This window comes from Pseudocercospora fijiensis (assembly GCF_000340215.1).
Source record: "Pseudocercospora fijiensis CIRAD86 unplaced genomic scaffold MYCFIscaffold_8, whole genome shotgun sequence".
Classification (NCBI taxonomy): domain Eukaryota; kingdom Fungi; phylum Ascomycota; class Dothideomycetes; order Mycosphaerellales; family Mycosphaerellaceae; genus Pseudocercospora; species Pseudocercospora fijiensis.
Window position 1 is genome coordinate 2,621,244 of NW_006921539.1, and position 68,630 is coordinate 2,689,873.

At 46.8% G+C, this 68,630-nt stretch overlaps 15 protein-coding genes across 15 annotated transcripts; 8 read left to right on the plus strand and 7 right to left on the minus strand.

Moving 5' to 3' along the window:
* Positions 1–3,399: 3,399 nt before the first annotated feature.
* Positions 3,400–4,365, minus strand: MYCFIDRAFT_61339 (uncharacterized protein). The gene is made up of 4 exons (XM_007931587.1): positions 4,247–4,365; positions 4,069–4,190; positions 3,663–3,998; positions 3,400–3,610 (listed from the first exon to the last, which is right to left on the minus strand). The coding sequence occupies exons 1-4, from the start codon at positions 4,323–4,325 to the stop codon at positions 3,533–3,535; spliced, it is 615 nt and encodes a 204-aa protein (XP_007929778.1). The 5' UTR covers positions 4,326–4,365; the 3' UTR covers positions 3,400–3,532.
* Positions 4,366–4,747: 382 nt separating this feature from the next.
* MYCFIDRAFT_85533 (uncharacterized protein) lies at positions 4,748–7,273 on the plus strand (the record flags this gene model as incomplete). The annotated part of the gene is made up of 2 exons (XM_007932046.1): positions 4,748–4,993; positions 5,192–7,273. 2 exons carry the CDS (start codon positions 4,748–4,750, stop codon positions 7,271–7,273), a joined length of 2,328 nt encoding a protein of 775 aa, XP_007930237.1.
* A 2,780-nt stretch (positions 7,274–10,053) lies between these two features.
* Positions 10,054–14,743, plus strand: MYCFIDRAFT_216484 (uncharacterized protein; the record flags this gene model as incomplete). Its single annotated transcript, XM_007932047.1, has 4 exons — positions 10,054–10,145; positions 10,426–10,534; positions 11,192–13,359; positions 13,409–14,743. The coding sequence occupies 4 exons, from the start codon at positions 10,054–10,056 to the stop codon at positions 14,613–14,615; spliced, it is 3,576 nt and encodes a 1,191-aa protein (XP_007930238.1). The 3' UTR covers positions 14,616–14,743.
* Positions 14,744–16,191: 1,448 nt separating this feature from the next.
* MYCFIDRAFT_212249 (uncharacterized protein) lies at positions 16,192–17,808 on the minus strand. Its single transcript, XM_007932048.1, has one exon. The coding sequence runs from the start codon at positions 17,732–17,734 to the stop codon at positions 16,595–16,597; it is 1,140 nt and encodes a 379-aa protein (XP_007930239.1). The 5' UTR covers positions 17,735–17,808; the 3' UTR covers positions 16,192–16,594.
* Positions 17,809–18,889: 1,081 nt separating this feature from the next.
* MYCFIDRAFT_61341 (uncharacterized protein) lies at positions 18,890–20,398 on the plus strand. Its single transcript, XM_007931588.1, has 4 exons — positions 18,890–18,966; positions 19,023–19,283; positions 19,335–19,409; positions 19,460–20,398. Exons 1-4 carry the CDS (start codon positions 18,930–18,932, stop codon positions 20,254–20,256), a joined length of 1,170 nt encoding a protein of 389 aa, XP_007929779.1. The 5' UTR covers positions 18,890–18,929; the 3' UTR covers positions 20,257–20,398.
* Positions 20,399–20,698: 300 nt separating this feature from the next.
* MYCFIDRAFT_85538 (uncharacterized protein) lies at positions 20,699–21,763 on the plus strand (the record flags this gene model as incomplete). The annotated part of the gene is made up of 1 exon (XM_007932049.1): positions 20,699–21,763. The coding sequence occupies one exon, from the start codon at positions 20,699–20,701 to the stop codon at positions 21,761–21,763; it is 1,065 nt and encodes a 354-aa protein (XP_007930240.1).
* A 154-nt stretch (positions 21,764–21,917) lies between these two features.
* MYCFIDRAFT_212251 (uncharacterized protein) lies at positions 21,918–22,885 on the minus strand. The gene has a single exon (XM_007932050.1). It carries the CDS (start codon positions 22,852–22,854, stop codon positions 21,928–21,930), a length of 927 nt encoding a protein of 308 aa, XP_007930241.1. The 5' UTR covers positions 22,855–22,885; the 3' UTR covers positions 21,918–21,927.
* Positions 22,886–33,087: 10,202 nt separating this feature from the next.
* MYCFIDRAFT_61344 (uncharacterized protein) lies at positions 33,088–35,702 on the plus strand (the record flags this gene model as incomplete). The annotated part of the gene is made up of 4 exons (XM_007931589.1): positions 33,088–33,332; positions 33,395–33,548; positions 33,611–34,164; positions 34,215–35,702. The coding sequence occupies 4 exons, from the start codon at positions 33,088–33,090 to the stop codon at positions 34,507–34,509; spliced, it is 1,248 nt and encodes a 415-aa protein (XP_007929780.1). The 3' UTR covers positions 34,510–35,702.
* Positions 34,570–35,210, minus strand: MYCFIDRAFT_120763 (uncharacterized protein; the record flags this gene model as incomplete). The annotated part of the gene is made up of 2 exons (XM_007932051.1): positions 34,570–34,924; positions 34,954–35,210. Coding segments are annotated over 2 exons (612 nt in total), but the record flags the coding sequence as incomplete, so codon positions are not given.
* MYCFIDRAFT_61348 (uncharacterized protein) lies at positions 35,683–39,227 on the minus strand (the record flags this gene model as incomplete). Its single annotated transcript, XM_007931590.1, has 9 exons — positions 35,683–37,043; positions 37,105–37,293; positions 37,342–37,770; positions 37,822–37,894; positions 37,952–38,691; positions 38,754–38,872; positions 38,924–38,941; positions 38,995–39,019; positions 39,094–39,227. The coding sequence occupies 9 exons, from the start codon at positions 39,225–39,227 to the stop codon at positions 35,972–35,974; spliced, it is 2,799 nt and encodes a 932-aa protein (XP_007929781.1). The 3' UTR covers positions 35,683–35,971.
* Positions 39,228–41,716: 2,489 nt separating this feature from the next.
* Positions 41,717–42,313, minus strand: MYCFIDRAFT_111183 (uncharacterized protein; the record flags this gene model as incomplete). The annotated part of the gene is made up of 1 exon (XM_007932052.1): positions 41,717–42,313. A coding segment is annotated over one exon (597 nt), but the record flags the coding sequence as incomplete, so codon positions are not given.
* Positions 42,314–42,894: 581 nt separating this feature from the next.
* Positions 42,895–44,324, plus strand: MYCFIDRAFT_47328 (uncharacterized protein; the record flags this gene model as incomplete). The annotated part of the gene is made up of 4 exons (XM_007931519.1): positions 42,895–42,951; positions 43,000–43,157; positions 43,210–43,308; positions 43,406–44,324. The coding sequence occupies 4 exons, from the start codon at positions 42,895–42,897 to the stop codon at positions 44,322–44,324; spliced, it is 1,233 nt and encodes a 410-aa protein (XP_007929710.1).
* Positions 44,325–46,254: 1,930 nt separating this feature from the next.
* MYCFIDRAFT_178146 (uncharacterized protein) lies at positions 46,255–47,556 on the minus strand (the record flags this gene model as incomplete). The annotated part of the gene is made up of 4 exons (XM_007932053.1): positions 46,255–46,535; positions 46,561–47,151; positions 47,180–47,412; positions 47,444–47,556. The coding sequence occupies 4 exons, from the start codon at positions 47,554–47,556 to the stop codon at positions 46,255–46,257; spliced, it is 1,218 nt and encodes a 405-aa protein (XP_007930244.1).
* Positions 47,557–48,426: 870 nt separating this feature from the next.
* On the plus strand, positions 48,427–49,899 carry MYCFIDRAFT_71172 (uncharacterized protein). Its single transcript, XM_007931611.1, has 2 exons — positions 48,427–48,723; positions 48,779–49,899. Exons 1-2 carry the CDS (start codon positions 48,578–48,580, stop codon positions 49,581–49,583), a joined length of 951 nt encoding a protein of 316 aa, XP_007929802.1. The 5' UTR covers positions 48,427–48,577; the 3' UTR covers positions 49,584–49,899.
* A 405-nt stretch (positions 49,900–50,304) lies between these two features.
* Positions 50,305–51,210, plus strand: MYCFIDRAFT_199286 (uncharacterized protein; the record flags this gene model as incomplete). The annotated part of the gene is made up of 1 exon (XM_007932054.1): positions 50,305–51,210. One exon carries the CDS (start codon positions 50,305–50,307, stop codon positions 51,208–51,210), a length of 906 nt encoding a protein of 301 aa, XP_007930245.1.
* Between the last annotated feature and the right edge of the window lie 17,420 nt (positions 51,211–68,630).

Below are 68,630 nucleotides of genomic sequence, written 5' to 3' on the forward strand. Positions count from 1 at the left end.
ATAAGAAGGGTTATATTAGCAGGTAGATAGGGTAGTAGTAGATATAGGTAGTATTCGATAGAGATCTAGGAGGAGAAGGAGGAAGGCAGGCTAGTTAGCCTAACGCTAAGCGCTAAGCCCTACCTAAGGCACTAAGACCCTAGCTTTACTTAGTCTAGTTATATGCTAATTACGTATAGCCCCTTTAGCCCTAATACTATATTCCTTTTCCGCCCTATATACTATATATATAGATTACTAGTAAAACTATACAGCTGATATATGTAGTATTAATTAAGGACTAAAAGAATAAAAAGAGACTTTAATAGAGCAAGACTATAGATAGGTAATATCCGGGATTACTCTTATAGATACGGTATAGACCTCGAGCTTATAATCCTTTAAAATACGTTATAAATCGACTAAGTAAATATAACTACTAGATTTCGACCTTATACGCTACGAAGGCACTATAATAGAAAATTAGCTATACTAATTTTAGTAGCAATTAATAGCTGCCTAACTAGGACCTAGGCGGTCGCTACTACTATATTATTAGGCTTAGCAACCTAGGAAAAGAGTCGAAGCCCGAGTACTTATATATACGGTTGCGTCCTAAGCTAATTATAGGAAGCTAAAGTAGGCTATACGTAATAGAAACAGTTCTTATTACTAAATAAATAGCATAAGACCCCTAGAGACTAATAACTAAGCGTAAAGGGATTACTAAAACTCTCTATACCTAGTTATAGCTAGGTATACGCGTCGTTATTAGTTAAGGCTACTACGTTATAATAGTACTAATATACTAATACTACGGGGTTTATAGTAATAGCTTAGTTAGAAGAGCAGTTATATAGTAGATATTAGGGTAAGGTTTAATAATAAGACTAGTAGTAACGTAATTAATTAGTTAAGCGTTCGACTTAGTATATAAGAAGCGCGGCCTATTATAGTTAATAACTTAGCGAGGGGAGTAATAAGAAATAGCTACGAGGGCGTAGCCTTTAGAAGGGAAGCCTATATTAGAGGGTATATAAAAGGTATATAACCGGCTAAGTAAAGCTAGACTCTTAGTGCTTTAGGTAGGGCTTAGCGCTTAGCGTTAGCCTAACTTTCTAACCTCCCTCTCTCTCCTTTATACACCTTATCGAATACTATACGCTTTTAACTATACTATCTACCTACGTACCTAACGTATTAAAGGACGTAAACTAATACTACTACTACTACTACTACTACTACTACTACTACTACTACTACTACTACTACTACTACTACTACTACTACTACTACTACTACTACTACTACTACTACTACTACTACTACTACTACTACTACTACTACTACTACTACTACTACTACTACTACTACTACTACTACTACTGCTACTACTACTACTACTACTGCTACTACTACTACTACTACTACTACTACTACTACTACTACTACTACTACTACTACTACTACTACTACTACTACTACTACTACTACTACTACTACTACTACTACTACTACTACTACTACTACTAGTAGTAACAGCATAAGCCTCTAAAGGTAGTATAACCTATAGCAATATAGGTAGCTATACTTAGTAAGAATATAAGATAGGATAGTAAACTTATTGTTTAGGCTATAGTAACTAGAGCCCTATAATATAGGCACTATTAGAGTATAACGGAAATAGTATACTATACGAGGTTAATAATCTATCTATACTACAGAAGGAGGCCTCTTTTATAGGCTTAAGGCTTAGTTCCTACCTTATAGGTATAGGGCCGGTTACTAGCTAATACTATATTATACCTATTAAAGAGACAAATAGTAAGGGAATCGACTAGTAGATAAAGGAAGCCTAGGACAAGATAGATAAGACTAATAGTAAGTCTATAGGAAAGCGCCTAGTATTATTAAACGACGATACGACTACCTAGCTAACTAAGAAGCCTAAGAAGACAATGCCTAGTACTCTAGATACTATACCGGTAGTAGCTAAAGCGACGTCGTTAAACTAGAAAAGAGCCTAGGCTAGAGCCTAGACTACTAGGCCTAGACCCCGTAGTAGTTTAAGTTAGTTTAGTTTAGTTTACTAAGCCGAGATGCTAGTTTAGTTTAGTTTAGTTTACTAAGAAACCGGTATACGGACTAGTTTGCCGGCTACGTACCGGCTACGGATAAAAACCTAACCTAAAATACGTTTAAATAGCCTAAAACATAGATATAATCGTATAGCGTATATAATATAGGGCCCCTATTACGTTCCGGACTCAATCTAAGGTCGTCGTACGTCGTCGTATATCGTCGTAGTTTAGTTAGATTTTCTCGGAAACTAGCTTAGACTAGCGGGATAAAAAACCAAACTAGAACTAAACCGGCTACCTACCGCTAAGAAACTAAACTATATACGTTTTATAGTTTAGAAACCGAACTACTATAGGGTCTAACTAGGCCTATTAAGGATCGAACCCTAATAGCGGAATTAGCTAAGTTAACGTCTAAGTAGAAGGACGCGCGTAATAGAATACTTAGAGAGCGACGAAACCTTATATAAGACCTCGAAATTAATATACTCTATCTAGCACTTAGCGAACTACTTAATATAGTAACGTAGATCCAATTACTATAAGGAATATAGACGACGATAATATTACGTAAAATTGTAAAAGACTTAAAAGTTCTAAGAAGAAGCTATAATATAAGGGAAACTAGGCCTTATAGGAAATTATCTAACGCTAGTATCCTACGCGTTACAACCTAGAAGCCGACTAACCCGCCTTCGCTAAGTAGTAGTACTAGGTAATATAGGTCGCTAACAACTAGGGCCCTTCGGATTATTTAGTAGACTTCGATAGCCTAGCGACGATTACTAGCTAGCCTACTAGCTATACTAGTCCTACTAACTAGATAGTGAAGGAGTCCTACTTATTAGTAGTAATAGTAAAAGCGACTTAAATAATAAACGAACTAGGCGCTAAATTCGAAATCCTAGAGAGCTAGGTATCTAAGTAACTAAAGGTCGCTATACTTAACTAAGATACGGTAGTCTAACTAAACTTAACCGATCCGCTTATTTAAATAGTTACTTACCGGTAGATAGCTACCGAGAAGTAGAAGAAACAAGCGGAGATTTAGGTAGAATTAGACCTCGAGCTAGTAGTAATATAAAATAAAGAAAAGGAGAAGTAGGTAGACTTCGTAGAGAAACGAGCTAAGGCTATAGTAGCTCTTAACTAATAGAGATAATAGAACGAATATCTACGTAGTAGACGGCCTACGAATAGTAAATATCTAGATAGATAAATTATAATATAATAAGGCAATATTATATCTACGTAGTAGATAGCCTACCGATAGAAACTTTTACATAATATAATAGTACGAGGGCGTACCTATTTCTTTTGTTTAGGGCAGACTATTACGCAATAGGAAGGAACGGCATAGGATAAGCTAACTAATCGAGGGCACGGCTGCCTCCTATAGTTAGCCTTCCCTTCTATATAATCGTCTACAATGACAACCTTCGTAACATCTTCGGACGCATTGGCGGAGATGCTCACACAATATTCTTCTCGAGCCACTTCTCCCAATCACCCTTGCTGAAGCTACTGGAGATAGCACCATCGGGATAACCCTGATGATGGTCAGTAAGCAGCGAGCTGGAGAAGTCAAAGATGGCAACGTACATTGAAGAAGACTGTTGGGGTGACGTGGTTGCCTTGAAGCCGATTGTGCTTGATCAAGAGCTTCAGATCGTTGGTCACGCCGTTGCCAGTATTCTTTCCAGGACCGGCAGTGATCTCTAAACGCCCGTAGATGTCTTGCTCGTCGAGGCCGACGCTGCCGGCGAGTTGGGCAAGTCTTTTGTACGTGTCGTTTCTGGCCTCGTTGACCAGGCTTTCGTCGAAGTACTCGGTCTGCTTTCCGAAGAGTGCCTTGCTGAAGTCCCAGAACTTGTCGGCATTCTGCTGGAGAACAGCTACGCCAGCCTCGTGGACCAGAGTGGAAGCCGGGTGCCATGGCTGCGCTGTCATCAACGCGCATTCCCTCGTACTGCCTGATTCAATCCGGGAAATCTCTCCTGAAACTTACCTGGATCTGCTGGCGGAACACAACTTCGACCTTCCCTGCATACTTCTGCTGGATCACGGGAACGACATCATTGTAGAATGTGTCAAACTGCTTCTTCGAGAAGGGGCAGACGTAATCGAGGACTGGCTGGCCGTCAGCTCGGCGCCATCCGCCAATAATTGCACTTGGCAAAATATACAGAATTCTATGGTATGCAGCGCTTGTGCTTTGGAGCCAGCGACGAGCTTGGCGCCTGCAAATCTTGGAGCCAACGCCATCTTGATGATGAGACTGTGCTTTGTGAGAAGAGAGGCTTGTTGAGGTGAGGTGGAGTAGTTACTGGCGTGATTGCCTTCCTGCCATTGTCATGATGCCATGCTCCTGCCTCCCCGGCACTAGGCGAGAACTCTGTTTGTCGACGCGTCACTTGCCTTCCAATCTCACATCAACATCGACCCTCACTTCATCAACATATCACCATTGACAGCAGCACCTTCTCACCACCTGCAGCTTCTACCCTCACATCAACATCGCTCCGCTATAGCAGCAACTCTCTGCCACCAGCCTCCAACCCGGCGACACGTCTGTCGCTCGCGGCATTGGAAGCGATTCTACACAAAGGTTGGTATTTGCGCACGTTTTATTTGGCTTGGCGGTTTCCTTCTTGATACGTCTTTGACTTGGGGCTTTGAGATTGAACATGGCGAAAACGCCAGTGTCCGATCTATATGAGAGGTACAAAATCGGCACCAATCGCATCGTCGAATGGTTGGCCGAGACTGGAGGCTTGCGTAAGACGAACGCAGCTGGATTGGAGGGTGAGGGTGAGTTCATCACGGTCACCACGAATGATATCACTGCTCTTGCTCAGCAGATACTCGCCGATTCGAGCTCCGCGAAAGCAGCACCGGACGGCTTGCAGAACACGATATGCGTGCTTGAGAGTGTAAGTACATTGCAGAGAGCAAGGCATGACTCCGCCGAGCGACAGCAGCTTTGGTCGTCGTCTCAGACACGGCAAGCTGGAGTCGCCCTTTGCTTTTGGAGCCGAAGAGCCCCTCCCTCTCAGACACACGCTGACCCTCGTGCCCTTCGCATTTAGGTGATTGCGAACAGGGCTGAGTGTGCTATTTGGTATTCGAAGCAAGCGCAAAATGCCGATAACAAGCAAGACAAGAAACAGAACCGTCCCAAGGCCGGACACCAGCATTTCATCGACGTTCTGCGCGGCGCTCTGACATGTCTGAAAGAAGTTCTTGCGAAATTTGCTGTCCCTGAGAGCGGTCATCGTAGACGCCGGGGAGCCAAGAATACTGCCAGGGCACGAGGAAATCCACCGAACAACGATGTCTTTCGCAACATCTATCAAGGTCTCCAACTCGATGAAAGCAGTGACATCGACGGCATCCAGGTGACTTTGGCGACGACCAATCTTCAATCCGACGGCAGAGCGTTCAAGCCAACTTTCAAGCTTGAGTCGCTCGAAGAAGACAAAGAATTTGCCATGTGGTGCTTGCTACGGGACTGCCACGAAATTCGGGACTTCATTCGATCGCTTTGGGAGTCATACGCGAATGGTCAGGTCACCATCATGACTGCAGCGGATGTTACAGAGAAAGCTTTCGTCCTCATTGGCCGTGCAGCGGAAATTTTCGCAGCTGATTTTCCATCGCTTGCGACGTTCGACCAAATAGCAGATCATATCGGATGGAAATCTGTTGTCGAGGATCCGAGAGACGAAGAATCGGTACACCAGAACCCCCTCCTTTGTATTCCCGCGTACATCGAAATGAGCCGTTCGCGAGAGCTCCACGGTCTCTCGGAGAAAGAAGTAGGCTCGAAGCAACACTTGGATCTCTTGGAGGAAGTGAGGAGCAGCCAACTAGGAGCCCGCCTTGTCGACATGGTGATTGAGAGGGAGAATCGTGGCAACGACTGGGTCCAGCTACTCGCGGTGTTCTGCGACACATTCATTGGGCAGCAATTCGAGGCACATTGTGATGGCATCCCCCTCAAGATCGCTACGGTCATCAATTACCAGATCTACATGGACATCATCGCCATCACCGCCAGGAACAAATACTCGGTTCCATGCGCATTAATCGATGCTCATGGACTTATCAATCGCCGTCTCAATGACTTTGGATCCAAAGCAGAGGACGCAATCAAGGACCATATATTCAGAAAGAAGTTTTTGACATGCGCCAAGCGTCAACAGATTTTACAGAATCTCACCAATGTTCCCAGATCTTTGATACTGGAAGCAGGTGTTGGATACGCACGCTTTTCAGAATCTACGATTACCAACTTCCCGGTATTCGCAGGACGCATCTCGGTCCACAACTTCGTGGCGAGCTCAATCGATGGCCTAGAAGCTTGCGACGAGGAAGGGATCTCGACATGTGTCGCTACCCTGTACAGAGCATGCCGCACCTCCGGTCTTCTTCGCAAGAGCTGGAAAGACATGGAACAGCTGATCGGCCGAGCCGACCCCAAATCTATTGGATTCCGCGATCTAAACAGCAGCGAGAAGCCTTTGAGACAAATCGCGAAGAATTTCGGCCTTGCCATGGGGGTCTCTGCCAGAGAATATAGCAAAGAGAGCATAGCACGCAGAGGAGGCGCCGACGCACGAGTCCCACTCCCCACTCCCAAACAGGTCGAAGGCCGTCGACAGCACCTCCAAGCCCTTTCACCGCAGCTTGCCCACCGACTCGACTTCGAACAGGCTCTGAAAGTCGTCGGTCTACCAATGGGTCAAGCAGCCCTGACGACTCTCCATAGCACAGTTTCTTCGATCCTCGATGATGATGAAAACCCCATCGACGCCGATATCAAAGTCCGTTGGCAATTTACCCGAAAATTGAGTCACGTCGATCTCCTCTCCGTCTGGACCTCTGTCCTCGATGTCCCAGGAACTCGAGCGGGTTTCGATTTCCATGGTTTGTTCCTCAAATTCTGCTGGTATATGGATCAAATCAGGCAGAATCGCGCGGATTTCCCGAAGGATTGGACGTTGATACAGGTTGTGGATGAGGTTCTTTGGGAGGCTGCGGCTGTGGAGAGCAATGGTGGTGGTTTGCGTGCGTTGGGTGCGACGGCGCTGGGGTTTGTTGCGAGGTTGTTTGCGCAGGAAGAGAAGCCTTCGGAGTTTTACGATGGGGCTGAGCTGGCGCATGCAGGACAGCTGTGTCAAAAGTATAAGATGAAGGAGAGAGCTACATAGGTTGACTGCATGGATACTCACCTCAATTAATGGAATGGCTCTCAGCTCTGCAGTTTGATGCCTTCTATGCCCGCCGCGGAAGTTTGAGTTGTCTGAGAACGTCTGGGTCGCTCTGAGCCAATCACAAAAGCACACGACGAAGGAGAGGGATCAGTTGCATTCACGATACTCACCCGGACTAATAAAATGGCTCTCAGCTCTGCATTTTCATGTTTTCTATGCCCGCCGCGGAAGTTTGAGTAGTGTGAGCACGTCTGTCTTGCGTTGAGCTGAATGATGGTCGACTGCATAACACTGATGGCATGGCTCTCGTCTCTGCGACTCTCTGGTCTCTGTGCCCGTCGCAGAAGTTCTCGTGCTTCGAGCGCCGTAAGTCTTGTCTGAGCGGGGCGATGATGATTGCATGGTATTGAGTGCTCAGCTCTACAATTCTGCAGGGAATCGATAGCTCAGCTCGGCGGATCTATGGCTTTCGTGCTCGTCCCTGGTAGGGTTGAGTGGTTTGTGCAGGCCCGCATTGCTTCGAGTGTTGCTTAACTTTTAAGCTGGATGGATCTCATCTGCATTGATCGATGGCTCCTATAATTTCCATGCCAGTGAGGGACGTTTGAATGCTTCGAGCACGTCCGTGCCAACTTGAGTGTGAGCAGGACCTTTGCCATGCAGCAGCAGTAGCAGGATTGGAAACCTGTAATCAACTCTATTACTCGATGTCTGCTGTGCTGGCGACGGAGATCCCAGTGTCTGTAGCACGTCCGTGTTACCTTGGGCGTTGACAGCATGCTTGCCAGAGAGGAGTATTACAAGGGACGTTCGGCCTGCTCAACTCCTCTGCTGTATCGCCGACAGGAGTCTTCATGACTCGAGCATGTCCGCGTTACCTTGAGGGTGGACAGCATGTAACTCCTCAGGCGGCCACTGTCATCGTATTCAGTACCGAGCAACCATGCGCTTCTCGAACAAGAAGCATACTCATAGCCTTGTCATCCCACACAATGGCAGAATAGCGGCTCACGACTATCGAAGTTTATTTATAGATACCTTGTTTGAGGCTAGTGGATGCCTGCCGACCCTGCCACGCGGATTTTTTTGGAAGTAAGACTTCTGCTGTTGTTATGCAGGAGGTAAATCGAATATAACCGGCTGTGTATTTTTGGTACAAATCGAAGCTCGGCTATATGTCTTGTTGCGCGACCAAGTGTTGTTTGAAGGTGATGCGGTCGAGCGAGGCGATGATGCTGGTAAAAAGACGTGATCGTGAATCGTGATCGTGATTCATAGATGATGTGCAAGAATCCAGAAGAAAGTAAGGTCTGACGCTCGTATCTAGTGTCTCGTGAGTAGGAATTCGGAAAAGCTTGGAGAAGACGGATCTGCTTTGAGGTCTTGCGTTAGCACTTGTCAAAAGCTGCGAACTGTCAACCGTCGTAAGGTGGATAGATGGGTTGGCACTCGACTTTTCGCTAGTCTTGCAGATGGTGTGTTGCACTTGACAGAATAGGCGAATATGCATCGTCGTAGTGAACGGCGTAGAGGTTCGAAGACTCACGAGCGAGCGCGAGACTACGATGGTGCAGGCCAAACACCTGCCGCATCGTAGCGTGACATTTGGCAGTTGAATCTGTGGCATCATCGTTTCATCGACTTACATCGATGTTGCCTTCGTGGGCTGTGGTCGCTCGTCCGTCGCAGATATTCTTATGATCATGCATAGCCGTTGGATTCGTCTTGTGTCGTACATATGGAGTGTTTGATCGTCCTGTTCAACCTAAAACCCGCATCTGCGGCACGTCTCGACAATGAGGAGGGCCAGACTGCAATGGTTTGCGAAGTATTCAAGTTGTTTCGAGAATAATAAAATGATGGCGCCTTATCAGAGGTACGGCTTGTGGCCAGGAGTCCAGGACTCAATTATTCCGACAGGATTTCTGCGAGCGATAGTTTGAGATCCAAGGCGTATGAAGCTTCGGCAATTCTTCGAGTCATGACTGTTAGCGTATCGATTTGCTTTGTGCATTGCGGTGTCATGTTTTCGCATGCTCAAAGTGTCTGGCTTTGGCGCACAGGTCCGATTCCGCTGCTTGCTGCGAAGACGTCATGCGATTGAGCTGGCCGGCACTCTTGCTTTAGCCAGACGTTGGCGTACGGGAAGGCAAGCGCGACCGTAGTCGCCGTGTGGCACAATTGTTGGTCCAAGCCTGCTACGCCATGGCTCTTTCGGTTCAGTTCAGCATCCCAGATGCTCATGGCTTGGGAAGTTGCGCAAGTGTATTCTACAGGATTGCGGCGCGCGGTACCAGGCTCTATTGACACAGAATTGCATGATACTCGATAGAACTAGCGGACGTTGCGTTGTGGTCAGTGGCTGTCAAGGGACCTGCATTTGGAAGTCGAATGCCGTTCTAGACTGCCCAGTGATATTCTACATTGGGGCATGGCCTGGCCTGTCCGTTCACTGCTCAAGCCTCAAGGATAGGCTCTGTCTCCTCATTCTCGAAGGAGCATGAATTGGACGTTATAACGAGGTGGCAGACTCAGCTTGTGAGACCACAGATGCCAGCAAGGAACATTGAACTCTGCACTCAGTAATAATAAGCAAGTCACCGAGCGTTTTTGCTCCAAGATCGTGGGCCACACAGTCAAGTTCGAGGAGAGAGTCACGCACGATAGAAGTACTGGAGGAGATGATGCAGATGTGCAAGACAGGGCCAGCCAGCCCCTTCACGTCCATTTCCTGATTCGGGACTTCGTAGAAAGACAGCGCCAGGCCAAGACATCCAATGGTCAGCCTGCCACAGTCCATGCAGTTTTGCGTTCGGTGGCATGGCATGGCATGGCATGGCATGGCATGGGCGGAGGGAGGGCCGGCGTGGTGTGATTGCTGGCCGGATAGAATACTACCGCTTTGCTTTGCGGCCTTGATGCGACTCTTCAGCTGCGTACAAACGTCCGGCTTGGGGTTTGCGGTGCAGTAGTACTTGAGCTAGCATACGCCACGAGTCTAATTGCACGCCTCTTCCGTGTGCTCTCACAAGGTTTGTCGTCCACGTTGTGAGAGGACGGATCGGGCAGGCGGCGAGAGATCGGCAATCTCGAAGCATCAGCATCTCCGCGCGTGGCATCCTTGCAGTCACGGCGAACCTTCGAAACAGGTCGACGACTCGCCTCGTGCTCACAGCACATCACAACATCGCCGTACCGTCCGAGCCGCTGCCAGCCCGACCGAGCCTCACCGGGCTCGCAGCCGCCAGCCAAGCGCTGGTACGGTACAGCTGCTGCCCACGATGCTGGATGCATGTGGAGGGCGTCAATGGGAGCAGCCGATCGATAATACAATATTCGCTGAATGCAGGTGTCTGCGCGCACGACTTCCCCCGTGAACTCAATCTGACGCTGCCGGACTCCACTGACTTTGTCCCGCTGTGCTTGTGCCCTTGCCCTTGCCCTTGATCATAGCATTCCATATTGTTCATTCATGCTCGCCTCGCCCACGAGCCCATGCACGGCCATACTGCGCGCTCAGCTATTCTTAACACCACCACGTTATCGCGCCGCTGAGCACAGGCCCCGCCCCGCCCCGCCCCGCCCCGTCCTGCCCTGCCCTGCCCTTCTGCCCTCTGCATGCCACACGCCAAGCCCAACCGCCAACCAGAGACCGAGAGGGGGTCGCAAAGAAACTCCACTGGCTCCTACGCTACGTCGCTATCGATACAGCATTTCATTAACACCGCCAGCCTCGTCGCCGCCTCTGTCTTCGCCCACCTCCCTCCCAGGAAACGCTCGGCCCTCTGGACCTTCTGATTTGCCAGTACATGGCGATCCTGTCTGCAAACACGCCCTTTCCCTCAACGTTTTCGTTTCGCCTTCATCAGAGGTCTTGCGACAGCGCCACCGGGAGAGCTACGACCACGGCGACAGAGGCGATGTGCATGTGCGGAGAACATCGACCTGGGCATCGATATTGAACACCTCGCATTACGCATGGCCTCCAGCATCAAGACCGAAGATGCATTCCATCACGCATCCATGCCAGACACGTCCGCTGCTGAAGCCGCCCTCAAGGCAAAGTTGTCGAGAAAGCGTACCAAGACCGGATGCCTAACTTGTCGAAAGCGACGCATCAAATGCGGTGAGGAGCGACCCGTGTGCAAGAATTGCATCAAGAGCAAACGGCACTGCGAAGGCTACAACCAACGCGTTGTCTTCAAACCTCCACACTTCGAGTATCAACCCATCGCTAATGGCGCAGCTCACATCACCTTTCCTGCCGGTCCCTTCATGGAGACACAGCAGACGGAGGCACCGCCCGCGCCCGCGCCGCCTCTTGATCCGGCCATGTATGGTCAATTGCGACCTCGGCCTACCGAGCAACAGTTCATGACTGTGTTCGATCAACATACACAGCAAATTGTTCGCATTCCAGTCCCTCCACAACAACCCCATCATCCTTCCCAGCTGCCACCGAATGACCACTGCCAACCATTTGCTGCACCACCCGTCATTAGTCCAGGACATATGATCCAAGATCCATTTCGATCGCACCAGTATGCTCAACAGGTTGCAACCCAAGTATATCAGCAGCAAGACTCCCAGCTTGGACCTGCATCAATGCACACCGTTCCCGGAAGCAATGGTGTAGCTCCTCCACCTGCTGATAACCACACGGCGACGCCAGCGACTGTGCCAGGCGATTATCTTGGGCAGGCCTACGGACAGCCGGTTCAGCCTATGACCCATGCACAGCACGATGCGTTGCATTTGCCTCCAGCGCATCAACCACGCGTGGGAAGCCAAAAGACCGCAGATCAGGAGCAGTTCGTATCTGCGCCAACGCCTGCGTCTTCACGAACAATGTCAATGTTACAGACTCCTCTGGTGGAATCTCAGCAGTGGACTCCAAATGCTTACATTCCCAGGCCGGAGTTGTCTAGACCAATAGACTACCAGCTGGAGTTTCAGCATGCTCAATACGGGATCAAGCAGAGTGCTCATGTCAAAGGAGAATCCGAGGACCAGACAACCCCGGAGCTTTATGAGCATGAATATCACGCGCCGCAGAATGCGACGCCAACTTATCTCTTGAATGCTGCTGCTGTAGAATACCAGGATGATGATTACTACGACATTCATTCGGATGAAGAGCAGGACGTGGATGCAGCGATGATCCAAGGTCGAGATCATCAGCGACAACGAACACTCAACAGGATATTGGCAAGAAATCAGATCGGTGGACGCGATCTGCAGATTCGCAGGTACGATACCTTCCTCTATGCGGGCATTCTCGACACATACAAGGTCGAGAACGTTGCCAATCCTTTGAAGAACCCTGCCACTGCACGCGTCTTTGCACACTTCATCTCAGCCACCGGACCAAGTCTTTCCATCTTTGAGCGCCATCCCAGGAACACCTCGGTCCTCTTTCACGAAGGTTCTATTCCCCTTTCCCAGCAAGGCTTGTGGACATACACCCTTCCCATGGCCGCCTTGCATCACCAAGGCCTCCTGCATGCAATGTTAGCCCTCGGAAGTCTCCACATAGCCCGATTGCAAGATGCATCAGTTACACCTTCTATCCAGCACTATGCTTGGGCGCTCAAACGTGTTCATGCGTCCGTAAGCAATCCGCAAAGCCGCCTGAAGCTTACGACTATTGCCGCATCGATGCTTCTTGGCTTTTACGAAGTCATGACAGCAGATCATATGAAGTGGAATACGCACTTGGCGGGTGCGAAGCAATTATTCGTTGAGACTGACTTTGTAAAGATGACACAGGAATTCCGTCAACTGAAGTTACAACGAGCGGCAACACATCAAGCCAGAATGGAGCGCTCGTACAGCTCGCCAGCGTCGCCCGAAGCATTCTCGCAAGAGGACCTTCTCGATCAGATACCCGACATTGACGAACGTCTGGTCAGCGAGATGATTGGACGTGAGGTGCGCTATGGAGGATATGGTCGGGTAGAGGGACCGCCAAGCGCCATTCCACCAGAGCTGGACCTAAGCAAATTCGAAATCCTGAAAGATCTGTACTGGTGGTACTGCAAGCAGGATGTCTACCAAAGCATTGTCAGCGGCAATGCCCTGCTGTAAGACGGATGTTCTCCAGTGCAAGATTTATGCTGACGGGCCTAACAGTATGGACTTCAACCGATGGGCTAATTGTCCACCTCGAGCCCCAATGGGCAAAGTTGATGCAGTGCATGGCTCATTTGATCACCTCGTCCTTCTTCTTGGCAGAATCGCAGACTTCTCCTCCAAGGACCGAGAACGAAAGCTGAAGCAAATCCAGGCCAATGGTGGTCGGTGGAAACCATTGCCAGGCACGCCGGGTATGAACATTCGGCAAGCACCTCCACAGGCCAGTCAGCCGCCAACCCCCGTGTCTGCCAGCTTTCCGCCTCCAGGAAATCCCTTTGCCGCTCCAGGTCCGCCGATGGGTGAGCCGCCTCCGATGCCCGCATTTTACGGCATGGCACCGCCGCCACGCGCAAATGTGCAAATGCCGGCGTCCTACACGCCATCTGGAGACCACGCGGTACGAACGCCGCAAAGTGCCCGACCACCCGACCTTCTGGACACTGACCTCGCTGCTGCGACGCAAGCAGCACTCGCCGAATATGGTCGCATTCGGTCAGCTCTGCACACATTCGCGAACAGTCTCGGTCCTGGCTTCCAACCTCTTTCGTCTGCAGAACAGATACCAATGACGACTGCTTTTGGTGATGCGAAGTCTTATCGCTCTTATGACATCGGCTGCTTATGGGCAATCTATAATATGGCCATCATTATCACAATCCGGTCGCATCCACACATGCCTCCCGCAATGCACATGGCAGCGGGCATTGCAGCTCCCGAGACGGCGCCATACGCAAGGGAGATAGGGCGCATTGTCGCTGGCATCGTGCCTGGTCCGTCAGATGCTGGGCTTAACCCAAGCCTCGGCGCTGCACTGTGCGAGAGCTGCATGCCCTCGTTCTTCGCTGCAGTGCAATATCAGGAGCCAGCACAGCGCTGGGAGACGGTCACGCGTATTTTCGATATAGCCAAAAGAACTGGCTGGGGCAGCGCAGAATTGATCGCAAATGGCTGTGAGACTGCATGGGTCAAGGCCGCTGCCATAGGCAGAGGGCCGCCGTATACAAGAATTGTGAGATCCGAGACTAGCGAGGATCCTAGACTCAATGGTAGCTGGGAGAGACTTGATCCGAATGCTCAGCCCAACGAGAACGATGAGTCCGATAGACGACTGGTGAAGACAAAAGCGAATGCGAGGCTCAACTGGGCCGTAGGGGTAATTGGTGTGGAAGAGGACATCAATAGGATACGAATCTCGGATCAGTAGTGGACGACAGACACTAATGTTGATGCAGTGCAACGACGCATTGCGCCTTCACAACTTGGGTGAAGGTCACTGTAAAGATCCGACTGATTGAGCTGTCCACGATTCTCTGAACAAAGAAATTCTGTTCCATTAGCGTTCTTCAGCGAGCACAGCGGCTATGGCAAGAAAAGGTTTGGGCAAAGGAACAAGGATTGAAGGTAAGCTTGTCGTATTTCCTCATCTTCTGATACAAGAGGAAAATCTCGCCTGGCTGTAGCAGCAGTCATTCATAACTCAGACGGAAAATCAATGGCGCGCACGAGGTCAGGCTCCAATGCAGGCTTCCAAGCGACAAGTCGAGGCCGAAGCAAGTCAGCAACACTCGTGCCGGCTTTTTTTGGTGCTGCGGAGAATCGCGGCACTGGAAATCGACGTAGCAAAAGACTTGCGGCAGTTGGGAAGGGTCACGACGGGGGCGACTCCCGCGATGATGAAAGAAGGCCTCCGTCAAGAAACCTGTGGATAAGCATGGTATCAATTCGAAGAGGGGGAGGAAAGTCAAGAAGGGAAAGAATGAAGAGGAGGAGGAGCGAGAAGCGGCTGTTAATGGATTGAGTGTTATTAAGAAGCGAGATAAGGGGGTTGAGGCAGGTGAGGCAAAGAATTACGAAGAGGAGGACCAAGAAGCGGCAGTCAATGGACTGAGCGTCATGAAGGGGGGAGATGAGGAAGATGAGACCGCGCTGGGCCCAGACGCAGGACAGCTCCCAAAAGTCTTATTGACCATCAGGCACCAGTTCATTCTTCCACGCAGAATGCCGTTCGAGACGAGGACGGTGCGGAACCTCACTCAACCAACCTATAAAATTCCCGAATCCCAGTCCAATCAACCTCCTCTGCTCCGTCTTCCGAAGAAGCCCTCATTTCCGTAATCTATCTCATGAAACCCCCTTCCATTCCCTCCACCCAACCTGGCAAACAAGACATCAAACCCCCGAACATCTTTCCTCTCGGAACCTTCGAACTCCAATCCCCAAAAACATTCCCGTATGGCCTGCAAAAAAAAAAAAATCCCCGTCCCGAAAATCAGGGATAGGATGTTTCAGTCGATCAGAATTATCGGTTTGGTTGAAAGCGAATCCTATCGGTACAGTAGGATACATTAGTAGCACCCCGAACGACTCACTACCACCACCACCACCACTTCTCCTCCTCCTCCAGATCCTTCGAAAATTGATGTTTAGGGTAGTGCGCGTGTTATATTGGTTTTGATGAATTTGGATCGGGAGAATTCATAACAAAAAAGTGATTCATGATGAGGGGGAGAAGGGTGGAGATATTTTTGGATTCCAAGAAGGGAGTTCGAGAGTATTATTTTGGGGAATTTTCGAGGCTTGTGGAGGTGTGTTTGAGTGCGGAGGCCGAGAGGAGGCCGAGGGTTGAGGATTTGTGGCAGGAGGTTCGGAATGAGGTGGCGAGGTATCGGGATTTGGATATGGAGGTGTTGCCGCGAAAGCAGATGGGTATTGGGGTTGATGAGCCTTTGGTTGGGTATAAGGTGGAGATGTATCCGGTGTGGTCGCGATGATACTATGTTGAAGTGTGGTAAAGGGTTTGTTTACTAGATAGTGCCTGATCAACGCTACAGCAAGTGCTCGGAAAACATCAAGCGGGTATAGAACGAATATATGGCCGCTTCAGAAGCATAGAAAGCGCAACGCAATGAAGAATCTGGCCGCCAAGCCATGTGTAGGCCTTCTGTCTAGGTAGAGACTGTCGTCAATTCATGATAAAGTCGTCGAATTCGTCGCGTGAAGATACGTGAGTCGCATCTTAGCGTGTCATCCGCGAGACCGTTGTGCCCCCAAAAAACTCCAGGAAAAGTCGCAAACCAAGTCGCTTGAGATACTGAGACATTGTCACGTTCGGGTGGACCGGTGACACCAGATAATATATGTGAGATTAGGGACATCCGAGGCTGTCCCTTCATTGTAGTTGCTCTATGGCTTTACGAACAACTTCAGTGAGCCTTCGGCATCGGCATACTGCGTGATGAATGCAAGCAGATTTTCCCCAGTGAGGAGGTCACCAACTGAGCGTCGAGTGTATTTGTGAACCGAGATCTCCTGGACGCGCTGTTTATCGAAGGCCAAAGTGGAGGCTATACGACCAAGCAGAGCCTCTGTGGTGTGCAGGCCACTGACATCGACTTCAGTGAACTTCTGCTTGTCGGTCGTAACCATAATGAATTTGTCTCTCCTGGACTTCAAAGACAGTCTTCGCAACTTCGTGATTGCGCTCGTCAATGTCCAGAGAATGTTCGGACTTGTGGGAGAGCTTGGCGTAGATTCTGTGACAGGCGACTGAACGGTCTGAATGTGCAAGGGTTGTTGATTCAAGTCGTTGTGCTTCGCAAGCCAGTCAGAAGCCGATTGCGAACAGCAAGGACATCCAAGCTGCTGGCGCAAGGATTTGGGCACTTTTGGAGGTACCACCATAGCATGCGTCTGCTCGAGATGTCGCCATACGTCCTTGGGGTATTGCGATTTCTTGGGGCAGTGAGTGCATTCATGTGGCCAGTGAGATTCTGGGAGGTGGCGGCGCTCGTGGTGTTTCCGCTCGTCGCATTCGCGATTGAAGCATTGTCCACAGTTCTCGCGGCATGGAAAGCCGCCCTCGATCTTCTTCTGTCGAGAACTCTTTTTCCTCGCTGGCATCAAGGCTGACAGGCCGGTCTGTGTACGGCTGGGTCGTTTCTTCGAGGTTGTGCGCCCCAGTGCTTCGTCTGCAGTTGCCGCCGAAGGGAAATAGTCGCCATGTTGGGTGTTCGTTGCGACATCTGGTGTCGGGCCTGCGAATGGTGTGGGTGTGGGTGTGGGCACGAAGTCCCATGAGTCGGTTGGCGACGGACCTGGACTGGGATCCGATGCTGGGGCGAGATCTGGTGTAGACGGATCGCTATCCTCAGATGCTTCAGGCACAGGTGTTGGCTCGTATGCGTTTCTGTTCACCCATTCATCAAGGTCGAAGGACAGCTCGGTCGCGGTCCTGACAGGCTTTCCTGGCGCTGGGAAGTGAGGGGCGGCGTCGGCGGTCGTCCAGTCCACCTCCCGAAAGCCATCCATTTGCGTCGCATGCATCGTCGTGGCAGCGGGGCTCAGCGTTCAAGACATTTGAAGGATGTCCTGATGCCTATGCGATCAGCAGAAGAGGAGGAAACGAATGATGAGTCTTCAGGCAAGGCTGGCGATGGAGATGGGCGCCCTCTCTTGACCGGAATATGCAAGCGCTCAATCAGAACGACGCGGCGCACTGCAGCGTGCGGCTGAAGCCCGAGAATCCTACCAACAAGGACAAGATATATTTATGGAACCGCGCCGTGACAAGCATGATGAGGACTGCTATCAACATACTGTGATCGATTTGTGCAACGCAACACTACGTCCTGATTTCGAAGCATCCCAGAAACTGAGACAATTGTTGATCTCGACTCGAGTACCTGAGTACCTGCCCAATGTGGATTCACACGTGATACGTGGGACCGCCAGGTAGGGTAGCTCAAGTTGGCGGCCCACATCAAGAGCTGGCGGAACACAGGCCGAGGACTGCAGACAGTAAGAATGACAGCCGTCGTCAAGCGTTGGGTGCCATGGATGCGATTGCTGTATGTTGAGCTGTCACGATGCCTTTCAAGGTCAAGATCTGAATGAGAAGAAGTGTGGGAAGTGGGAAGCTAGGTCGCATGTTCATTATTCATCAAGTGAGTCTGGGCTGGGGAGATGTGCCAATGTGGTGGCCACCATGGGGCAGCACAAGTTGTATGAGCCACCGTCTGCCATCTTGAGACAAGCATGTCGACAAGGCCCTGTCAGGATTAGAATACTTGGCGATGGATTTGACATCGCCGACGTGCAGACGGAAATCCTCACTGAGCATATTCCGCATCAAGACGAGCGCTTCTAACATCGGTAGAACCGTAGAAGCAGGTTGGCAGGTCTGAGCGACGATCATTCACTCGCCTCGCGATAAATCTCCGCTGCTCCCGCTTTGCTCCAGTAAATCCGCCCAAGCTCTGTTCATGGTGCGTTCATGGTGAGCCCCTCGTCGCGTGTGGCATCCGGTATGCCATGTCAGCGGTGACAATGCATCGCAGCTCGTCGCTGCTACCGGCTTCGATGTCACACTCATCGATGAACACCGCAAGGTCAACAGCATTGCGTCAGACGCGGGGTCTGTGGAAAGCAGGAAGAGCTACTCGATCTGTGGCAAGAAGCAGCCCAATACAACCCGTTGTACATCGATTGGAGCAGAAAAGCAGTACGCTAACACAGCACAATGTCGAACGTCTTCGCTTCGCAGACGGGTTCCGTAGGTCAGTACTCCAGCCACGATCTGGCAGCCAGAAACGATACAAATCAACGCGTGTAGAGTCGAGCTCGAACCCACTGAGTGGCCTTTGGAAACCAACCCATCTTCAGCGTCTTCATTATGGCCCAGATAGTGTGAAGAAGCACTTGCTGGAGTGCCTGCCGAACGAAAGCTCGAAAGCATTCGTGCTGACTGGAAGCTCTCTCGCGAACAAGACGCCATTGATCCAGCAAGTGGAGCAGCAGTTGGGATCGAGGCATGCGCAGACCTTTAGCAAGATTGGCCAGCATGCGCCAGTGAAAGAGCTTGATGAGGCGACAGGTATGGATATCGACGAAAGCGATAAGAGGAAGCTAGCTGCTGACCAAGCAGAACTTGTTATGAAGGACGAAGCTATTGATACCATCATCAGCGTGGGTGGAGGCAGTCCCATTGACTCTGCGAAAGGTATATGTTATGCTGCGGACTCATTTTCGTCCTGGCTGACAGAACACCAGCAATCAGCTACCGCCTCAACGAGAAGAAGCCCGGAAAGTTCTTGTACCACATCACCATACCCACAACCTTGAGCGCAGCCGAATGTACGCTTGGTGCAGGATACACAAACGAGGATGGCATGAAGACTGGTGTCGCACACCCTGAGCTTGCTCCGCATGTGATCATCTATGACAGCAAGTTCGCTCTCGAAACTCCACCTTGGCTGTGGATGAGCACGGGTCTGCGTGCTATGGACCACGCCATGGAGCTGATGTATCATTCGACAGCGACTGAGATCCCGTGTCGACAGATGGCACTTGCTGCGGCGGGAGAGCTGTTCATCAATTTGCCCGCATATCACAAGTATCCCAAAGATGAGCAGGTCATCACCAAACTCCAGCTTGCTGCATTCGCTTCCCTTGGCTTCCTGGCACTGAACGTCAAAGGTGCTCTCGGTCTCTCGCATACACTTGGCTATGCACTTGGCTCGCCATTCGGTATTCCACACGGGGTCACATCCTGCTTGACTCTTGGCCATGTCGTCAAGCTGAAGGCAGAAAGCTCGGAAGAAGACGCGGCGCAGCTTGCAAGAATGGCGCCATTTATCGGCATTGCCAAGTCTGGCGATAATAAGAAAGATGGAATTGCTGTCGGTGATGCCATCCTGAAGCTCGTGCAGGACATCGGGTTGAAAACGACACTCACCGAGAAGGGTGTCGGCAAGGACAAGGTTGATTGGATTGTCAAGACTGCCACGGGTCTGGAAAGCGGACCTGTATACGACAAGGTAAAGCAACTTGTGGAAAACTTGTATTAGCAGGTTTGCATCAAACCACATCGTCTACACATTAATAAGATGGAGGCATGGCTGGAGTTGTATGTCATAGGGTGCTACAAGACCTAGCACGACGAGATGGCAAGCGCCGCGCTCTTGCCTTGACTTGCCGTTGCCATCTCTCATGCATCGGGAAACCGTTGCCAAGCCGCCCCGCCTGTTCTGAGTCGAAGCTCCCTCGCTCACTTCGATTGAGTCTCTCGCTGTCTCCTTTAAACGATGACACACTCAGCTATGCAGCGCACTTTGGAAGCATTGCTGCGCTCGCGTGCTCGGAGCGCATCTACACGATGATTCAGAGACCTTCACAGAGGTGGGAAGTTTCGTAAATCACTTCGAGCCTCTCAGCTGACACCGCCAGACTGCCAAGGGCGATGCAACCGGCGGTGAGACCGAGGAATGGGCGACATGGCCTATCGCAGAAATGACACTACGCTATACATCGCAAGCAGGCACTGTCATACTTCCGCGTCCAATGAGCCAAGAAGAAGCATTTGCACGATATGTTGAACTTGAGTTCATGTACAACAGCAAGAAGGTGCCGCGGAATTGCCAGTTTCGCGAGGGCAATTACGACGAACTGCTTGCCGCTATAAAGCGAGTCTTGGAACCACTCGGTCTGTGGACTAGAGCGAAACGCCCGCTCATCTTCATCGGCGACGTGCCAGAGCTCGTGCGGTGGAAGGCCGACGAAGAGCAATACCGCGCGCTCTTTCTCGTATTGCCATTTATCTCCAAGAACCTGAAGAAGCGCCGGGGTATCGTCCGCGGCCAGACTACATACAGCAGCGATGCCATACTCAAGCTTCTCGAAGGAACCTGCAAGCTCTTCCGCTTGATGGACCTGCCAAAGGGACCAAGGGCTCGAGTGTATGATTTTATGTGTGCTTCTTTTGCGGAGTCGAAGGAATTGAGGTTCTGCGACAAGTACATCGATCCGGATGAGTCTGACGGTTCTGTTCCGGACGGACTATTCAAAGGGCTATCACTCGTCTCAAACGAGTTTCGTTCGGCTGCGATTGAGAGATTTGTCGCATTTCAGCTTTTGCACATTCAATTCTTCTGCAACACCCTCGATAGGGAGCTGGAGGAGCTTGAAAAGCCCCTAAAGAATTGGCCTCTTAAGTACTTGCGAAAATTGCACCTCGAGTGTGGTTTTCACAAAGGTCACTGGGACGAGTTTCTGGTGACGTGCAAGCCGGGACAAGGCATTAAGGCCGTGCACAGGCAGATCGATGACTTCGACGTTCCTGACTTCGTGCAGCGTGATGGTCTAAATGAGTATGCCGCCATCATCGAGCAGCGGAAGAAGGATGAGCAGTGGGAGAGTACTGGCGTAATTGAATTTCTCACGCTGGATCGAAATGCTCTCAAGGTCGCGGTCTGGCCCGAAGTGGCGATTGAAGATGGGTGGGAGGGGACAAATGAGCGCCATGCCTATGAAGAGGCATATGGACGGCCGGTCATTCGACATGATTGTCCTTGGTAGGGCTCTATGCGGATGTACAGTCTAGCGAGCGCTTTCTGGATGCTGGCGTCTCAGTGTTCGAACGACTCCAATGTCTAGCGAGCAGCACTGGTGCCACTTTCGCAAACGACACTTGGAATGCAGCATGATGTGTCGGAGTCAATGATAGCACCTGCAAATGGTGTCTATTTGCATGCTAGAAGCTTCTCAGCGTTTCCCTGATACAAGTCTTTGATCTGCTCCTCGCTGAACATCTTCTTCACGCCCTCGTCCATTTGCCCAATCAAGATCTCAACGAGCTTTATGCGTGTGAAGGGGTAATCAGACCCATACATTAGTCTTGTATGCGAAACACCAACCCCCTCTACCAGACCTTTCAGCTGGCTCGGAAATGGAAAGCCAGCCATATCAAACCATATCTGCTTCTTGAACGCCTCCTTGACTACCTCCTCAGACACACTCTGCCACGTCGGCCCCGGCAGCATTTCACTATACCCTGTCCATCGCGAAAGCAAAGGCGTAAAAGCTCCTCCCAAATGTGATAGAACAATCCTAAGATTCGGACACCTTTGCACAGTCCCACTCAGAAACAAATTCGTCACAACCCTCGCCGTATCAAACGTAAACTCCAACCAAGGATTCGGTAACTTCCCTTGAAACGGCGTAGCTTTCATCGGCTGCTGTCCAGCAGCAATCTCTTCAGACGAACAGGGACAGTGAGGCGTGGTAGGATGTATGAAAACCAAAGCCTTCCTCCTATTCAACTCATCAAACACAGCATCAAATTCCTTATCGCCAAGATAATGTCCGTGATGATTCGTGAACATCACAAACCCATCACAACCTTCTTCAACACTCTTTTCAATCTCCTCTAAACATCCTTGCACATCGGGTAATGGTAATGCAGCGAAATATCCGAAACGATCGGGTCTGCGTTTCTTTAAATCGCTGGCGAAAGAATTCACTTCTCGAGCTAGATTTCTGGCGAGGGAGTCGTTTCCCGGCACGAGATGACAGCCTGGACTTGAGATTGAGAGGATGGATTTTGAAATTTTGTTGTTTTTCATCATGGTGAGGTGTTCTTCTTCGTCCCAGTCTGGGAGATAGGGCATTCCGTCCGGGAATTCGTGGCCGTTTTTTCGGCAGGCTTCTTGGTAGAATTTTGGGACGTAGTGGACGTGGATGTCGATTCTGGGGGGCATTGTGGGGTCCATGGTGTTGTGTTTTGCTGGGAAGAAGATGGCGAAAGGTACGAGGATGGGGGACATGCTCCCCCTTTCTGGTTTAGCATTTTCGTACCCTGTATGGGCGTGACTATTCATAGACCTGCCCTAGTTGTTCGTGGACCGCGGACCGAGAGCCGGCTCCGGCCTCGGTAAGCCTGCATTACTAGCAATCTATACTATAGAATATTGTAACAGAGACCTCTAGCGCTCTCGTTAGCTACTAAGTAGAATTAATAAGAAAAAGAAACAAAGTAAATAATAGATATAGAACTAGATAATATAGCTAATCCTAACTATTCTAGGTATACTAGCTATCTAGTAAACAAGGTTCTACGACCCTTATATTAACGTAGAGCTCCTACTATACGATCTTAGTATATTCTAGTATTACTACTAGCGCTATAGATACTAGTAAAGCCTTATAAGTAGGTAGAGGTCCTTCCTAAGTAGGTAAATAAGTTATTAGAGGGTATATAAAAAGGCATATAACCGGCTAAGTAAAGCTAGGGTCTTAGTGCCTTAGGTAGGGCTTAGCGCTTAGCGTTAGCCTAACTCCCTAATCTTCCTCTTTTTTCTTCTAAAGTCGTCGATTTGCCGCTTTTAGAACGAGGCTCTTATACTAGCGAGTTTATTACTTAGCTATTAATCTCGTGCTTTAAGACCTTCTTAATTATATATAAAGTTAGCTAGATAACTACTAACAAGTTACAACGCCTCTAATAATAATACTCTCTACGATACGATTAAGCGCTATATATACTAGAAGGGCTTAATATACTAGACAAAACAGAGCCGCCGTCTACGCTGTTTTAGCTATATTATTAACCCCATCATACAAGCCTTTATATTTGCTATATCTACGGAAGCCGTAGAGTTAGCGGATTAAAGGGCTCTTTAAGCGCGGCAAGTGCTATTTAATAAGCAACTAGAGAGCGATAGTAATAGGGTCTCTATATCTAGGTAGTTAGATCTCGATATAGAGTGCTTTACTAGGCAAACTTTACTATAACGTCTCTACCGACTAACTAAGGTCCTATAGCGAGAGAACGACTTCTATAACGCCTTTATTAGCTAAGGTATAGCCGAAGCTTCCTTCTACCTATCTAAAACTACTAGGTAGGACCCGGTAGAATAGCTAGTTACTAATAATTAAGGAGGCTATCTAGATAAGGCCTATTTGTTAGGACTAAAGAGGTTATACGTGATTAGTATATAACTAGGCTCGAGTAAAGCTAGGGTCTTAATACCTTAGGTAGGGCTTAGCGCTTAGCAATAGGCTAACTCTCCTACCTTCCTCCCTCTCCTCCTAGATCCTTATCGAATACTACTCGTACCTACTACTACCCTATCCACCTGCTAACATAACCCTTCTTATATAGTATTCGATCTACCCTTTAAGGGTAGCAGCTAGATAGTCCTTATTTCAAGCTTTTAGCGGTATAGCTACGAAAACTATCGATTTAACTATATTGCGCCTAAAGAACGGGACCTATACGTACTATTCTGTTAAAACAGCCGCACTAATTATTAAGCAAGGCCTTCTATACGGCCTATTATACCAAGTTAATCGCACTAAGCTAATACCTACTAATTCCGCTATATCCGTATCTTAGGGGCCTATAATATATTATTAGTGTTACCCCTTATAATAGCCGGCTTGTTACGAAGCAACAACAACCGTAGCGCCGCTAGCAGCGCTAGCAATAACAACTCTAGTAGCATAGTGCCTACTAAAGAGCCTACCGGAGGGCCTGCTAAAGAAGAACCTATAATTCCTAGTAATAACCTAGAATTGCCTATTAACGACATTCTTAATAACATTGTTAATCGACGATATAGCTAACTAGCCTTTAGGCCCTAGCCGATAGCGAGACTTTAAGAAGCTACCTAAAACAGGCTTACTGCCTTACGTTAAGAACAATAGCTAAAGGATAACCTCCTCGAGCTCCGTCGCCTTTAGGAAGCCCTAACAATCCCTACTAAACTAATAGCAGGACCTTCTTTACTACCTGTCTAAAAGAAGGATGCTAAACTTAAGGACTATACTGTATTTAACGGCTCTAGTCGCAAGCAATACAATAATTATATACGTAATTGCGAGCTTAACTAGCGAAATATACCGAGGGCTCTTCTAGACGACTATTTACTAGTTGTCTACGCTATATAGTATATTAATAGCGACCTAAAGCGCATATAGGATAACTATTTCGACTGCCTTAATAACTAGACTGCTGTTTAGTAGCAAACCTACAAAACTATTATACTAGACACCCTTAGAAACCCTATACTAAGGCAATAACATGCCTAGGACTAGTACCTTCGAGCTAAACAAAAGACTAACTAGTCGGCTCACTTATTTGAGGCCTATTTAAAGACCCTCGAGGATAACCTTCCGGCTAAGACTAATTCTATATAGATTTCCGAGATATGCCTAAAACTTAGATAGGAGCTTATTCTCGAATTAGACCGCCGTCGTATGTTCGAACAAGCTAACCTAATACGTATTTAATTTATAGTCGAAGTAGAAACAGCTAAACGAGCTGTCTAGCTCTAATAGCGACTAGAATCGAGGATCCGACTAACTAGTACTAACTATAGCAACTATAGTAGCCGCGGAGGAAACTAAGGTTCCTACTAAGACAATAATACTAATAATAGGAACAGTAACAACGACCGTAGAAGGGGCCGTAGCCGACGGCTATATAGAGGAGGCCGCGATAGGGGCCGTAGAAGGGGCTCGTATCCCTATAGTACTAATCGCTTAACTAACAATAGCAGCAATAGCGGCTATAGCAATCCCCTAACTAGATTGAAGTGCTTTAACTACGATAGTACTAGCTATCTACTAGGCTAATACGACAAACCTAGGGACTAGACCCGAATTGACCGTGCTACCGCTAAGTACCGGAAAACCCTTTTAGCCGCTAATACTACCCCTATAGGCTAACCTTCGAAAAAAGAATAAGCGCCGCACTAACTATTAGCCTTGTACGGCGTAAGACTATCGATATTGTACTAGCTATTATACGTACCTGTCTCGTATCGGATACGTATAGAACTAACTATAAGACTAAGGTTATACTAGATCTAGGAAATTTAGTTAGTGCCCTTATTAGCTATCGCCTAGCTAAGCAATTAGACCTTCGACAATTGCCTAGGACTAACCTACTAACTCTTGCTTAGTTTAATAACGCTCGGTACTTAACCTATAGAGCTTACTATATTCCTATAGTTCTAAGGGACGACCTCGGTAACGAACGCTTACTAGATTTCACTACCTACGTAGTAGATATAGACAACCTTCTATCCGATATTATTATTAGCAACCCTGTCCTTAAGTACTACGCTATCACTATAGATTTAGGCCTCTAAAAGTAGCGATTTAGAATCGCTAGGAAGGAGGATATTAAGTATATCGATATTAGCGAGTACCCTAACGATATTAGGGTCCTATTTATTAGCAACCTAACCCTAGCTAATCCGACTACCGACCTACTCGGTAGTAATAACAAAGAACCTATGCCCCCTAATAGTATAGACCCTAATTAGCTTGCTCGTATACCGGAGCCTATTCGAGAGACCTATATTAATGTATTTAAACACTACCTAGCATCGATATTGCCTATATTTAAGGAGACGGATTATAAGATTAACATTATAGAGGGCAAGGAGGTCCCTTTTAGTCCCCTCTATAACCTTAGTAAACGGGAGCTCGCTATATTACGTAAGTACCTAGAGGAAAACCTAGCTAATAGCTATATTCGGTATAGTAACAGCCCTACTAGTGCACTAATCCTATTTGTTCTAAAGAAGGATAGTAGCCTACGCCTATATATCGATTACTATAGGCTTAATGCTGTTACTATTAAAGACCGTTGTCTACTTCCGCTTATTAATAAGACCCTTGATCGCCTTTCTAGTACCTACTACTATACTATATTAGACATTAAGGACGCCTATTACCGCATCTGTATTCGCAAGGGCGATAAATAGAAGATAGCCTTTCGCACTCGTTATAGCTATTTCGAATACTTAGTTATACTATTTAGGCTAGCAAACGCCCCTATAATATTCTAGGCCTATATTAATCGGGCCCTTTCGGGCCTATTAGACTATCTCTATATAGTTTACCTAGATAACATCCTAGTTTATACCTATTTACCTAATATTGCGGAGCACTAGGCTATAGTCCGTAAGGTACTCGATCGCTTATAGGCCTATAGCTTATATTACAAGCCTTCTAAATACACCTTTGCTACTAAAGAGATAGCCTTCCTTAGCTTCCTCGTATAAACCGAGGGTGTTAAGGCTAATCCCGATCGGATTAAAACAATTACTAAATAGCCTATTCCTACGTTAATTAAGGAGCTATAGTCGTTCCTCGGCTTCGCTAATTTCTATCGTCGCTTTATTAAGAGCTATTTACGGTATATAATACCCCTAACTAAGCTTACTAAAACTAAGGCCAATCTATCTAGAGAGTTTAAATAGACTAATAGAGTACAAGCCGCTTTTAACGGTTTAAAGCAACGCTTTACTAAAGTCCCCTTATTATACTATTTCGTACTAAGCAAGCAGATCCGAATTGAGACTAACGCTTTATAGTTTGCTATATTAGCTATTATGTTACAATAGGCTAATAATACCTACTAGCACCTAATTGCCTTCTTCTTACGGAAGATAATCGATATAGAACGTCGATACGAGACCTACGAGTAAGAGCTCTTAGCAATCGTAGAAGCCTTTAAGTACTAGCGCTACTATCTCGACGGTGCTTAGTATACAATTCAGGTCTATACGGACTATAACAACCTACGTAGTATTACTAAGGTTATAAGGGTTATAGGTCGATAGGCTAGATAGGCCGTCTACCTCGCCGGGTTCGATTTTAATATATTATACCGGCTAGGCGTAAGTAACCCTACCGATAGCCTATCGAGACGACCTAATTACGATAGCGAGACCTAACACATTAATTCTTTGTTTCTAACCCTATAGCATAAGATTGCTATAGCCCGTATTATTAATAAGTAAGCGTAGGATAAGCGGACTTCCGGACCCCGCGGCGGCAATAAATACTATAGCGGAGTTGTCGTTCTTCTAGTATACGTTAGAAAGGACGTAGATCGCTCGAGCTATAATAACTCGGTTAAAGATATTGCTATCTATAGTAATAGCCTATATAGCGATAGCACTATAGAAGAGGTTATAGTAGTTCCGGCTACTAGTGCTATTAGATGTATATAATACGTACCTCGTTCGATAGTACGGGTGCTATTAAATAACCTTACGAATAGGGATAGTTAATCGTTTATAGATAAGCTATTACGTGCTTAGCAGAGGGACGCCTTTGCTATCGAGCGTATTAATAGGCTTATAGGAGGACGGGCGACTCGATCTAGTAAGAGTAACAATAATTAGTCGATCGACGATAAAGGTTACTTAAAGTTTAAGGGCAGATACTATATCCCCGCTAAACAATCGATTAGATAAGAGCTTTTAAAGAGGCACTATAATAGTAAGCTTGCTAGTTACTATAGTATAGAGAGGTCGTACGAGTTACTATCGCGTATATACTACTAGCTAAATAGTAAGCGGTATATAAAGGAGTATATATAGACCTATATAGTATACTAGCGAGTTAAAGCACCGAAGCACTTGCTATTCGGCGAGCTGTCTTCGCTTCCTATCCTAAAGAAGCCGTTTATAGAGCTTATAATAGACTTTATTATAGGCCTTCCGCCCGCTAAGCGTAGGGGCAGTAAGGATATATATAATGCTATCCTTGTTATAGTAGATCGATTTACTAAAGGCGCTCGATACATCCCGGCGCGGAAAGATTAGACTACTATTAATATAGTAGAAGCGCTATAGACTAATATCTTCTATACCTATTAGGGAACCCCTAAGGGGATAGTATCTAATCGTAGATCGATACTAATATCGTACTATTAGAGCGAAATATGCCTATAGCTAAGACTAAAGCATCGGCTATTAACAGCCTTCTATCTATAGACTAACGGTTAAACAGAGAGGCAGAATGCTACCCTATAGCAGTACCTACGTAGCTATATTAATAAGAACCCCGAGGATTAGGTCTATCTCCTATAGCCTATAGAATTCGTATACAATAATAGCGTATACTCGTTAACTAAGGTTTTACTATACATAGCTATAATAGGCTAAAACGCTACCTTACTATAGGATCTATTTACCTCGCTCGAGGCCGAGCGTAAGGAAAGGGAAGCGCGTTAAGTACTAGAGACACTAGCGGCAATAGAACGTGTCTAGAAGATGCGAGAAATCTATACTAAGACAGCTAAGAAACTAACAAAGGCTTAAGAGTACTAAAAGACCTACTACGATAAGCACTATACACTAATAACCTTTAAACAAGGCGATATAGTTATACTTAGTACAAAGAACCTCCGCATCCGTAAGCACCTATTACCTAATAGCAAAACAAGGCCTAAGCTCGCACCGAGATATATTAGCCTATTCTGTATTCGAGAAGTTAAGGGCTCCTCCGTATAGGCCTATTAGTTATAGCTTCTACCCTATTATACTATCTATAATACATTCTACGTATCCCTTCTTAAACTATATTACTAGCGCGAAGGCGATAAAGCGCCTACTAAGTTAGAAGAAGTCTTAGCTAATAGTAAAGAGCTATAGTCTATAGAACATATTCTAAAGCACCGGACTAGGTAAGGCAAGAAGGAATACCTATTAAGATAGCAAGGCTATTCGCCTAAATAGGACTCGTAGGAAGCTAAAGGTTCCTTTGAGGACATAACTAAGTTATTAGATAAGTATTAGACTAGTATAAAGAACAAGAAGAAGGCTAAGGGCCTATAATGTCGCCTAGGATTAATGCTACCCCCGGGGTGCTATTAGCTAACTAATTAGAGGTAAGCAATTGTTAGCAATAAAGGATAATAAGACTACATTACTACAGTAAACGCGCACCGAGTGTTAACTAGTGCGCTATAGCGCGTTAACTAATCGTATACTCTTTTATAGAATCTACCTCTTTACTAGCGTACTCTATAAGACTCTTCTCTTAGCGCCCCCTCTTATTCCTTTATCCTATCGAAGATAATAGTGTCGCGCTACGAGCTAGCAGTATACCGGCGGCCGGCGCGGCTATATTAGTAACGGTGTTGCGGAGTGTATTACTACTTAAAGAAGGAAAGATACGGCTATATTAGTAACAGTGTTGCTAAGTTGTTATTAGTTAAAGAAGGAAATTAGAAGCAAGGTAAAGTCGGCGCTAGGACGACTAGCGCCGCTATTATTAACATTACTTGCTATTGTTACTATACCTACGAAGACAACCTTACTTATACTACGAGCCTAAGGTACTAAGGGGTTAATTAAAACTTTGAGGCTAAATTAGAATATTAAGGCTTAAAAGATTAAGTAGCTTAATAGACTAACTAACTAAGGGCAAAAACTATAGAGCTAAGCTAGCTAGGGTCGATCTTGCGGACAATAGGTTACTCCTCGATCTTTCCGACCCTTTAAGCAAGGCGAACCTTAACTATTACACTTATAATAGCCTTTACTTATAGAAACTAGACGAACTGTGTTTTTTAAAAAGATAAGATAAGATTAACAATTAAAGGCTGCTAAACCTAACTAATTAGAGCTAGCGAAACTACGAACAATAATAGTCCTCGTAATAATAAGAACAAACCCTCGGAAGCGGACAACCCTCGGAAGCGGATATAGCTAGGTCTTTTAAGAGTAGACGCAAAGAACTCGATACGACATTACTTAGAACGGAGGCAGTGCTACAATACCTCGTACGTCTACCTATTATAGTAGGGAAGACGCGCTCGTATTATAATTAGTCGATAGTCCTTAATTCTCGTAGTTATATATTACTTTATTATATATAAGGATAGCGTAGTTAGAGTTAGATATTATATTAGAAGGTAAGGTTTGATATAGTTACATAATTAGGTAGTTGCGTGTTTAATTTAGCGCGGGCTAAGTAGCTTATTAGACCTACTAAGTTAGTAGCAATAGAGGATAAGATTAGAATATAGACCGGCTACGAGGGCGCGGCCTTTAGAAGGGAAGCGTATATTAGGACTAAAGAGGTTATACGTAATTAGTATATAACTAGGCTCGAGTAAAGCTAGGGTCTTAATACCTTAGGCAGGGCTTAGCGCTTAGTAATAGGCTAACTCTCCTACCTTCCTCCCTCTCCTCCTAGATCCTTATTAAATACTACTCGTACCTACTACTACCCTATCTACCTACTAATATAACCCTTCTTATACTATTCCTAATACTTTAACTGTTAGTATACTATAACTAAGTAAAGACTAGCTTACCGAGAGCGACTAGATTATCCTCGAAGAGATACAGTTATTCCTTATACTATTTAAGGAAGCGACTTAGCGGCTATAAGGCTACGACGTTACCTTCGACCGCTTCTAAGAGACTATAGAATAGCTACTTACTTGCTTCGAGCGTACTAGGAAGCGGTATACTAAACGAGAGTCTATAGCAAAGGCTATCTATGTCTCTTAGTACCTGTTTAATAAATGCTATCGTCCGGTTAGCGAGAGTAGTATCTGCGTTGCTATAGTACTACTGTATCTAACTTGCCGTAAGGTGTAGCTTCGGAAGCGGTAGTCTAGTAGTAGGAAGAAGGATCGATAGCTTATTAATAGCCTAGTAAGAGCGAGAGCGTTATAGACTAAGTACGAGGCGCGTTATAGACTAGCTTCTTATTATATAGAGGCTACTTCTACTACTGCTATAGAGGCTATAAACTTAATAGATATAATAGCGTAGTAATAATAGCTTAAGAACGACGTCCTTACGACTAATATTAAACCCTTCGAGCCCTTTATTACCGCTACGCCTATTAAGCTGCTATAGATTAGTACCGATAAGCGGAAGTAGCTAATCTATATAAGTCTACTTAGATAGTAGTACCTTCCTATATAGCGAACCGCCTATCTAACGCTCTTATAACTAGCTATCGACTTATTAACCGCCTTCGCTATATCCGCGGAGTCCGAGCGTACCTTTAGTAGTAGTAGACGTATAGTTTTATAGGACTGTACCTTACTTACTAGTAATAATATCCGTATAAGCGAGTATAGCAAGCAATAGTTACGGTTTAGTATAGCAGATTTGCTATTAGATATACTATAATTAGGTATAGAAGGTAAAGACAACGACGATTATATAATTAGCTAGTATTCTATAAGACTATACTACGAAGAATACCCTCCTTCTTAACCCTAAGCGTTACTACTGCCCTTACTATCGCTAAGAGTGTATTTAAATATAAATTGAATATGAATATTTACTAACATTCAATAGTGAATCTGAATACGAGCGGTGAATCTTGAATATTTAGTATTTAATATCTATAGCTTTATAGCCGCTTTCTAGTAATAATACAAAAGAGAATGCCGGGTCTTGTGCCTGATATGCCTTCAAACAAATCACCCCTTCATTGTGACGCCAGTGGCATGCATGTATCTTGCTGTGAGTGTTGTTGGAAGCAAATGCACAATTTCCAAAATGCATCGAGTCGTGACAGATCTCTTGGCAACATTCAAGGTCAAGGGTGCGAGGCACTCTCCGAGCCGTGCCTTCCCGAGACGTAGACCGAAGACGACAACGACAACATCATCCTTCTCTTATCCTGCGAGAAATCAGCTCTCGAACCGTCTTACCTTCGAACGTTCAAGCTGCTGACAAACTCGGCTTTTAGTCAATGTCCGGATGGCTTACAGTACTGCACGCGTACAGCGCAACCAAAGGATGCCGCATGAGCCGCTGCAGAACCGGCAATAGCAGAGCCGATGGACTCAAGTTTTACTCGGCTGTCTTTGTTCGCCATAGTCTGGCGGGGTGTTCATGACAGATGCTCGGGGTACCAGATGATTCGCTCGCAAAATGCAGTTCCGGGGCTGTTCTGACAGAGGGACAATTGCTCCTCACCATGTAGATCAAGTCAGGTAGTACGATTAGCTCATCGTACATCCTTACGGCGAGCGCGGCGACGGTGAGGTATACTGAAATGTAAGCGACTGTTCGCATGCTCAAGCAGTATTCAAGTCACGCTCAGCACTTCCTCCCTACGAAATGGCTTCTTTTCTCATATCAGACGTCCGAATTTTCGACGGCGAGCAGAGCATCGAGAACGGATCTGTGCTTGTCGAGAATGGCAAGATCTCCAAGGTCTCTTCGGGTGCGATCCAGTTCGAAGGGACGAAATATTCGAAGCCAGGACATACGGTTTTGCCAGGATTCATAGACACTCATATACATGCCAATGGTGGCACTGAGAAAGCGCTTCCGCAGTCTCTTCGTTTCGGTTGTACTACTGTGTATGTAACGTCAAAGTGCTGATTATCGGCGAATGGGCTGTGCTGACTCGTCGCCATGTTAGCTGCGATATGCACAATGAATGGCCGAACATACTCAAGCTCAAGAAGCAGCAAGCAGCTGGGGATTGCGCTGATCTGAAGACGACCAGCTTTGCTGCAACGATAGACAATGGATGGCCGATGCCGATTTTGCTCACGCATGCTGACAGTCCACAAGTGGGTGAAACTGATTTGCAATGCGTGAGCAACCTTGGGAGAAGTACTAATGTCTGAGATAGACGAGGGCAGAGCTTGCGACCTGGCCAAAGCTGGAGACCGCAGATGATGCAGTCTCTTATGTAAACGACCGAGTTAAGGAAGGCGTGGACTATATCAAGCTTATGCACGAGTCGGGCACCGTGATGAACCAGACCTTCCGAAAGCCGAGCATCGAACTCCAGAAGGCTGTGATTCATGAGGCTCATAAACATGGCCTGACTGTGGTCGCACATGCCTTGTCTCTGGACGATGCTATCGAAATTCTTGAGGCTGGTGTTGATGGCACGACTCATACAATCGTGGACCAAGCGCCGAACCAACGTCTGATTGACGCGTATAAGAAGAGCAATGCACATTGCAATCCAACGCTGGCCACGCTTGGCTCTGCCACCAGCGAAGGCAAGAGCCAGCAAGAGAAATATGCGCATGATCCACGCATCGAAGGTCTACTCGGCAAGGAGGAGCGCGATCGAATGTGTCAATGCTCGGCGTTCGCGCAAGGCAACGGTCAAGCGTGTGAACATGCATACGAGAGCGTGAGGCAGATGAAAGCTGCTGGAATTCCAGTCCTGCTGTAAGTCTGCTCGGACATTCAATGTGGAGTATATGCTGATTCTCGTTCAGCGGCACGGATACGGCTGGCCCTGCTGTTGGGACTGCCTGGGGTCTGACAGCACACCAAGAACTCGTCATCTTGGTGGAAAAATGCGGATTCACGCCAGAAGAAGCTCTGGTAGCAGCGACATCGCTTCCAGCTAAGCGCTTTCAATTCTCGGATCGTGGAAATATCAAACATGGTCTGCGTGCTGATCTGTTGCTGGTCCAAGGTAATCCGCTTGAGAATATTGACGACACCCTCAACATCAGAGGCGTGTGGACGCAGGGTCAGCTCTGCAGTTCTTACCAAGACAACCTTTAGGAGTGTGAAACGAGCGCCGCTAATCATTCTCATCCACCTCGATCACTCCGCACCCTCATCAACATCAGGCCAAAACTCCTTCTCAACCCAGATGACCTGCCTCCACGCCGCCTCACACTCTTTCCACACCCAACCTCGCTCCTCAACTCCACACTTAGTAGCCATCTCATTCACCAACCCTCCAAGCTTCCTCACAAAAGTTTCAAACTCACGCGAACTCCAATTCGGAATAAACACCCTCTGCATCACATCAGCCTCCTTACCCACCTTCACCTTTCCTAACGCAAATCTCCAAGCCCGTAAATAGCACTCTTCAGGAGCCCATAGAATCGTCAAACCCACTAATATCGCTCCTGCGAAAAGGTCTTGATAATTCCTCGTCTGCGGTGAGCTCCAGCAAGCAGCCACCTCCCAACTTCCCTTTCCTAATCAATAATTACTCACCTCCCTCTCAACCCCACACCCCTCACAAACCTCCTCTCCTCCAACCACCCCTCCTCCCGAGCAGAACTTTCAAACAACGCAATCTCTCCCCGAATATTTCCCAAACCCTCGATCAAAATATCCACAACTCTCCATTCGATTGAAGTCTCACGATTCGAGCCATGAGGAATAGAAATTTGGCTGAGAAGGGAGCCGATGAAAGTCGTGTAGGAAAGTGCATAGATTCTGTCTTGAGCGAGCCAGCGTTTGAGTTTTGGAAGGGGGAGGGAGGAGATTCGCGAGAGATTTTGGATAGGTGAGGGACTTGCGTGGCTGCGGCTTTGAGGAATGGATGTGTTGTTGCTTTCTCTAGACCGACTGAGTCGAGATTTATGAGATGGGATGTCAAGGATGGCATGCTTAGCTGCCCAAAAGGGTCTCGAGAAAAGTAGGGTCGTGGTTGTGATGCCGGACGTTGCCACGGGATGTTTTCGATGAGTAGGTACCAAGAGCGGTCTGTCACAAAACTTTGCTCATCGGCAGTGCGAAATATGTTCCAATTGAATGGAAGAATGAATGGAGGTGATGTTGTTCGCGTGCTGCTCGTCTCTCTCACTGTCCTCGTATATCAGCTGTGAAGCAGACAGTATATGACGTCTCGCTTCGCTCCTGGAAAAGTCAAATCCTCGGCTGAAATCGGACATGTCCTTCCCAGTGGAGGTCCGGAGGACGTAAAAAATCGTGGTCATTAGCAAGGAGGTTGATTTGAATGCCTGTTGTGCTCTGCAGCGGTACCGCTATAGCTATGGCATGCACTCCGTCTCGCCGCCGAATCTGCGCTACTTCATCACCCTCTGGCAGCCTGAGTGCACCGTGCATCCTGGAGCGTGGTGTCTCATATGTATGTCCTGATGCATCGCAAGCTGGCCGTTAAACTGCTGCGCAATTTGACATGATTTCAAAACGCTTCAACGCCCAAAAGTCTGGCTTTTTCCCGCTCACTGTATCGTATCACATCCAATCTGGAAGAAGACCTGGTTCATCCATATCCCGCGGCTCCATTGAGGCCATTTATGTCGCTCCCATTGGGTATACCGAAGAACTCAAACCAGTCCCCGACATTGAGTGTCGTTGGAACAATTGGGCCTCCGGCACTGCTCGAACTGCTCCATGTATCATCCTGTCTTGGCTGGTCGTGAACGGGGTTGAGTTGCGTCCACGAATTTGGATCTTGATGATATGCTGGCATGTTCTGTGGCATTCCCTGTTGACCTTCAGGCATCTGCATTCCTTGTTGCCCTTGTTGCATTTGCGGAGGACTCTGCATGGGTGGAGGGCCATGCGCAAATTGCTGAGGTTGTTGCGGGGTTGAATGCTGCTGTTGTCGCAGCACAGGATCCACCATCGCCTGAGTCGGGCTGTTCGTCATGACCGGGAAAAGCTCATTCGTCTCTGGAGGGAAGAGCTGGTGTGGGTCGTAATTCTGCCACATGTCTTCCGAGATCTTTGGCGAGCCTCTAGTATGCAAGAATAGGTTCGGTGGGGTGCCTGGGTATGAGAAGTTGTTGAAAGGTGTCGTGGGTCGTGTATTAGCACGTGAGTTGCCCATGAAAGCGTCAGTACCAGGACGCATTGTTGGGCTGCTTGCGGTGATCGTGGGCATCTGCTGTGGTTGTGGATGAGATTGACTGTTTGGCGGCATATCTTGGACAGGGGACTGAGGCCGCGATCGTTCGTAAGACATCTGCGGTGCCGGTGGGCCGTTGGTGTAGCCGAACTCCATGTCATCGAACTTCCGCTTCGGCGGCGCTTCGGCAGACTGGTCCGGGGCGGGTTGCAAGGGTGCTTCTTTACTCGCCCTGCTGCCCGCATGCTTCGATTTGTTATGCTTCCGGCCTGCAGCCTTCTGCAATCGCTCTTCAAGGACTTTGTTGCCTAGGATGGACTCAAAAAGAGTGTGTACCATCTTAGCAACCAACCAGACCCTGGAAACATCCTTGAGCGCCTGCATGCAGGCGTTCAGCCGCGTTTGTGTCGCGGAAACGATGGTATGACTGGTTGAGCGCATTTGATAGACGTGCATGATGAGTGCGGAGAAGAGGCTGTAGACACTGCATCCGCTGTCAGTACCGCCACGCGTTCCAATGTTGCATCTCAATTTCGTTTACTTACATGAAGGCAGGGGTGTAGCGTAGCTCATCGTGGGTTTGAAGGGCTTCGATGATGGATGTGATCATGGCCGCGGCTTGATACGCGATCGAACGCGAAGGATAAGCGGTTTCCTCTGCCCAGCCGTTGACGTGCCGCGATTCAGAGCCAGCTGGCGGCATGTGGGCTCGGTGCAGGAGGCACAGTGTGGTGCTACAGACTGTCAACTCGCGTGCAAATCGGAGGGTTGATGGTACGTACTAGTAATTTGCATGGAGCAACGCTGACCAGAAGTGATGCCGTTGCGGCTCCCATCGCACTTCCATTGGACAGTTTTGTAGCCAGTCCGCAAGCGCCATGTCGCTGTGGGTCAGATCCAGTGCATTGTTACGCCGTAGCTTCGATGCCACAGAGTACTGCTGAGACAGCACCAGACCCATAATCTCGCAAAGCTTCACATAATTGAGGAAGAAGTGCACATGGATTGGGTCAGGTGGATACTCGGCTGGGCGGTCTGGTTCGTCATCGATGAAATCGTCTTCGGTGACCATTTCAACGTCGGAGTCTTCGATATTAATGCCAACAGGTCGTCCAAGAGCTACGGCAACGGATCGATCGCGGGTGAACAGTGTCCACCATATTCGTTTCCACAGGCGCTTGTCCGCTTTACAGAGCTGCGAGCCTTCGACACTGCGGCAATCGATTAGTGTTGGGTGCAGAATGTCGATAGCACTTCCTTACCTTCGATGCATGCCGGAGCCTTGGGCAACGATGACGGCTACTCTGCTCCAGTAAAAGACGTTTTTGGTTACGTCTGCAGCAAGGTCAGACCGAGCGTGCGTGACGATGTCTCCTCTTTCTCGATTCTTACCCTCTGGACCTTCCCAGTACCATCCCATCAGGATGAGTGCCTGAACAATCGTCACTCTGTCGTCCTCATAGTTCGCATCGTACAGAGCCTTGGCGCGCTTGTAGAATGTCATGGCAGCAGGTGTTGTTGAGCCATTCGCATCCATGAGTTGCGGGTTATTGCACACTCGGGATCCTGCAAGTAGTATAGCTTGTAAAAGTAGGAGTGAAGGTGGATTCTTGGCGTCCCTGTATCGCCTCATGAACTTGCTCCGGTTGATGACAGGTACGACGGGTGCAATCCAGGTGAAGTAGGCATCGACCAATTCGTCGCAAAGCTGTCGAGGCGGTAATAAGAAAGCGCCACGTTGGTGCAGGATGTCGATCTCCACGTTGTCCAGCTCGTTGATCCTCGCACGAGCTCCCCGCACATTTTCGGGCAACGGGTAGTGAACGACATCCGTTGTGCCATGGCGGTCCTGGACAAGCAAAGAAAGATTAGAGGACTCTCCCAGGTATGCGACACGACCGGCTTCCTTGATCGGAGCTCTGGCGAATTTCGGTTTCATGTATTGCGCGTAGGTGCCGTTGGTGACGCTTTGGCTCGCATAGTAGGAATGAGTGCCTTCGGACTTTGGCATTCCCGCAGGAGTGTTCATGCCTATGTTGTTGGCTTCCATGACCATGTCGCCGCGCTTGAGCAGAGGCTCGGTGGTGGCATTGGCAGGGGATGGGCCATCCGTCTGCGAGTCTGCGGTTTGGCTGTACGTGCGCAGTCAGCATGCGCGCCAAGCATGTTATGATGCACTGCCTCCATTGCGCACCTGTCGCAGTCCTTCTTTCCTGCCGTCTTCTTGCGCTTGGGTGTGGGGATCTTGCATTCGATAGAGAAGGCCACGCAGTTGGTGCATGGCACACCTAAGCTGGCGGCGTCGCATCGTACCTAGGGCGGTGAGTGAGTGGTGATTGAGGCGACGCAGCATGTGCCATATACCTTGCGAGCGTGACATGTCTGCAGACTGTTAGTGCGTGCTATGTGCATGTTGCGACTCGACATCAACTCACTTCACATGCTCGAGATGCGCGTTGCCTGCGAATCGGCGTGGGCGTGTCAGCAGAAGGCCCGGGGAGGGCAGCATTGCGCGCCATGTCAGGTCTGCCTACCGTCTGAAGCTCGGATGGCCTGGTATCTGGTCCTTGGGCGCAGAGTTGCTGCCGGGCGCGGTGGTGATCGGGTTCGCGCTTGCCTGCGGCTTGCTCGGAGGTGTCTGTTTCGGGTCGACGCTGCTCGCGGCCATGAGCGGCCGCGGTTCCATCGTGAGGGAGCGCTGCTTTCGCGCGTGCCTTCGTGTTAGACGCGCGAGCTGCTCATCGCTCGGGGGACATTCGACCAGCGCCAGCGGAGAGACGGAGAGGTGTGCGAGAGCGTGCGTGCCGTGCGAAGCAACAAGCTGGATGATGCATCGATCAGAGGCTCGCAGTGCAGCGCAGGGGTGGTCCAGACTCAGACTCTGGTGCAGCGCAGGCAGGGCAGGCCAGCAACTCCAAGCTTCGCGTCGCTTCACAGCACCGATGCGGAGAGGTCCCACACTATTCTACTACTTGCAGGCTAGAAGGCTAGAAGCGGTGGTCATGCGTGCCATTATCCTTACCTGCTCACGCCGACTCACCCTCCTACTCACTCCAACAATGCCAAACGACAACGCTGTTGGTACATCATTGCTACATCCTTCACGTCTGCCCGCTGTTGCTCCCGACTTATTTTCTTGCCATGCCGTCTATAAAACACACCGAGGCTGTCCCTGAACCCTTTGCCGCATCGTGCTGATCCTCACTGCTCGACGAGCCGTCGACTGCAACTCCCGGAACATCGTACATCTTCTCATCACTCACAAACACCATCCCATCCCATCCCATCCCGCATGCTCATCGTTCCTGCACTCGTCGTCGCAACCCCCCTCCCTTTCGACTTGACCTTCTCCATCCAGTGACCCGACTGACGCTCTGCATCTGCACTGAACGGGACGCCTCTAGCATTCGTGCCACGCGCGCCGAACCTGATGAAGCATATTCAGTATTACAACTTTTCAAGCAACTGCCGCCAGCCCACCAGGGCATTTCCGCTTGATCCAAGAACGGCGTCCCGAGTACCGGTACTGTACCGCCAATGGTCAAATCCGGCAGCAGGCACACCAGCATCTCCGCCCGAGACTACTGATGGCAGTCCGATTAAATAATAACCTTGAAGCCTCCTGCACTCCACGTTCCACCCTTTCCACTTGCGGCTCATCTAAGTTAGCCCGCGCGCCATCCGTCTTTGAAGACTTCCATCTTGTGCACACACAAACGCCGGCCACCACCTGCCATGTGAAAAGAACATCCACGAATTATTGGCATTGGCACACCTTCTGACTTTGGCTATGCGCTACTTTAGCGGCCGCCTCCGAGCACACCAATGAGCAGAACTTCAGTCAGCACCCAGCCACCAGCAAAATCAGCTACTGTATTCTTTGCAAATGCACGTGAGCACTCCGCCTTTTTGCATGTGAAAATTGCTAGGCCCTTGCATTGATGCTCAGGGCTCTGTATCATCTGCTGATTAGCAATTTATGACGCGAGGTGGGCTTGCACTTTCCCACCGTGCCTTACCCGCGCACGCGACAAGTGATCTGTTCATGAAAACCTCCCGTCCCGTCCTCTCCACTTCTCCAGGTTTCGTGCAAGAGTTACGGCTTGTGGCTGCAGTCGCCTTGAAGCTTACATCGCGCCACATGTAGCCTAGATTTCAAATTTGGATTTGCGATAGGCTTTCGCCAAATGGGTCTGCTTATTACATTCTGCAGCGACCATCAACTTTTTAGTATTTACCAGCCTGCTCGTAAATCACAAGTTGCCTGCTACCTTTGACGAGAATGAATTCCTTCCAATGCTGCGCATGTCATTCAGTACATGACGGGCCGATGCCTGGTCGGCGTGCAATGTGTACTTTCTGTTCCCATTGCAAACGCTGCGAGAGCGCAGCACTTCGGTGCCAGACTTGTGACGGCTCACAAGTACGCAGTGACAATGTTCGCCTGGACGCAATCAACATGAAACGTTCAGTCAAGCTTTGTAGACATTCATCGTGCGGCATGAGCGGTCGTCAGTAGTTATCTAAGTATCACTTCCTAAGGCTCAATGTGGCTGAGGTGCGTGAAGCGTAGGAGGGAGATGCACCGGACTGTCGTAACGCACTGAGATAGAGCTGTCACAGAGTGAATAGGTATCCATTGATAGTCTCGACTCACGCGGGAACTTCAGCTCAACTTGATCGCGGTGCTGAGTCCGAGATTACCGGTGGTACGGAAGACTTGCCAGGATCTCTTGCTCTGATGTGAAAATTTTAACATGCCCGCTAGGGCCCAATTCTCGGCAGAAAGCCTCGTGCATCAATGTCGTCGACCATTTTGCATATGTTTGCAAATTCCTGCTCTTTTGAGACACCAGAATCGATGTCTTCGCCAGTAGTCAACCTCTTAGCCTGTCGAGCTTTGCGAGCCCAGATACGTAAATAATCCTCCATTTGCACACTTAGCCTCTTCACTTTGTTGTCAATGCACCAACCGAGAACAATCGCGATGAGATCGACGTAGTTGTAGCGGAAAGATACGCCGGATATGATGCCTTCAGCTTCAGCAAGGTGCGCGAACAGAAGCATTGGCCAGAATATGCATTTGTCGGTCATGGTCTTCCAAGGTATGCACTTGGTATGGAAGTCGCGAGAAACAATTGCTCGAAGCTCGTCAGGTAGTTCGTGGCCCTTCGAAATGAATAGCAGGTAGCGCATCAGCCGCCGCCTGAGGTCGCTGGCCTCGCGTTGCGGAGCTGGAGTGATACACAAGGTGCATAGACAAGGACCGCCTAGGCAGTCACGAAGGTGTTCATATCTTTCGTGAGTAGTCATGTACAGCAGCGAATCAGTGTAGGCAAAGTTCAGCTCTTGACCAGCACGGACGTCCTTGAAGACATAGCAGTGTTTCTGGCCCTTGTCGTTTGATGCCATTGCGCAGTTTGGCGAACAACTGTTGTTGAAGCGACTCGCGTGGATGAAGCAGCCATGCGCCGATCCACCTCTGATGGTGTGATTGTGGAGGTGGAAGATCGCAAGTCGTCGATGTTCGTCAGAATGTCCTTGGGCATAGTCAGGAACTGGTAAAGCATGGAATTTTTCCTGGTTGGCGTTGCTCAGCCCTCTTAAAGCCTGTTGGACGTCGTGTATCCCAATATGGTTCAAGTTTTTATCGATGATGAACAGAGCATTGTCAACTAGAATTCTGGTCCCGGGTGAAATGTCTTTGAGGGCAAAAGCACCATTGCCTTTGCCATCCGTCTTTCTGAGCTCGTAGTAGCCGTCGTTTCCCTGTGCTTGAAGGCTGTCAGTCTTCATCCAAGTTTAATTGTCATTAGTCTTACCTTCTCCTGGTTGCCCCATTTTCAAACTCAAGATGCAGCCTGACGTCCAGAAAATCCGCTAGGGGACAGATGTGCCATGTTATAGCAAAGGCTTGCGACTTGAAGCAGGCTCCAGCGCACATTAGCAAACACGTATTGAAAACATTATGCAGACTACGAGTTTCCAGTCAACTCAAGATGAGTCCGACATGAGGCAGATTCACTTGTGCAGACTCTTCTGTGCTGCAGGCCACTTTTTTGTTTGTTCTCAAATGCACGAAACCGTTCGTCTTTCATCGCTCGTGCTGACACGGCACCTTCACGGAGATTCATAGCCCATTCAGAGATACTGATAGCCATAGGAGAAGCAATGAGTCTGCGCTTGCAAGAAGAGAAAGTGAAGTGTACCTTGAGGAAAGCGAAGTCAACTGGAAAATTCTCGGACCTGACTCCGGCTCGAATCAATGCCCGTTCATCAAATTAGCGCCAAGACCATTTCAATCTCATCTCTCTGCCATGTCGGAGGAAGATGCAATGCCCGCAAGGCCCATACCGTCGGCCTTGACGTTTGACCTAATCTCAAGATGCTCAGTAAGCGTCCTGGTGTCTCTAGCCAGCTCAAGATGCTGACTCTTCTAGACAACGAAAGCCAGAGCCGCGACTCTGCATCTTCCTCATGGCCCAGTCCAGCTGCCCTTGTTCATGCCTGTAGCGACGCAAGCCTCACTGAAAGGCCTCACGCCGAAGCAACTTGAAGATACATCGTGCAGACTCTGCTTGAACAATACATATCATCTGTAGGGATGACTGGGAGAAAGTACAGCGAGCATGAAGCTGAGGTGGAAATAGTGGTTTGAAGCCTGGCCAGAAGACGCTTGACGCCATCGGTGGAGCACACAAGCTGCAATCATGGCCTCACAACATCTTGACAGGTATGGTCGAAGACACGTAAGACGCGTAGAGAAACACTGACATTCCGCAGATAGCGGCGGGTACGTGGCCTGGAGATGTTGGATAGTTGCTCCGCAATGCTCACGTTCTACAGCTTCCAAATGGTCTCGCTGCTGAAGCTTGCACAAGTAACTGAAGAAGGCGTGCGCTTTCTCAGCCCACACGATGGAAGTCCTATGCTACTCACGCCCGAGCATTCCATCTCCCTGCAGAATTCGATCGGCTCAGATATCATCATGCAACTGGACGATGTGATTGCAACAACCTCTCCTGATCATGCTCGCATCAAGGAGGCAATGTATCGATCCGTACGCTGGCTAGATCGCTGCATTGCCGCCCACAGGAAGCCGGAAAGCCAGAACCTGTTCTGCATCATTCAAGGCGGCCTGGACCTGGATCTACGCCGCGAATGTTGCAAAGAGATGCTCGCTCGAGATACGCCTGGCATTGCCATCGGAGGTCTCAGTGGAGGCGAAGCCAAGGCTGAGTTCTGCAAGGTCGTCGATGCATGCACCGGCATGTTTCCCACCCACAAGCCACGATATGTTATGGGTGTTGGCTATCCGGAGGATATCCTTGTCTCAGTCGCTCTTGGCGCAGACATGTTCGATTGTGTCTGGCCTTCACGAACGGCACGTTTTGGTAATGCCATCACGAATGCTGGTGTGCTCAATCTCAGACATGCCTCCTATGCCGAGGACTTCGGCCCCATTGCGCCTGGCTGCAAGTGCATCTGCTGTCGAGACGAAGACGAAGGTGGTCTCGGAATTAGTCGTTCCTACATCTACCACACCGCCGCGAAGGAGACGGTTGGTGCGCATCTCATGACTATGCATAATACCCATTACATGCTTGACTTGATGCGACGAGCTCGAGAGGCCATCATCGAAGACAGATATCCAGGGTTCTTGAAGAATTACTTCAGCACACTCTATGCTGGAAACAAGAAGAAGTACCCCGACTGGGCTGTGCAGGCGTTGAAAGGAGTCGGCGTGGATTTACTCGAGGATTGACAGCCTTTGCACCATCCCGACCTGTACGCTTGTCAAGACTGATCGCTACTTTCAAGATACACATTCTATCGATACAGTCTACGCTGCAGCTCCTTGATCGCAGTAAAGCCACGACTCAGTGGCAACATATGCAATGGGCCAGGAAATTGGGCAAGGACCTTGCAGAAACTCGCAATCACTTCGCAAATGGCAGCGAAAAACTCATGCCAAGTCTTGCGGGCGCGAAAGTCCATTACGCGCCTGATCAAATCCGTGTCCGCCCGCTAAACAACACGACATCATGGCCTGCCGACATTGCTGATTCACACTTTCTTGACTTTGTGGCGAGCGAACTGTGTCTCGTACCAAATTATGACGGGAGAAATAGACACAAGACGACTCAGCATGGCTTTCCGCTCCTTTATGACAATCTGAAGCAACAAATGCGGTAGTCACACCCCTATTGAAAGACTCGAAGTGAGCGATTGGAATTTCGAATATTTCCAACCCCCTTTATCACATGTCGACGACTGGTCACAGCTTGTGCGACAAGGCAATTTCAGTGACATCGGCTTGGAAGACCTAAGCAGCGCCAGTCATTATGAAGAACAAGAGTTGTAAGCAATGTTCCTACTCAACAAGTAAGTCAACGGCTGATGCAGACCGCAGGCAGCAGGACGATCGATATTGTCTCATCTGTGACAAGGACTTCAAGTATCCAATGGACTTTCGACGCCACGTCCGCAGCGTTCATAACGACGAAAGGCCATTCAAATGTCCTGTCGAGCGATGCAAGTACAATTGCAAAGGCTTCGCAAGAGAGGATAACAGAAAGCGGCATATGAGCAAAATGCGCCCCGACGTTGCCTACACCACGAATGTAACCTTTCAACCCATGGTTGTAAAGGAATTCCGGATACCACGGTCGGGTTCTGGTACGAAGGTAACGTAATAAAATAATTTGGGTAAATAAAAAATCTCTAACAACGGGGCAGACAACAACAATTGTATGTGGGGCGCCATATATCTTGAACACCCATATACTCTGGGCACCGGTTTACACCCTGTAACGTATCGAAGTGAGTGTTTCACAACACGTGCTTGAATCAAGCACCATCGCTAAACTTCTTGTTAAGGCATTTGCTGTGTCTGGGACCATTCAGTGGGCGAGTGCTTCTACAACACAAGATTGAACACAGAAATTCACGCGAAGGGGGATTGCGCGCAGGATGTTACCTCTTGCGCAGTAATCACTCGAGTCCATGTTTCCAGAAACGAATTGAGTAGCAACGGCCACCAGAGCACAGGTGCATGTTAGAGCTTCGTAGATCTAACGTAAAGTATCTTACTTCATGGGGTAGGAGAACTGATAGGGAAGTGGAACAAGAAAGATTTCAAGAGTCCAGACATTTCGAATCCATGGGAGTCCGCATGAAATTCTTCTCTATGCTACGTTGTGTGTAGCCACCCTCAGCACGGTCTACTGCCTTCCCACTCCGCATGGCAAACATATCAGAGGTAATTCTGTCCTTGACATCGGTCATGAATAAAGTCCTGAGTGACCTACCTTTAGAGCAAAGAGAAGTGGACTGTGACTTTTGGTTCACGATCGTAAATATATTATCGAGCTTGGGCATGTTTGAGGATATGAAATGGGAATGTAAAGATTGATGTAGGACCTCACGGAGGATCAAGGTCAGAGAGGGAAAATACGTGAGAGAAATGGAGCATTTGAAGATTACGGAATCTCGCTTCAGGGTCGTGCTGGTTTGGTATGGATCGTTCCATTCGATTTACGGGTACGAAGGCCGCGGAAGCTATGGGACAAGACAATACGTATTGACTCCCGTGCTCATCCTTCATGCGTATCGTACATTGTTGCCGACCGATATTTTGAGGTGGTCGAGGTAGACATCGTTAGGAGTCTCCATCTAGCTGTATCCTTGCAAGCTCAGATCAACCACGGCATGAATGCAACACGCTCACCACACCATACCGTCTTACCCATAATGTCTTGTGAGTGGTAGTTGCAATCACCCTCTGCGCAAGACCAGAAGCTCTGACCACGCTTGCCTTCGTCCTTGCCGATGCGATCCTGGCGGCTTGGAGAACCGCAGAAGCAGAGAGGATTGGTTTCGTGGACGCCCTTATTGTCGCGCCAGGCGACCCAACCTTGCTCGTACTTCGTGCGATATCTTGGACAGGCCTGAGGAGAATACATTGGTAAGTGACCTGTGCTTGATGAGTGTTGTGAAACGTACCTTGTTATCGCAGGCGTAGTAAGGGCGGCCCACGTTGTCATTCTCGTTCTCTGGACCAACGATCTTGGGCGTTGCAGGTCTATCACAGCTGCGGCACAGCTTGCTTGGCTTGTCTGCAACGTCTGGAAAAGCTGGTGGTGAGGGTAGAGGGCTTGGAGCGAACTCCAGCTTGGTGGTCTTGTTCTTGACAGTCTTGCTTGGCTTGTGTGCGGCATCTGGAAGAGCCGGCGGCGGAGAGTCCGGAGCGAACTCTAGCTTAATGGTATTCTTCTTGACAGTGGTCGCGGTGCTTGGAGATGCCATGCCTGAAGCGGCGGATGGGACAACAGCAGCATCTTCGCTGCTGAAGGGGGTGTCTCGACCATCAACAGGATTGACGATGGCATCACCACTAACGTCTTTGTTGAGGATGATGTCGTTGTCGTCGACAGAACCAGGAGCTGGAAGGTCGCCGGTGTTCTCCTGACTCCGGGATAAGGGCTGATCAGCCGCAGTGGCAGCGGTCTTCTCGGTCGCTGGCCTGATGTTGTCATCGATAGCAAGAGTGTACAGGGCTTCGACGAGCTGCCAAGTATCCGGAGGAGAAGCTATAAGGCCTCATCAGACGATATTCACGTAGCTCCTTTCCGCGATGCTCACCAGATGTGGAAACTCTGTTCACGTCAATCATCTTCTTTGAAACCATCTTGCTGATACCGAATGTGGTGATTGCTGTAGATACAGGTTGACAGAAGGCTGGAGAGGAAGGGATACTCAAGCAAAACATGAGGCGCAGGAAAGGACTTTTTTCGGTTTTAAGAAGCGTGACCCTTGACCACTTCACCGCAGCCTGAATGGCGGTCAGAATGCTTCAGCTCTCGAAACACCATAAGAACCAACGGACCACGGATAGCTGCAGTCTTCCGCTCCGGATCATATCCTTCGTTTGCAAGGTCTCTCCGCCTGACGTGTTTCAGGCTCAGAAGGCAGTGTTTGAATGCAAGTGTGGCCATCCAGGGCCGCTACCTCGCTGGCTTTGCGTGACGCTAGCACGTAGATGTATCAGAAGCCCTGCTCAGCTTTTAAGCTTGGCGACACAAACAAGCTGCGTCGAAGCTGCTCTCCGACCTAGCAAGCTCCCGATGCTGCCTATAACCCATGGTTGATGCGCTTGGGTGCTTATCCGATATGACCTAGACGATAGTGCTGAGCCTCTGAACCAACGTCGATGCTTTTGCAGATTTAGCAGCCAGGGAATGAACCTCTCCACAACCACGCCCGGGCAGCCATATCTGTTCTCGGAATAGTATCTGCAGTGTTCATAGCATGTGTCCAGAAACCGTTGAGATGATAACATGGAAGTTTGAGATAACACTCTGGACACATCCTCCAGTCGTTGACATCTTGCCGACTAGGCTGTTTACAATAGCATGGGAGATTGCTATCAGCTACTCCGTATGCCTCATCGTGATCGTGTTCCCCCTGAAAGATCGATATCGAGTAAATATCTTAATGTTCTTCGGGCCAAGGCAGTTCTAGTTCCTACAACGAAAGTATGGCCCCTTAGAAGCTCCATTAGCTCTTTCGGTGAACTTGTTGCAGTGTTTGCATGTACGTGGGCTCTCCCTATTAATCCGAGAGGAGTTGATGGTAGGAAGGAAGTTACGAAGCGCCTGAGAAGGAGGTAGGGTGAACTCACTCACTGAGCCGCGCCAAGTCTCGGCAAAAACCGCCGAAGTCCAATCCGACAACAAGAGGTTCATGAAGCATCAACAATGTTTGAACAAATGCTCATCAATGACACAATCGACGCACGAAAATATGGCAAAGCAGGTCAAGTATACAAATTCACCACTTTCACCCCTGCCAACTGCCTCACATTGTCAGGCTGTAGCAAACATTGAGCCGAGCGCCGAGCCTTGGATCTCGCCTCGAATCTTCTTCGCCGCTGAGCTGAGCAATAGGCAGCGCAACGACACGCATATCTTTCTCACCAAGACTTTGGTATAAGTATAGGACCACGCACAACTCAAGATGTCGAGAACACCAGATCCCGGCAAACAGGCCGAATCATACAGCAGCATGTCTGTAGGCGACGTAGAAGCAATTGGAGCGCATTGCCAGATGCCATTTTGTCGGCAACTGGACTTCCTACCATTTCGATGCGAGAGCTGTAAAGGGTAAGGGATGACCTTGATGGACCGGATCGGGAATATTGTACTGACCATAATGAAGCAAGTTCTGCGGCGATCACCGAACGGAAACTGCACATTCATGTCCGAAGGCTGGCGAATGGGCCCGAAAACGAGCAGAGGCGAATCGTGGACCGACGACGAATACACCCTTTGCCTCGAAACCGAATATCCTCACACACGAGCAGCAGTGCTCCGAACCAAGTTGCAAAACACTCATCAACACACCTTTGGTCACCGGCGTTCATTGCGACAAATGCCGGAGGTCATATTGTCTCAAGCACCGGTTCACATACGATCATAACTGCTCGAACCTCACACCACTTGGCACAGGCAAGAATACAGCAGCAACACAGAAGGAGAAAGGCCTTGCTGCGTTGGAGAAGCTGCGAGCATGGGGTGCGTCGAAGAAGGCTGCTATGCCCAAAGTACCGAGCATGCCACAGAGTAAAGCGAAGCAGAGTGCTGCAGCGTCGCTAGCCGCGACTGCTACCCTGAAGAAGACGGCCAAGGGTGATGACAAGATACCGCAAGACAAGCGCGTGTATGTGTACGTGGAGGCGAGCTCCGACACCGTTACCGCGAAGATACCCAAAGGCAACTTCTTCTACAGCTCCGAGTACACTGTCGGCAGAGTTCTAGATCTGGCAGCGAAGAGTCTGCAAGTGCAAAATGTCAACAATAGGTCCGAGAGCGAGGAGGATAAGTTGCGGATATTTCATGTGGAGGGCGGTAGATTGCTGGAGTTCGGAGAAAAGCTTGGAAAGAGCGTGGCTACAGGCAATACGATAGTCCTGCTGCGAGGTGTGGGAGCAGGTATGGCGAAGACGCCGGATCAGACGACATGATGGGAGTTCGTGGAGGCGACGCTCTCTGTTGACTCGTCACTCAGACGATGCGCTATGAGTTATGAAGAAACGAGTTACGAGAAGCGCTCGTGGGGTTCAGATCCGACGATCCAGACCAGCTGAGAAGATGTCACAGCCTTGTAAAATCAGGGCCTGTACTCTGGGCGGCGAGGTGTGCGATTGTTGCTATGTTGTTCTAGCAGAAGAGCACTGGAAGGCAACGAAAGGTAACCTGGTTCTATGGACAAGCAAGACTACTATGATACTGCTACGAAGGGATTCAGCAGCTTGCAAGCGTACCCGCATTTTGAACGAGTTGCTGCTCATGTCCACTTCCTTCTCGCACATGATCAGTGCCAAGACCGGGGCTCAGCCGGCCCGCCTCGAATCCCAAGTTGTAACCTTCCGATCAACAAACGCGGCAGTCTCGTGCTTTCCGGGTTCTTGACAGCAGGACCCGATCTTGGGAGTGAACAAGGCCGACTATCACAAGCTGGATCGCACAGGACGCTTCGCTTCACTCAATTGGTGCATGCTCGCTTGCTCCCGCCCCGACACTGTTCCGCCCACAGAAAAAGGCTTCCTCTGCATCGTCCGAACTTCATTCCGTTTCCCGACTCCGCACAGTATACGCAAAACATCGAAGCCCCTTCGAGCAATCCAGCGATAACCGCAATAAGGTTCCATTGCAACATTTCGTTCAGCGTCGCCTCGCACCAACATGGCGGCACCGGCACACCAGCAGATGCTCTGTCAGGGCAATTTCGAGCTCTGGAAAGACATCATCAACCAGCGTCTCGAATCATATGGTCTCGGGGTGTGGGACTTTTATCACGCTAAAGAATATGCCTTCGCAGCTGTCATCTCGAATGACCTCTCTGGTGTTGATTCTGCTGTGAGAATCATGCTGTTCAACATTGCTCCGTCTATACACTGCACCGTTCCCGAACGTCTCAAATCCCACCCATACGCCCTCTGGAAGCACCTCCAGCAGTACTCTAAGCCTTTCCGCTTTCTAGATCTACCCGCGGAACTTCGAGAGAACATAATCCTCCAGTCTTTTCCCCAAGGTGTCGTTACTCCGGGTGACACACTTCCACCGATCCTTAGAGCATCGCGACAGCTACGAGCAGAGTCTCGTCAAATTTATTACCAAAACCACCATTTCTACCTTGATTTTGAGGCCGAAGCTGAGACCTGCAGCAGAGTCAACGAGAACTGCGATACTCGAGTGCAGTTTCTGAAGTACTGGGCGAAAAAGTGGATCACGAACGAAGTTGGAATTGCTGCCCAACATCTGAGACACGTCACGCTATACATCGAAGAAAGTGGCTTTGAGGTTTCGCTCCACTTTTCGCCGAAGGAAGATAGGCTGTGTGTGGAGCTGGAGCAGGTGAAGGAGACGGTGCTGTACGAGGCTGATGAGGAGGCACTGGCAGGGCTGGGAGAGTACGTGGATATGATTGAGCAGCGGAGGAAGGAAGGACTCTCCACAAAAGGAGAGTCGATTGTCGACGCACTTTTCCACACACCACAGACATGGGGCTATGGTGTTATCAAAATGGAGGAAGTGGATGAAGAGGAGAGTGAGGAGGAGGAGGAGGAGGAGGAGGATGATAATGACTAATGAAGAGTATGAATAGAGCGGCGGAGGAGTACGGGGGTTAAAGAGGTATCTCTACCTCTAATAACAACTAGCCTTAGTAGAGTTAAATGCAATAGTATCGGTTTAGTAGCTATACTACTATCGCTTCCGCAATAGCTTAAGAAAGCTAATAAGCTTACTACAGATATAGAGCGACTATATAGTAGCCGCTTAATAGCTAACTAGACTATAGGTAATAGACTTCCGACTGGGTCCTATAGTAGTAGTAATAATAAAGGTATATCTATATAAAGAGGTAGACCCTAAAGAGCTACTCGAATAGGTATAGGTAGTACTTATAGTAGTAGTAGATAGATTAATGTAGCAAATGCTAGATTTAAAGAGCTAGAGCCTAGATCGATAACTCGAGAGAGATAAGAGGGGGTATTAAAGGCAGCTATTATTAAGGAAATAGTCTATTTAGCTAATAATCTACGACCTCTACTACCTCCGAAGGCATCTCTTATCCTAGGACCTATACTATTACTATAGTTACTATAATTAAACCGCCCCTCTAAGCCTAGTAAAGGACGGAAACTAATACTACTACTACTACCGGCAGTAATAGTACAGGCAACCGAGGGTGATACAACCTATAACTATATAGGCAGCTATGTTTAGTATAATAGGATAACAAGACCGTTGCTTAGGCTAATAACTAGAGCCCTATAATATAGGCATTATAGAAGTGTAATATAAACAATATGCTATACGAGGTTAGTACTCTATCTACAGTACTAAAGGAGGCCTCTTATATAGGCTTAAAACTTAGCCTATATGTATAGGGCTAGTTAATAGCTAATATCCCTCCCTTTCTTTGTATCTAACTAGATACGCTTTATATTGCTAGCTAAAAACAAACAAACAGTTATATAGTTACCTCTAGTATCTTAGCTAAGGCTATTTTTTAGAAACTCTATAATAATACCCCCGGGGTAGCATTATTCCTAGACTCTATTAATATATAGAAACAACCCTAAGCAACTAATCTACTACGCCTTACTGCTACTTTAATACTCCGTAATCCTTACTAGTAATAACCTTATTAGCCGGACGGTTCTCCTAAACTCCTCCGTAGGTATTAAAGCTACTAGTACCGAAGTACTCGGCCTTATAGTAAGCTTAATTAACGAGGAGGTTAGTAGCCTTATCCTATATAGCCTTCTCCTACTCGCGTAGTAGATATTCCTTAAGCTCTTCCTTATTAAACTAGAGGATTTGTTTAACTTCGTTCTAAATAACGTAACTTAACTAAGGAATTCTACCGACTAGGGTATCGGAAATGCAACTAAGGCCTTCGACTAAGATAGCCGTAGAGAAGGCGAATAGTACGAAGGTATTCGAACCTAGAAGGGCGGTTAGATTGTAGTACGCCTTAGTAACCTTAGAGACGGTTAAGTTATCGTAGCCCCTAATCTTAGTGCTGTTAATAACGTAAGAGTAGCCTAGATCGATTAATATACGGTCGCTCTCGGGCTTTAGATCGCTATATAGAAGGTATAGTATCTAAATAGAGACTTCGCATTCCTTTAGAGGGTTAAGGATCTACTAAGCTGCCTCGCCTTCGTTAGGCTATAAGAAGGGTTATATTAGCAGGTAGATAGGGTAGTGGTAAATCCGTTTAGTATTCGATAAGGATCTAGGAGGAGAGGGAGGAAGGCAGGAGAGTTGGCCTAACGCTAAGCGCTAAGCCCTGCCTAAGGCATCGAGACCCTAGCTTTACTCGACCTAGTTACATGCCAATCACGTGTAGCCTCTTTAGCCCTAATATACGCTTCCCTTCTAAAGGCCGCGCCCTCGTAGCCTGCCTATATTCCAATCCCGACCTCTATTGCCGCTAACTTAGCAAGTCTAATAAGCTGCTTAGCCGCGCTAAATTGAATACTTAACTACCTAATTATATAACTATATCAAACCTTACCTCTAAATAACACAATATACAACTCTAACTACGCTATCCTTATATACAATAAAGTGAAGGGATATAAAGCTATAAGAATTAAGGACTATCGACTAATTACAATACGAGCGCGTCTTCCCTACTATAATAGGTAGACGTACGAGGTATTGCAGCACTGCCTCCGTTCTAAGTAATATCGTACGAGTTCTTTGCGTCTACTCTAATAGACCTAGAAATGTCCGCTCCGAGGGTTTGTCCGCTTCCGAGGGTTGTTCTTATTATTACGAGGGCTATTATTTACTATCGTAGTTTTACTAGCCCAAATTGGTTAGGTTTGGCAGCCTTTAAGTATTAACTAATTATATCTTTTTAAAAAACTTAGTTCTTCTAGTTTCTATAGGTAAAGGCTATTGTAAGTGTAGTAGTAGAGGTTCGCCTCGCTTAAAGGATTAGAAAGATCGAGGAGTAACCTATTGTCCGTAAGATCGACCCCGGCTAGCTTAGCTCTATAGTTTTGCCCTTAGTTAGTCTATTAGTCGCTTAATCTTTTAACTTAGTCAAAGTTTTGACTTAGCCTTAAAGTTTTTTAATCAAACCTTTAACAGGCTTAAAGCTTTTAATCAAAGTTTTGATTAAAGGTGCCTTAGGCTCGTAGTGTAGGTAAGGTTGTGTCTATAGGCGCAGCGACAATAGTAAGTAATGTTAATAATAGTAGCGCTAGTCGTCTTAGCGCTAACTTCACCTTCTTTAACTAACAACAACTCAGCAACACCGTTACTAATATAGCGGTGTCCTTCCTTCCTTAAACAGCAACACACCCCGCAATACTGTTACTAATATAGCCGCGCCGGCTACGCCGATTGCCTAGGCCTCGAGGCCTCGACGGAATAAGGGAACAAGAGGGGGACCTAAAGGGCGCGTTAGTAAAGAGGTAGAATCCTTAAAAGAGTAGGCAATTAGTTAACGCGTCGTAGCGCGCTTATTAATACTCGGTGCGCGTTTACTATAGTAGTATAGTCTTATTGTCCTTTGTTGCTAACAATTGCTTGCTTCTAATTAGTTAGCTAATAGCACCCTAGGGGTAGCATTGTTCCTAGGCGATATTATAGGCCCTTAGCCTTCTTCTTGTTCTTTACACTAGTCTAATACTTATCTAACAACTCAGTTATGTCCTTAAACGAGTCTTCGGCCTCCTACGAGTCCTATTTAGGTAAATAGCCTTGCTATCTTAGGAGGTACTCCTTCTTGCCTCGCCTAGTCCGATAATCTAGGATACGTTCTATAGACTACAGCTCTTTACTATCCGCTAGTATGTCTTCGTGTTTAGTAGGGGCTTTATCCCCCTCGCGTAGGTAATATAGCTTAAGGAGGGATATATAGAAGGTGTTATAGATAGTGTAATAAGGAGGAAGCTATAACTAATAGGCCTATACGGAGGAGCCCTTAACTTCTCGAATGCGGAATGGACTAATGTACCTTAGTACTAGTTTAGGGCGTGTTTTACCATTAGGTAATAGGTGTTTGCGGATGCGGAGGTTCTTCGTACTAAGCATAACTATATCGCCTTGTTTGAAGGTTATTAGCGTATAGTGTTTGTTATAGTAGGCCTTCTAATAGGCCTGGGCCTTTGCTAGTTTGTTAGCTATTATAGCGTGAATTTCTCGCATCTTTTAAACCCTCTTAATAGCCGCTAGCGTCTCAGGTGTTAGTACTTAACGCGCTTCCCTTTCCTTGCGCTCGGCCTCGAGCGATAGAGGGTCTTGTAGTATAGCAGCGTTCTAACCTATTATAGCTATGTATAGCGAAACCTTAGTAGATAAGTGTACACTGTTGTTATATACGAATTCTGCAGGCTATAGGAGGTTAACCTAGTCGTTAGGGTTCTCGTTAATGTAACTACGCAGGTACTGCTATAGGGTAGCATTCTGCCTCTCTGTTTGACCGTTAGTCTATAGATGGAAGGCTATTAATAGCCGATGCTTTAGTCTTAGCTATAGGCATATCTCGCTCTAATAATAGGATATGAATGTCGTGCCCCGGTTAGAGACTATCCCCTTAGGGGTTCCCTAATAGGTATAGAAGATGTTGCTCTATAGAGCCTCTACTATATTAATAGCAGTCCAATCCTTCCGTACCGGGATATATCGAGCGCCTTTAGTAAACCGATCTACTATAACAAGGATAGCATCGAAGATGTCCTTACTACCCCTACGTTTAGCAGGTAGAAGGCCTGTAATAAAGTCTATTATAAGCTCTGCAAATAGCTTATAAGGGATTAGTAATAAGGACAACTCGCTAAAAGGCTGATATTTTAGTGCCTTAACACGTTAACATACGGCACACGTGTTAACGTATTCCTTTATATCCCGCTTACTATTTAGCTAGTAGTATGTGCGCGATAGTAGCTCGTACGACCTCTCTATACTATAGTAACCGGCAAGCTTACTATTATAGTGTCGCTTAAGAAGCTCTTGTCGGATCGAATGTTTAGCGGGGATATAGTATCTACCCTTAAACTTTAAATAACCTTTGTCATCGATCGACTAATTGTTACTCTTACTAGATCGAGTCTTTCGCTCACTTACAAGCTTGTCTATACGTTTAGCAGCAAAGGCGTCCCTCTACTAAGCCCGTAACAGCTTATCTATAAACGATTGACTATCCCTATTTGCAAGGTTATTTAATAGCATCCTCGCTATTAAACGAGGTACGCATTATATACATCTAATAGCACTAGCAGCCGGATTAACTACATTAGTGCTATCGCTGTTACTATATATTGCGATATCGACTAGGGAGTTATTATAACTTCTCCTGTCTATGTCCTTAGCCCTTGCCTTAATACGTACTATTAATATAGCAAGAGCATTAATATGCTTTAAGCCGTCGCGGAGTCCGGTAAGCCGCTTATCCTACGCTTACTTATTAACAATACAGGCTATAGCAATCTTATACTATAGGGTTGGAAACAATAAATTAATAGATTGCTAAGTCCCGCTATCGTAATTAGGTCGCCTCGATAGGCTATCGGCAGGGTTGCTTACGCCTAGCCGATATAATACATTAAAATTAAACCTAGCGAGGTAGACGGCCTATCTAGCCTGTCGACCTATAACTCTAGTAACCTTAGTGATACTACGGAGGTTGTTATAGTCTGTATAGACCTATATCGTATGTTAGGCCCTATCGAGGTAATGCCTCTAATACTTAAAGGCCTCGACAATAGCTAAGAGCTCTTGCTCGTAGGTCTCGTAGCGACGCTTAGCATCGATTATCTTCCTCGAGAAGAAGGCAATCGGGTGCTAGTAATAGTTATTATCTAATTGCTAGGACATAATAGCCGATATAGCGAACTGTAAAGCGTTAGTCTCAATTCGGATCTACTTGTTTAGCACGAAATAGTATAATAAGGGGACTTTAGTAAAGCGCTGCTTTAGACCGTTAAAAGCGGCTTATGCTCTATTAGTCTATTTAAACTCTCTAGATAGATTGGCTTTAGTTTTAGTAAGTTCCGTTAGTAGCATTACGTACCGCGAGTAACCTTCGATAAATCGACGGTAGAAGTTAGTAAAACCTAGGAATAATTGAAGCTCTTTAATGCTAGTAGGTATTGGCTATTTAGTAATAGTCTTGATTCGATTAGGATTAGCCTTAATACTATTAGTTGATACGATGAAACTAAGGAAGGCTACCTCCTTAGTAGCAAAGGTGCATTTAGAAGGCTTACAATACAGTCTATAGGCTCGTAGGCGGTTAAGGACCTTACGGACTATAGCCTAGTGCTCCGCAATATTAGGTAAGTGTATGTAAACTAGGATGTTATCTAGGTAAACTATATAGAGGTAATCTAATAGGCCTAACAGGGCCCGATTGATATAGGACTAGAATGTAGTAGGGGCATTAGCTAGCCTAAATAGTATAACTAAGTACTCGAAATAGCTATAGCGAGTGCGAAAGGCTGTCTTCCATTTATCGCCCTTGCGAATACGAATGCGGTAATAGGCGTCCTTAATGTCTAATATAGTGTAGTATTAGGCACTAGAAAGGCGATCGAGGGTCTTATTAATAAGAGGAAGTAGACAGCGATCTTTGATAGTAATAGCATTAAGCCTACGATAATCGACATAGAGGCGTAGGCTACTATCCTTCTTTAGTACGAACAGGATAGGGGCACTAGCAGGGCTGTTACTATACCGAATGCGACTATTAGCTAGGTTTTCCTCTAGGTACTTACGTAACATAGCAAGCTCTCGTTTACTAAGGTTGTAGAGGGGGCTAAAAGGGACCTCCTTGCCCTCTATAATGTCAATCTTATAATCTGTCTCCTTGAATATAGGCAATATCGATGCTAGGTAATGTTTGAATACATTAATATAGGTCTCTCGAATAGGCACTAGTATACGTTCGAGCTAATTAGGGTCTATGCTATTAGGGGGCACAGGTTCATCGTTATTACTACCGAGTAGGTCGGTAGTCGGATTAGCTAAGGCGGAGGCTAGTGTTAGGTTGCTAATAAACAGGACCCTAATATCATTAGGACACTCGCTAATATCGATGTGTTTAATGTCCTCTTTCCTAGCGATTCTAAATCGCTATTATTGACTGCCTAAGTCTATAACTATAGTATAGTACTTAAGAATAGGGTTGCTAATAACAATGTCGGATAGGAGGCTGTCTATGTCCACCGCGTAGGCAGTAAAGTTTAGTAGGCGTTCATTTCCGAGGTCGTCTTTTAGAACTATAGGAACATAGTAGGCCCTATAGGTTAAGTGCCGAGCGTTATTAAACTAAGTAAGGGTTGGCAGGTCAGTTTTCGGCAGTTATCGGAGGTCTAATTGCTTGGCTAGGCGATAGCTAATAAGGGCACTAACTGAATTTCCGGGGTCTAGTATAACCTTTGCCTTATAGTTAGTGTCGCGCCTAGATATAAGACAGGTACGTATAATAGCTAGCACAATGTCGATAGTCTTACGCCGCACAAGGCTAACAGTTAGTGCGGCGCTTACTCTTTTTTCGAAGGACCGATAGGGGTAGCATTAGCGGCTAAAAGGTACTTACGGTGCTTAGCGGCAGTACGGTCGATTCGGGCCTAATCCTTAGGTTTGTCGCATTGGCCTAGTAGATAGCTAGTGCTATTATAGTTAAAGCACTTCAACCCGGTTAGTAGACTGCCGTAGCTATTGTTATTGTTAGTAGAGCGGTTAGTATTGTAGGGATACGAGCCCCTTCTACGGCCCCTATCGCGGCCTCCTCTATATAGCCGTCGGCTACGGCCTCTTCTACGGTCGTTACTATTCCCGTTGTTAGCATTGTTGTTATAGTAGGAACCTTAGTTTCCTCCGCGGCTACTACGATTGCCGCGGTTAGTGCTAGCTAGTCGGATCCTCGATTCTAGTCGTTATTAGAGCTAAATAGCCCGTTCGGCTGTTTCCACTTCGACTATGAATTGAATGCGCGTTAGATTGGCCTATTCGAACATACGACGGCGGTCCAATTTAAGGATAAGCTCCTACCTAAGTTTTAGGCGTATCTTAGAGATCTATATAGAATTAGTCTTAGCCGGGAGATCGTCCTCGAGGGTCTTTAAATAGGCCTCAAATAAACGAGCTAATTAATTAGTCTTTTGTTTGGCTCGAAGGTACTAGTCCTAAGCATGTTGTTGCCTTAGTATAGGGTTTCTAAGGGTGTCTAGTATAATAGTCTTATAGGTCTGCTACTAAACAGCGGTCTAATTAGTAAGGGAGTCGAAATAGTTATCCTAGGTGCGTTTTAGGTCTCTATTAATGTATTGTATAGCATAGACGACTAGTAAGTAGTTATCTAGTAGGGCCCTTAGTGCATTCCGCTAGTTCAATTCACAATCACGTATATGATTATTGTACTACTTGCGGCTAGAGCCATTAAATACGGTACAGTCTTTAAGCTTAGCATCCTTCTTTTAAATAGAAGGTACTGCTACTAGTTCTAGTCTAGCAGTAGTTGTTAGGGCTTCCTACAGGCGGCGAATCTCGAGGAGATTATCCTTTAGCTATTATTCTTAACGTAGGGCAGTAAGCCTGTTCTAAGTGGCTTCTTAAAGTCTCGCTACTAGTTAAGGGCTAAAGGCTAGCTAGCTATATCGTCGATTAACAATGTTATTAAGAATATCGTTAACAGGCAATTCTGGATTATTACCTAGAATTGCAGGTTCTTCTTTAGTAGGTCCTATAGCGGGCTCTTCGGTAGGAGGCACTTTAGTAGGTGCTCTAGTAGGCACTTTAGCAGGCACTATACTACTAGCATTGTCGTTGCTAGCGCTGCTAGCGGCAGCACGGTTGTTGTTTCGTAATAAGCCGGCTATTGTAATAGGGGGTGACACTAATAATATATTGTTAGCCCCTAAGATACGGATGTAGCGGAATTAGTAGGTATTAGTCTAGTGCGATTAACTTAGTGTAATAGGCCGTGTAGAAGGCCTTGCTTAATAATTAGTACGGTTGTTTCGATAGAATAGTACGTGTAGGTCCCGTTCTTAGGGCGCAATATAGTTAGATTAGTCTTGTTCGTAGCTATACCGCTAAAAGCTTGAAATAAGGACTATCTAGCTGCTACCTTTAAAGGGTAGATCGAATACTATATAAGAAGGGTTATATTAGCAGGTAGATAGAGTGGTAGTGAATCCGTTTAGTATTCGATAAGGATCTAGGAGGAGAGGGAGGAAGGTAGGAGAGTTAGCCTAACGCTAAGCGCTAAGCCCTACCTAAGGCATCGAGACCCTAGCTTCACTCGACCTAGTTATATGCCAATCACGTATAGCCTCTTTAGCCCTAATATAGGCTAACTATCGAATATATAGTCGAGGTCGTCGGGAGTAAGGTGCTTATTAGTAGGCTTACTAATCTTGTTCGATAGAACTAGGCTACGGCTATTAAGCTTCTTAACCTAGTTCTCGAAGACCTCTAGCTCGTATATACCCTCGATAATAGTTAAATAGGCGTTCTTATCTTTAGATATAAGAGAAACCTTAATACGTAGATAGCTAGTACCCTACTAGCTACGAGCTTAACTATATCTTATCTAAGATAAGAAGTCTCCTTAGTAGGGTAGTTCTTATAACTGCCTTTACCTACCTTAAAGTACTTAGTAGGCTTAGGGACGGAGATAAGCTCGTATATATAATTAGGTCGAAGGGCAACGGCTAAGAGCTATAAGGCAGGGTGCTAACGGACGATTTAGTTACTTACTCTATAGGTTTAAAGGGTATTACGGCCTTTCTACTTAGACTTAGGTAGCTTACGTATATACTAAAAGTATATACGAAATTCCTCTTATATTAGGTCGACGATAAGAGAAAGGTACGCTCTACGAGGCGATTATATCTAACTAAAGACTCGAGGGAAGATAGTATTGCTAGTCTAACGAAAGCGGTCGAAGGAGGTACCTTAGCTAAGAATACTAGTAACTAACTTGCTCTAACGATTAGTTAGCGTAAGATCGCGAGTAATAGTACTAGTAGGGTTAAATACGTAGAGTCCTAAGGAGGTTAGAGCGGCAGTAGGACGTCTAGGAAACTAGTTAGTATAACTAGTCTTAAGGGTAGTAAAGGCATCCTAATTAGCAATCTTACGCCTAATCTTTAATAGGCGGCCGACGAGGATACTCGCCTTAGTACTAGTATAGAGACTATAGACCTTAGCGGCCTTCTTAATATAGTTAGTATATATAGTAAACTGCTCCTTACCTAGCTTACTAAGGCCGTCGAGCTACTAATAGATAGATAGGGCAGTAGGAGCTTTGCCTATAGCGGCCTTAGGAACTATATCGATCTCGGTAATAAGGTACGTAATAGAGTCGCCCTTATAAGAACTGTGGATTCTTAGTTAATAGAATCGGCGAGAGGCCTCGATCCCTACGCTCGCTAAAGGAGCCTTTAGAGGAGACATCTTCTAGTAGCGTATCCGGTATATTAATATCTAAGTTACTATAGTTAGTATTAGTACTAGAAGGAGTGTTATACTTCTTAGTAGCCTTGCGGAGGGCCTAGCGAGCGTATAGTGCCTTCTTATACGCTGCTTCGGCCTTAGCGCGCTCGTCTTTAACTTCTTAAGGAACCTTACGGTTATAGGTTAAGCGACGATTCTTAGCCTATATTTCTATAGCGAGCGCAAGACTAGTAGCCGTATCGGCCTCTATTTCTAGGCGAAGAGCCTTGCGTTCGAGAATATTAACGATAGGAGCCTCTTAACCTTTAATAATAAAACCTATACTATTAATACGATAGCCCTTCTCTTTTAGTAGATCCTTAGTAGTCTATATATTAAGATCGACCTAGACAATTGCATCGTTATACCGCTTCTAGTAGGCTATCGTAAAGTCGTTAAGCGTAAAGGACAAGTCAAGCAACTGCTTGCCTACCTTCTTACTAGCGGTAGATATACGATAGATTATAGTATAGGAAAGGTACTCGGCGCCTTAGCGACGGACTTTATACTTATTAACGAACGAAGAGACCTGCTTAGTACGCTCTTATCTACTATAGGCGAAGGTAATAAGGCTCTTAGGAAGACTACTTAGTCCTCCCTAATATTCGAAGGCCTAATCGAGGGTCTTAAAGCGTAAGCAAATCTAGGTACTAGCTATCTCGAGGCTATAGACGATAGGAAAGGCTTATTAAATATCTATATCGTTAAGAACGTCGCGCTTAAAGATACGCTTACCGATAGACCAACGCAGGTTGTTTATACTATGCGTAACTAAGATAGTAGCCTTCTTAGTGTTCCTGTTAATAACGCGTAGTAGGGTACGAGCGTTCTCGATCTTCTTTTAAGGATCTTTAAGGGCAGTAACGATCTAAAAGCAGTGCTCGAGACTAGTTATAGCAGCTAAGGCGCTATCGGATAGGGCTTCGATTAGGACTAGGGCGGCTAGGCTTAGGTTAATAGAGGTAGGTAGGTCGCCGCTACTACTAGCGCCTAGCGGATTCGAAGCGCTAGAAGATATCTAGTCGACCGAAGCGGAAGTAGGTTAGAAACGAGTTTGTAAAACGTATTCGTTGCTCGATAATAATAATTAAAGAACTTAGATAGAAGGGGGGGTTTTAGGCGGTAGCGAGTTAGTTAGTAATCGAGTAGAAGAAAGAGCTTAGGAAGCTCGCTTTAAATATAGTACGAAGGTAACGTAGTCCGTATATTCCGCGCTAGTAAAGCAAATAGATAACGGCTATATATAAAAGTAAAGTTATATACGAGACTTCTTTATTATTAGGGTAGGCTAAAGTTTAACAATTAATCTAGCTAATTACTAGTAGCGACTACGCGCCTTTATTAACCTTTAGCTATCGTAGATTCTCGCGCGTTCGAAATGTAACTAGTTAATTCGAGTCTCTAGTAGGAATCTATAGTAGTAAGGCTAGCGGGACTAATAATACCCCTAGGGTAGTATTAGCTTTTCCTAGAGATACTCGGTAACGAGGAGTAAGTCGCCTAGGCCTAGTATAGCTAATTCGTCGGTATATTAGCCTATAGTACTACTATTATAGATATAGCATTACCTTTTATATTAGCAAGTACGTAAAGGTAGTCCGTACGTTTACCTTCTTCCTTCTTCTAAACACTAAGCTTAATAGCCTAAGGTCCCTATTCTTAGAGGCTATAGGCCTAGATTGCTATATCTATCTAAGCGGTAGGAAGGGAGAGGGATAGGGAACCTCCCTTTCTTAGTATCCTACGTAACTAGTACTAATTAGGGTAGGAATAGTCTCCTCTAACAAAGTATCTTATTATAGTTAATACCTAAGGGTAGTTGCTAGAGTCTAGGAAACTAAAGGGAAATAGTCCTAGAAGGGTAAGGGGGTTAGGTTCGGCTAGCTTCCTAATACTACCCCTAGGGTATTATTAGGAAGTTATACCTCGTATAGTTCTTTCTAAGGAAACAAAAGCAAAAGAATAAAGTTATAGCAATATCTATCGAAGGTAAAATCAAAAGCAAAGGTAAAAGGCAATAATAAGGTAAGTTAAAACAATAAATAATAAACGAGAGTATAAGCATTAGTAGGAACAGATAGTAGGTAAGGACTAAAGCTATAGGGCAGCGTACTATATCGATAGCGCGAAGAACGATTAATAAGAGCAAGGAAGCAACGTAGTAGAGGCAGATAGAGGTAAGGAAGAGCAAGCAATTATTTAGTCTTAGGGTCGTCTAATACCTATAATTCTAGGCGGTCGCCGGTCTTCGTCGCTTAACTAGTCGAGTTCCTCCTCGGAGTTAGAGTTAGATAGCTAGAAGTCTAGTTTACTATCGGAATTAATATCGGAAATGCTCTACGCGTAATTAATACGTATATAACCCTCCCTTTATTTATAAGTTATTCCTAATAGCTTACTAAGACGTATCTAGGGATACGTATAGTTCTTAGGTAGAATAGGATCTATAATCGCGGTAGGATCCTCCTCTTAATAGACATCTAAGGTCGGTAGAGGGTCTATAGAGGTACTAACTTCTTCCCTAGTCGGGGGAGGGCGGGTAGGTTCTCTTAATTCGACGATTTTCTTTAGATTAGCCCGAGGGTGCGAGTGCTTTAAGGTAGCACTATTAAGTTCCAAAAGACGGTACGTAGAACCGTCGTAAAGGACCTCCTATACTCTATAAGGCCCTTTCTATTTAAAGGCTAGCTTATAGGAGTAACTATATTCTAGCTCGGACCGGTATAGGAGAACTATATCGCTAACCTTTAGAGGCTCCTAATTAATAGTATTATAGTTATCGAAATACTACTTAGCCTCTTTACGAAGGCGACGCTATCGAGCAAGTCCCTCTTAAGAAGTAGTAGTTATCTCCTTAAGAGTCTTAGCGCGTAGGGCAAGAAGATCTACTCTAGTGTAAATAGACCCCTAGTCGTAAACGCTATACGTACGGTAGGACAACTTAATCGGAAGAACAGCGTCTCTTTTAATTATAAGCTCCGCTAGTATAAGCCTAGTAGTATCGATAACGGTCGTTCGGTCCGCCTAGAGAAGGGCTAAGACGTAGGTAAAGATTGCGACTAATCTACTACTACCGTTAGTTAACTTAGATAAGGCATCGATTAAAGACTAATAGCTGCGCTTAACGATAGTATTAGATTAGGGATAGTACGGAGAGATGCGAACGCTCTTCGCCCTATATAAAATAAGTAGCGCTCGCCGCTTAAACTTCTTTAGCTATATTAGTCGTAGCATTATCTAAGATAACTTTATAGGGCGTACCCTATCGGTAGAATAGGTCTTTAAATAGGAAGGTAGCTATATTATAGGCGTTAATAGCACTATAGCCCTTATAGAAATAATAGACTTTAGGCTATCGAGAAAGACCTTCCCGAATAATATATAGGCTATTATTCCGGCTTAGATAAACCCTATTACCGTACTACTATTCTCTAACTAACTAGGCAGCGGGAATACGTAGCTCGCCTAGCCGACGGTAGCTATTCCTAAAATTACACTTAGGGCAGCTCTTATAGTAGCGAGAGACGTTAGCCTATACGCTATCCTATTAGTATCGTCGACGAAGGATATCGAAGGTGCCCTCCGCTGCCCGGTAGCTAAGCTCGTTATAAACTGTACGAAGGATTTCTTGTCTTACTATAGGATTATTAATAATACGCTAGAGAGGCGTATTAACTATCGCTTATCGCTAAAGGATGCGATCTTTAATAAGGAACCTTCGAGAATAGCGAATAACCTAACGGTATTAACTCTTAAATAGACTAGGTGCTTTCTTTATATAGGTTAGGAAGTAGGCGATATAATAGGAGTCGTCGGAGTAGACCCTATTAAGGATATTATCCCTATCTAACTTATCTACCTTAGCTTTAGCCTAGTTATTACCGTTAGCAGTAGGGTTCTCGTTAGGCTAACCCTTAGGCTACTCGCTAGGTTCGTTAGGTTAGTTATCGGGACGGTTATCGGCACTCGACCTAGTAATTGCTAGTATAGTATTAATATAGAAGGCAGTAAAGAAGGTGCGGTTTATAACCGCGTTAATATCCTCTTCTTCTATTATTTCGGCAATGTCCTCTTCTATAGTAGGCCTCCTAGAAAGGCTATCCGGTCTAGTATACTTCTTCCTAGGAACGTAGAAGACGTCGAAGTTAAACAAATAGATCTAGGCAACCTAACGAGCTATTATAGAGTTTAGTAGGTCGGAGGCTATATAGTTAAGCTAATAGACTAGTATTTAAGTATCGATCTCTAGGCGAAAGAATATACTAAAGAGCTATAGTCGGAACTTCTTTAGAGCCTTATAGACTCTAAGGCATTCTCGCTTGCTAGTATCGTATCGGGCCTCGATTAGTTTCTATAGCCCTAAGTTATACCGGATAGGGTAACGTAAAGATAGTTCTTTACGGTTATACTATATTAGTATCTCGCTATAGCCTTCCCCGCTCGAGTTAATAGTAATAACTATTAAACCCGCACCCTCTAAGTAGTTAATAGATATAAGTATAGGTACGGTAACGAGTGCCTTAGTTACCGTATCCTTAGCTACTTAGTAAACGGAAGTCTATTCGAACTTAGCATCCTTTTTAAGTAAGGCGTATAAGGGCTTATATACTAATATAAAGTTCTCGACCTAGATACGGAAGTAGGAGACTACTCTAAGCTAGGTTCGGACATCCTTCTAATAGGTAGGATCCGGCTAGGATACTATCTTTAGAACCCGTACGTTATTAGGATAGCGGCCGTTTTTATCGGTTACAAACCCGACAATGTTTATTCGTTTATATAGGAGCTAAAGCTTTTCTCTATAGTATTAGCTAGTAACCGGCCCTATACCTATAGGCTAGTTTTAAGCCTATATAAGAGGCCTCCTTCTATAGAGTAGACAGATTATCAACCTCGTATAGTACATTGTTTATATTACACTTCTATAATGCCTATGTTGTAGGGCTCTAGTTATTAGCCTAAGCGACAGTCTCGTTATCCTATCTTGCTAAATATAGCTGCCCGTATTACTATAGGTTATGTTACCCTCGGTAGCCTATACTATTACTATAAGTAGTAGTAGTAGTATTGGTTTCCGTCCTTTATTAGAGCCGAAGGTAGGGCTATCTCTTTATATCTAACAGGTTCGGGTATATTGAAGGTGGTCTCTAGGCACGAATAGCTATAACCGAAGCGAGGGTACGATAAGAGCCTACGATACGGACGATACCGAAGTATCTTAAGGGGCCGTTACGACAAGTAGAGAAACCTCTTAACGAGGGCATCGCTTTAACCCCGAAAAGCTACAAACCCTTAGGACTGTTACAGCTTAGGGCCTAGTCTATAACTATAGCTAGCTTCTAAGGACTCGGCTCCGGGTCGAAGACCTATTTAGTACCGCTTGCTCGAGATAAGCTACCGCCCGCCTAAGGAGGAGATAGATTAATTACCTATCGGCCTTGCTTAGTTTGCTAAGACTATCTATACGATAGCAATTTCTAGATTACAGGTCGGATGCCTAGACAGTTCCCCTATTAACCGGGTAGATTATTTCGGGATTCGCTGCCTCGTTCGGATAGTACTTAGCCTTCTACTAGAAAAAGAAGGTCCCCGCCCCCCCGCCTAGCTAAAGGAGATAACGATAGTTAGTAAAGTAGCTAGTTTCTAGGATCTAGGTATAAATAGAGATTGCAGTCCCTTCCTCCGAGCGGCTTTTGTCTAAATTTACTAAATTGAAGCTCCTAGGGGTATCTAGGCGACCTCTAGGAGGCTAAACTCTAATACTACCCTAGGGGTAATATTAGAAGAAAACAGCCTAGTACACTATTTTCTCGTATAGCAACATCGAAACAAACCAAACCTATAATATATACTAAAAACACTTTCCTATAGCATTTCATTTTAACTACTTTATAATAATCGAATAAGCTCTAGCGAAAGCGAGTATTACGAATTAGCGGAATCTTCGGAATCTAATAACCTACCGGACTCTATTAACGAAGAAATCAGGCGACGACTAGTTGTTATAAGCGCTATCGAACTAGGGGCTGTCGAGCCTTCTACGCCCGAGGCCCTCTATAATGTCGTTATAAAGATAATTTAAGAGCAAACTAACCTTCTCCGTTAGAATAGGCGTCGCCCGCTAGAGCCGGGAAGCAGTAGGAACCCTTTGTTCGAAGGGTAGAACGCTACGGCGTACGTAGAACGCTTTAAGGACAACTTAACCGAGTACGGACTCGAAGAGGAGTCGGACTAGTATAAGGTCTAGTCCCTTACGAGGACTACTATTACTAAGCTTTACCGAACCCTTAGAACCCTAGTTAGCTACCTAGAAAAGGACGACAAGTCTAATACCGACTAGGAGGTCTTTAAACAGGCCTTTATAAGAGAGTATCGGGATCGCGATAGCCGTCGTATTAAAGGCAGTCGTACGTAGCTTAAGAACCTCTATATAGAGAGGCGTACCGAAGATAACGACCTAAAGGAGTATGTCCGCGAGTTTGTTAAGTTAGCGGACGGCATTAACTAGTAGGACCTCGAGAATTCTTAGAGAACGAGGCTGCTCCTTAAAAGGTTACTATAGTCTACGGCTAAGCGTATCTTCCGTCGCTATAAGCTTAGCGAAGCTAATCCCGAGACCTTTAGGAAGTATAAAGAGGTTCTAGAGGCTGTTAAGGACGATATTAATAGCTCCGCCGATGCGAAGAAGTTTATTTACGGCGAGGACAGGAATAACCTAGCTTAGGTAAAGAGCGACGCCTCGGGAAGCAGAGGACCTAAGTTCCTTTCTAAGTCGTAGAGCGGTCCTAAGACCGTAACTCCTACTGTTACTAAGCACTCTTAGGACGTTACGGACTTAGCTAAGTCCCTAGCCTAGCTCAACCTTAATACGAAAGTACTATAGCGAGTTAGGGAGGTTATTAATACTAGTGTACTAAAGGATGTGCTACCGGTCTACTAGATTTCCGATCCTAACTACCCTAAGGCCCCTTTAGTTAACGTCTACGCTATGCGAAAGATCTATTCTAACTTAGATAGCAAGTGCTAGATATACGGCGGTTTTAAACATATTTAATTAGACTACCCTATCTAGAAAGAGCTTCTTAAGAGGAAGCTCGTTATATAAGTAAATAGTCGGTTCTACTATACCGATACCGGCGATAAGATTAACTTCGAGTAGGATCGTAGAGCTCCGAAGCTGCCTTAACTTAGGAGTCTTCTAGAGAAGAAGTATAGTAGTAAGATCGAGTTTAAGGATACTAGGAATAGTACCCTCGCCGCTACTACTAAACGAGAAACTTAGAAGGTTAGGGCAAAACAGGTTAAGGAGCGGAGCAGTAATAGTACTACTAAGCCTATTAAAGTCAACTTTGTATCTTAGGACCCGGACGTAGTTACTAATATTTACGCGGTTACTAAGAACAGTATAGATATCTACGCTACTATAAGGTCCCAAACTTAGTCGTCCTAAACCTAGTCCTAGGGCAAGGGCAAGAGCCCGTAGAACCCTACCCGCCCTAGTACGGTAGCCCCTACTAGGATACTTAAGAAGCAGGTAGCTA

Bases quoted from the DNA above. Each gene is read 5' to 3' on its own strand.
- MYCFIDRAFT_61339 (XM_007931587.1), bottom strand. From the start codon at position 4,325: ATGGCGTTGGCTCCAAGATTTGCAGGCGCCAAGCTCGTCGCTGGCTCC. The intron at 4,191-4,246 runs GTATATTTTGCC...ACGGCCAGCCAG, and splicing joins GCTGCATACCATAGAATTCT to TCCTCGATTACGTCTGCCCC. The intron at 3,611-3,662 runs GTACGTTGCCAT...GACCATCATCAG, and splicing joins CCCCAACAGTCTTCTTCAAT to GGTTATCCCGATGGTGCTAT.
- MYCFIDRAFT_212249 (XM_007932048.1), bottom strand. From the start codon at position 17,734: ATGCATGCGACGCAAATGGATGGCTTTCGGGAGGTGGACTGGACGACC.
- MYCFIDRAFT_61341 (XM_007931588.1), top strand. From the start codon at position 18,930: ATGTCGAACGTCTTCGCTTCGCAGACGGGTTCCGTAG. The intron at 18,967-19,022 runs GTCAGTACTCCA...CAACGCGTGTAG, and splicing joins TTCGCAGACGGGTTCCGTAG to AGTCGAGCTCGAACCCACTG. The intron at 19,410-19,459 runs GTATATGTTATG...ACAGAACACCAG, and splicing joins TCCCATTGACTCTGCGAAAG to CAATCAGCTACCGCCTCAAC.
- MYCFIDRAFT_212251 (XM_007932050.1), bottom strand. From the start codon at position 22,854: ATGCCCTATCTCCCAGACTGGGACGAAGAAGAACACCTCACCATGATG.
- MYCFIDRAFT_71172 (XM_007931611.1), top strand. From the start codon at position 48,578: ATGTCGAGAACACCAGATCCCGGCAAACAGGCCGAATCATACAGCAGC. The intron at 48,724-48,778 runs GTAAGGGATGAC...ACCATAATGAAG, and splicing joins CGATGCGAGAGCTGTAAAGG to CAAGTTCTGCGGCGATCACC.